Consider the following 72,089-nt stretch of genomic DNA (forward strand, 5'->3'; position numbering starts at 1 on the left):
GTTTTACTTTAATAAAACTTTGTAAATCAATACACATGTATTCAAGGGACACATGAGTAAAATGTTCACTGGGCCAAAGAGATCTAAATATGAGAAAATATTTTTTGAGAACATCTGATACTGCATCCAGAATTTATTTAATTTTACTTTATTTTATTTTCAGTAGTTTGCTATACTTTGGTATTGAACTCAGAGCCTCATACAAATAAGACAAACATCATACCACTGATATACAGCCCCTTCTCTATGAAGGTCTTTGTAAGGACTGGCTTTCTCAAACAACTGTCTTTAGAAATGAATTTCATGACCAGCTTTAAATTACTAGGGAAAAAAGTTTCAACCATCTGTACTACATGATGCTAATAACTGGATTAAATTTGTCAGTGCTATAAGTAATCAAATGTGTGACATGAGTAATGAAAGAAGTGATTCAAAACAACAGATGACACATTAATGAGACGTCTAATTTTTGAAGTATCATATCTAGAGTATAAAAGAGAGTTTACAACTCCTAAACAGATAAATAGTTATGTAAATGTCTCATACATAGAAAAGATAAATTTGAACAAATTATTTCAATGTATCATAAACAAGATGCAAACTTTCAGCTCTGAATACTTCCAAGAGTAAAGTGTGTAAATTCATTGAAATTGAATAGTGTTTCTAGATTGGGAAAATTTTAATGATTTCTGAAGATATATGAGAAATACACACTTCCTTTGGTTGAGTTAAAAGAGAAAATGCTTGTTGTAAATAAAGACAGCTTTAAAGTTCAGTGTGTGTGGGGGGGGTCACTGTAGTATTTTCTGGGAAACATTTATGTGCTACCCCCAATGCTTTGAAAATGATATCAGCAAATATTTCTGTCATGAAAAAAAATTATTTTAGAGATCCTTAAGGATAAGAAAGTGTTCCTATAGTAATTCTCATGGTTCAAGAGAAACCAAAATCACACTCTGTCCATGTATTTATGCAGAACAATAATCCCATTACAGCCTTGTTTTCAGTTCTCTGTTGTTCTCAACAACAGGACTTCTGTGCACAACCATGCACCCGCTTTCCTTCTCTGTGAGCTTCACCTCTGCAACTTTCAGCTCTGCAGAGTCAACTTCCTCAGGGAATTGGAGCTTCCTCACAAGTAATACAATGAAGAATGCAGGGAGGTAACTTGATCCTCTTAGAGCTGCTGGCAACCCAAGGTAAACGCGCCTATTGAAAACAGCAAATCTGTATTAAATCTTAACCTGTTCAGTGAAAGCCAATTTTGTATGTTCTTCAGATCATTTACTCTTCAAAGATAAACATCAGGTGATTAGTTTGCCCATGTAATTTATATAATCTACTCTGCTAATTTATTAATTTTGTTCGATAAAATGTCAAGTAATCTCCAATGTGAAAGTGCAAATGTATTTACTACTTCATTTTGATGATCCCTACATTCCATTGTCAACTTGACTGGATATAGGATCATTATAGAGATACTTCTCTAGGTGTGTCTATCAGAATGTTTTCATAAATGTTTAGTTGAGGATGAAGTCCCTTACCACCATGTGATGGTATTCTAGCCCTGCGTGCTTCTTGACATAGCAGACAACATGACCAGCCTCCTCAACTCCCCCACCAAAACTCCTCTGCCATTACCTCACTCAGAGTCCTGCCAATTTTGTCTATTCCCTTAAATACTGAGAAAAAAAACACTCCTATAAGATTAAGGGAACTCCTCTGTTTTGCATGCTCAAATTTTGATCACATATGCATAAAACGTCTTAAAATAATCTTTCTAGATTTCTCTCCTACCAAGAATTGTTTGCTGTGTTATGCCAATTGATTTTTGTGACATCGGAATCCTTGTAAGTATAAAATAAGTCCTGTTAGTTATTTTTAGGTATTAGTAGTTTCAAATTGTTAACTTTCAAACATAATTTTGAAGTTATTATGGTCAATTTATTTTTTATTATTTTCAATATGTAGATGTGTTGGTCTGAGCATAGGAATTTTTTCAGGAGTCTTGATTACTTTGCAGTTGGAGTATCAAGTAACAGTGTGGGTTATGGAAACTGAAAGCATATGATCTGCAAAAAAAATATGAGCTCTTAAGACCTGAGCCATCTCTTCAGCCCCAAATTCTTTTTCATTTTCTCATCTTGCCCAGTTTAAGATTACAGAAGCTTCCTGAAATGAATTAGGTAATTTTCCCTTTGACCATTTCTGAGAATAAATTTTGTACTGGTATAAGCATCTGCTCTTTTTGGATTTTATAAAATATGCCTTAAGATTTCTGGACTTAATATGTTTGGAAGATAGGTGTAGCATGAAAAATAAAAAAAATTATAGAAAGATGCTGGGGTTAAAGTCAAAATCAGAAAAGCAAGCAGCCAACCACTAGAGAGTTTTTACCTCTACCAAGTCTGGAGCCATCGTGTTCTCCTAGTGACCACAGTCTGATGACAATGAATTCCTGTCTCCACCCATATTATATTCCTCTTCACACCCAGCCACATCACTCCTGTCTCCTCCTCCATACTGCTGGGATCAAAGGCATGAGCCACCACCTCGTGGCTCTGCTTCTCTTTTAGACAGATTCCCTCTTGTGTAGCCCAGGGTGACCTTGAGCTCACAGAGATCTATCTGACTCTGTTTCCTGAGTACTGGGATTAAAGGTGTGGCCACTACTGCCTGGCCTCTTTGGCTGTGGCCAGATGTGAATTCTGGTCTTCAGGTAAGCTTTATTAGATCATAAACAAAATTTGACCAAAATTCCCGTTTTTTTTCTAATACAAAAAAAGGTTATAATTGACAAGAAAAACTATATATTGTATGTACAACAACTATGTACAATATATACAGGCAGTCAGTACATCAACAATTCCTAGTCCATTTGCATTTGACAGATGCAGAGAAAAACACTCCATTGTCTATCCTATCTTGGTGAGTCCAAAATCTTATACCTAATTCACTTTCCATTGTAATTCGCAATATAGGTTTATCTTTTAATATCTCTTGACCTTTTGAGAGTTTACACCTCTGTAGTGAGTGTCATTTCTGGGTCTTGTAAATAAAGAAAACTACATCTATCACCCCTCAGAGACCCGAGAAGGAAATAATGTTAACTGAGTAAGTAGAAAGTGCAAGCAAGCGACTTCCAAAACATGTGAGCATTGACAAAAGCAGCTGACTGCCTGTCAGTCAACGAAGGTTCTTCTGCAACACTGGGGCATCCATCTTCAGCCTATAAGCCTAGCATATCTGACAGACTTTTCTATGATGCAGAATTTTTCAAGAACTGTCTAGCCTTGTCTTGGCAAGGTAATGCAGTCACTCTCTTTTGTGTCCTCCTTGCCCAACTGGATCAGCATACTGTCAGTAGTCGAGGTAAGGGCACTTTGTTGCCAAGTGGCTTACTTTTGGCACAAATAAAGTTAACTCCATGTGGAGTTTCTTCAACGCTCATCATATTCTATGAAGTAGATAGGTGGTGTCAGGAACAGACAGGTCTCATTGTCATAGAAAAGAACCTGTGTTATTAAAACATCTTTAATGCCATATTCTGTAGCAGGAATATGCCATATTCTATAGCAGAGACAGATACTGGGGTTGAAACTTCGAGCTGAAGATCAGAAAAGTAAAGCAATTGCACACTAGCTCTCACTCTGTCTCAGAAAGAAAGGTGATCCTGGCTCCATCAAACTTCAGGCTGAAAATTCTCCTCAGTGTGGCTGGAGAATCCTGGGATTTCAATATCTTCCTATCCTCAATATGGCTGGAGAATGAATCCTTAGTACTGAGACCTTGCTCCTGTCTTATATACCTCTCTAATGCTGGGATTAAAGACATGTGATCTCAGGTGCTGTGATCATCTTTGTGTGAACTGTTTAGGACTGAATCAATCATGTGTAGATCTGGGTGGCCTTGAACTCACAGAGATCCCTCTGCCTCTTAACCCTGAGTCACAGGGCTAAAGGTGTGTACCACCACCTCCTAGCTTCTGGCAACTGGGATAAAAGTTGTGTGTCTGGGTTCTATTAGGGTTTGTGGCTGACTTTGCCTTTTGAATCCTCAGGCAAGCTTCAATAAATTGTAAATAATATATCACCACAATGTTCTATAGATCTCTGAAGTGTTTGAATATGACCTATCTTCCTAAAATATATCTCTGTTTTACCTTGAAAACTAATATAACTGTAAGTTTAATTATAATAAGGACTAATCACTAAGCTGCATTTCCTTATTGTCCTAGATAGTTGGTAATAATAACTTTTAAGGAATAGAAATTTGTATTACATTGTTAAATGAGGTGGATAGGTATCACACCTTGAACAAGATTAGAAATGTATGTACACTTTGTTTTAACAAATTAATCTCAAATTTGTATCAATATACAAAATTTGTGTGCAATATATAAAAGTTCGATCCAATCAATGTAAAATATTTACAGTTAGAAGTTGCTCTTTAAAAGTAGATTCAATAATATACCTTCTTACCTTACCATATCAGTATCTTCCCTTTTTTTTCAGAATATATACAATAGTCTATCCTTTTATCCTGCTATATCTGTATCTTCCTTTTTCTTCAAAACAAATACTCTGAATCTAATATCCTTCCTTTCCTGACTGTAACCAATAACAAATTGTAACCAGCCTCCTACCCAATGACAAGTATCCATAACCCAATGAAAAACCAACACCATCCACCCCACCTCTAAGAATATTATTCTGATAATTTCATTGCTGTATAAGTTTATGTCCCCACAAATCCATTGCTGGTTTAGCTGCACATGGCTTTAATTTTCCTCTCTGTCCTTCTGACCTATGCATTTCACCCATTTCAACTCTGTGTCAGCTGAGACAAGTTCCAATCCATGGAAGCTGAACATTTACCTCCTGAAGACGCCAATTTGGATGCTCAGATTCTGGTGAATTTATTGTTCCATTCACACGTGTGTATACCAGGCTCCGAATGACAATGTCAATCATTCATACTTTTAATTTCTGTCTTTTTCATTTAGAGAAGTTTGCCAAAATACTTGCTTTATGATTAATCCTGAATTTTTTGTTCTATTTTCTATAGCTGTTCTATCATCCAGAGCAGTGTGGTTTTTTAAACAGGCATTAGGTTCTTTAGTTATTCTGGGAAGGAGTTTCCTCCATGATGACAGGAAATGACAGAATCAAATTTGGCAACGGGGGCCTGCAAGAGGCTCTTCAAGGAGTTTCTCGGTGGAAAATTGCTGCCTTAAATTCCTCTTGTTGATCTGAGTTCATTGGTCTGATGCCTGCCTTTGCCACACATTCTGCACAATTCAGGAGGGAGGATAGTTTTGCTTGAATTATGCTTAGAAAAACAATGTTTCTAGGAACACCCTGTTTCCAATCCCTTTTAAGGTGACAATTTTTTTCTAAAACTCAAACCTTTGAAATTTCAATTTTTCTTCAAACCTCTTGAAATCACCTGTCAATATTGATAGTATCTCAGATCCATTACCTTTAAAGACCTAACTATCTTTTTCATTGAGAATTAGCAATTTTTAAACCAGAGATTCAATTACTATTTGTCTAGCTTCTGAATTTGGAATCATTCTATTTACAGCTAAAGTGAATCTTTGTAATTAGTCCAGGAAGGCTTCCTTTAGGCCTTATATAGCTCTAGTAAATGATTAAATTTTCCTTTCCTATTTCTCCAGCTCTGTTGTAAGCATTCAAAATTGCTGCTGGCATAAAGTCAGGGTGTGGTCATGATAAAGAAATTGCCTGTCTATAGTAGCATAATTTCCATCTCCAAGAAGTTGAGCTTGGGAGATTTTCATACATCTAGCTTTACTGTGTTGTTCAATGGTCTTAGCCAGGTACTCCATTGTAATTGGGGACCAGGCTCTAAGACAACATCAACCAATTCTATCCAATCTGTAGGGATAATTATGTTACAAGCTGACCATCAGTTAACATATGATTCACAAATGATGAATGCATGCCTTATGAGACTACCACTTACTTGAATCTCTTTAAATCTAACATCGGCATAGGAGTCCAGTTATCTCTTATGGAGCCTCTGTCACTTGTCAATTATTGTAAGGTTACTAGATATATTAAGGTTGGTTGTTGAAAACTTTAGGCTATTCCTCTCTAAAATTATATTGCAATGTTGAATTTGGTTCTAATTTAAATATCTCTTTCTGGGTTTATATATCTCTAAAACCTACTTTAATAAGTTTTCTAAGGCCTATGCCTTGGCCCTCATGTCAACCATTTTTTTAGACATAAACCAAGAATTATCAAACTAGCAATAAAGATTATCATGGCGATGATTAATAGTATGTCGATCCCGGTTAAGTTGATTATCCCTTCATTTAATTGTTCCACTTTTAAATCAAGCACTGTATAATCATACAGAGACCAAAGTCCATTGTTGGTGTGTTTCCCATTTGTTAATGTGGGAAAAATCTCTCTCCTTTAACCAATCCCTTCCTTTAAGAATTCCCAGTTGTCATACCACATCTGCCTACAATGTCAGTGAACTGTGAGGCATAGCAAGTCTGATCAGAGAACTAGCCTGTGACCGTGAGATAAGAGTGGCATCCTGAGGGAAGGGGCTGTATGGAAAGTCCACAGTGGACAGGGGGAGCCTGATGGAGGGGGAGAGTCAGCCTTCTGAATAACCACACATGAGATTGTGTAGAACAAACCTGTAGTGGGTGTGGCCTGGAGGCAAAGACAGCCAGTCTAGGGTGGGTAAGCCTGGTGGTATTTGCAGCCCAGGTGCTTCTGGAGTTTATGTGTCATTTGAAGACTGTTTAGAGAGGCTGCAATAGGAAAATCCCAAACACATATACAGGGTTGGGGAAAAATAAAAGAAAACCTAGCCTGCTGGGAAGGGACTCTGGTGGGAACCCTGCATGTAGCTCCAGGCGAGGTCTGTGGTTTCAAAGCCACAGGCAAGTGGCTTTTTCATGAAACCATACTCCAAATATTAATCAAGAAATGTAGCAAGAATAATTAAAACCAAGAAACAGATATTGTGGATCAACTTGCAGATCAGAAAAAGCAAAACAGCCAACCACTAGAGAGTTCTTACCTCTACCAAGACTGGGGCAATCCTGTCCTCAGAGTGACTGCAGTCTGAATACAATGAGTTCCTGTCTCCTCCCACCTAATATTCATCTCTCTGCCCAGCCATATGACTTCACCTTTCTAGTGCTGAGATTAAAGTTGTGAGCTCTGTTTCTCTTTTAGACTGATTCTCATGTAGATCAGGGTGGCATTGAACTCACAGAGATGCATCTGCATCTGTCTCCCAAGTGCTGGGCATGAAGATGTGGCCACATGCATGACCTCTGTGGCTGTGACTAGATTTTCATTCTGATCTTCAGGCAAACTTTATTAGATCATATGCAAAATGTCACCACAAATAGGTATTTTGAAATGCACATTTTAAATCATTATGAAAGCATTCTTTCATGTTCTAAACATATTTACAGGAAAATCTGTTGGGGTGGATTGTGCTCTCAACTTTATACAGTGTGGAACCTCCTGGAAGTAAGTTTCAGTGAAGGCCTGTGTGGAGTTTGTTGGCCTGAGAACACATTCATGGGACATTATTTTGATTAAATTAACTGAGATAAGAAGTCCCATCACATAGTGGCTTGTACCATTCCTTAGACAAGAAACAGTGGACCACAAAAGAATAGAGAAAGTGATCATGCCAACTTCTACAGTGTTAAAACATATGTATATGTGTAGATGTTTAAGACTTCAGATGTATAACAGTCTAGAAATACCAAGGAGGTTTTTTTTTTTTTACTACAGGGATAATAGGTTAAAAAGTGTTTATTTTTCTGACAGTGTTATAAAAGACCTGGACAAAAATCAATTTAAAGGAAGAAGGGGTCAACTTTGGCTCACAATTCCAGTATACATTCCACTATTGTGGGATATTAAGGCTACTAGAATGTTAGCCAACACCGATACAGTGACAGAAGTAATTGGGTCCTCTACTGTTACTACGGACATGCCAGGCTAGGAATGGTAACCCAACCAATCATAGACAGACATGTTTTGAATACAAAACAAGGGGCAGCACTTTTCCCTCCTAGAATGTTACAGTATATTGCTCACCAACAGACAAAGGAACAGGTCTTACCTACACTTTTTTGCTGAAGTGCTTTTAGGGACAAGTAGGAGCACAGTGCATTCCAGCAAGCAAAGCTTCATGTGGGCTTCCTTGGGTCAACTGCCCTTGAGAGCTATCAAAGTAACAGCCTAAGACTGGTTCAAGATCAGACTAGTATGATCCATGGGCACAGGGCAGAAGTGAACCAAAAAGTTATTATACTATATTGTTAGTGACAGGTGTTTGCATAACACTGAGAATGGTGGTAACCATGCAGTAAACTGCTTTTAGTCTAAGCAGCACCATGAAGGCTCACAACTTGGTGCACCCGGATCTCAGAGTCTAGGCTTCCTGGTCTGCTGGTTCTTGAGGGTAATGGCTCTGGTTATTTCTTTCAGCTGGTGTCTACCACAATCACTCTACTGAGTCACATTTCGTTCATGAGGCAGCCAATCACCAAGTGCAGTGGAGCATCTATGGGTTCCAAGAGACGAGACCATCCATCAAATTCAGGTAACAGGTCCCTTCTTAAGATAGTCCCTGGCTATCTCACCTCATATGTTTCATTAAACTGCAAGGGCAGTACACAGATTTGGGGTTCTTGTGATATCAGGCTGCTAGTACAAGAGTACTGTGAGCTTTTCCAGGAGCTAGAATACCAGGATCCATGCTGCTTGAATGTCTGGGACTCTGTTATCGTGACCCCCACAGAAGGGAATAGTCCTCTTCTCTGTCTTTAAGTACTGGGTAGTAGGACCTGAGGGATTTTGTTCCCACCAATAGTGCCATTGTCTCTGGTCTCTGGATCTTGGTATCTTGTTTAACTCTAGTGTCCTGCCATGTTAGCTCAGCTCAAGATGCAACTCTGCCCTACCACTTCAGGCCATGTACACGTATTTTAAAGGCTTGGTTTAGAAAACCCACTTCCATTTATATGTATCAAGTACTTTAGAAATAATGGGAAAATATTAAAATATGTAAATAATGAAGTTATACTGTTCATGTGCATTCTGAAAATGAAACAAATATAATCTTATCACTCAAGAAAACGTTATGTATAACTGAGAACATTTTATGCACTTCAAAAGTAAGATTCAAAAATTAAATTTTACCTGAAGTTATTTATATCATACATTCTGCATGCTCCTTGCTCTCCACATTTCAGAGTGCCCCAATATAAACAGGTCGTGTCTATCAAGGCACCAAAGTAAATAGGTGCCGGAATGCCAGCTGCAATGAATACAGAGACACAGAAAAGCAACCAATTGACAGGATAAAAGAAAAAGAGAGAGATGTGTTATTTTCTTTGGAAGTACTTCAATTGCCCTAAGAACAAAATCAACATGGAAATTATGAATCAAACTCTCTACACTTACTTTTATGAAATATTAGTTAGTGTAAAGTTTCTATATCTCAAAAAATTAAAATTATGAATAAGATGCTAAAAAAGTATTCATTGAATTCATAATTGTGAACCTTGTGTGTTTTCTGAAATGTCTTTTGCTGTTTTTCTATACATCTAACTAACAAAACCATTTCTTTCTCCTATTATTCTTGAATCTACCGAAAGATCAAAGGTGTAATTAAATTCAGATAAGCTATATCTGGGGATAATGTTAACCAAAGAAATGAAAGACCTGTATATCAAGAACTTTGAGTCTCTAAAGAAAGAAATCAAAGAGGATACCAGAAAATGGAAAGATCTCCTATGCTTTTGGATTGGTAGGATCAACATAATAAAAAATGGCAATCTTGCCAAAAGCAGTCAACAGATTCTATGCAATCCCTATCAAAATTCTGGCACAATTCTTCACAGACCTTGAAAGAACAATAATAAACTTTATATGAAAAAACAAAAGACCCAGGATAGCCAAAACAACCCTACACAATAAAGGAACTTTAGGAGAAGGCATCACAATACCTGACTTTAAGCTCTATTATAAAGCTATAGTCCTGATAACAGCTTGGCATTGGCACAGAAATACACAGGTAGACCAATGGAACCGAATTGAAAACCTTGATTTTAACCCACACACCTATGAGCACATAATATTTTGCAAAGAAGCTAAAATTATACAATGGAAAAAAGAAAGCATCTTCAACAAATGGCATAACTGGATATTGGCATGCAAAAGACTGTAGATAGATCCATGTCTATCACATTAAGTCCAAATGGATCAAAGACCTCAACATAAATCCAGCCACACTGAACCTCCTAGAAGAGGAAGTGGGAGGTACTCTTGAACAAATTTGTACAGGAGACAGCTTCCTGAACATAACACCAGTAGCACAGACACTGAGATCGACAATTAACAAATGGGACCTCCTGAAATTAAGAAGCTTTTGTAATGCAAATGACACAGTCAACAAGACAAAAAGGCAGCCCACAGAATGGGAAAAGATATTCACTAACGCCACATCTGACAGAGGGTTGATCTCCAAAATTTACAAAGAACTCAAGAAACAAGTCTCCAAAGCACCAAAAGATCCAATTAAAAAGTGGGGTACAGAACTAAATAGAGAATTCTCAATAGGGCAGTCTAAAATGGCTGAGAGACACTTGAGAAAGTGTTCAACATCCTTAGCCATCAGGGAAATGCAAATCAATACAACTCTGAGATACCATCTTACTCCTGTCAGAATGGCTAAAATCAAAAACACCCAAGACAATTTATGCTGGAGAGGATGTGGAGAGAGGGGAACACTCCTCCACTGCTGGTGGGAATGCCAACTGTACACCCACTTTTGAAATCAATATGGAGACTCCTCAGGAAAATGGGAATCAATCTACACAAGACCCAGCAATTCCACTCTTAGGCATATATCCAAAAGATGCAAATTCATACAACAAGGACATCTGCTCCACTATGTTCATAGCAGCATTATTTGTAATAGCCAGACCTGGAAACAACTTAGATGGCCCACAACTAAAGAGTGGATAGAGAAAATGTGGTACATTTACACAATGGAAAAAAAGATGGAATCTTGAAATTTGCAGGCAAAGGGATGGAACTAGAAGAAACCATCCTGAGTGAGGTAACCCAGTCACAAAAACACAAACATGGTATGTACTCATTCATATATGGATTTTAGATATGGATCAGGACAGTGCCAGTCTGCCCTTCCACTGACAGAGAGTCTGGGAAACAGGAAAGAACCTAAGAGAGATATTCATGGTATCCCAGAGAAGAGGAATGAGGTAAGATCTTCTGAACAGATTGGGAACACGGTGAGGGTTGGGGGGGAGTGGGAGCTGGGAAGAAGAGAGGGGGAGAAGAGGTACAGGATGTTGAGTGGGGGGGTAGAATAGGAGGAGAACAGGATGAGAAATACCATAAAAGAGGAAGTCATAGGTTAGAAGACAGATCTGGCACCAGTGAGACCTCTAGTGATCTAAAGGGATGACACCAGCTGGCAAGCTAAGCAATAGTGGAGAGACCACCTTAAATGCCCATTCCTGATAATAAACTTGACGTCTACACTATATGCCATCCTAGAACCTTCATCCAGTGACTGATGGAAGCAGAGGCAACCACCCACAGTTAAACACTGAACTGAACCCATGGAACCCAGTGACACAGAGAGAGGAGCTACGAGCAAATTGGCAAAGAATGGGCTGTCAAAACCAGCAGAGACAGCTGATCTGAACAAGGGGGGAGCTCTTGGGTCTCAGAACCACAGCTGGGAGACCAGCATGGGACTGATCCAGATCCCCTGAGTGTGAGAGTCTGTGAGGACGCCTGGGCAACCCATGGGGCCCTGGGCAGTAGATCAATGTTTATCCCTGGCCTACAAATGGACTTTGTGTTTCCATAACACAGAGTGGGATGCTCGCTCAGCCTGGACTCTTAGGGGAGTGCCTGGACCCTGCCCTGAGTGAAATGACAGACTCTGGATATCCCCTATGTGGAAGGAAGTGGGGATAGTGTGGGAGGCTGGGGGTGATGGTGGGGGAGCAGTGCAGGAGGAGGGGAGGGAGAGGGAACTGGGATTGACATGTTAAGCAGGCTATTTAAAATTAAAGTAAAAATAAAAAAGGAAATTGACAAATTAAGAGAAAAAAAGACAAAGTAAAACATTTTTAATCTCTGCTGTTAAGTCATTCTCAGACTAATTACAAGTAGCCATTTTCAAACACAAGGGCTTGTGAACTTAAATTCAATTGTAATTCAGGGTAATGTGGGCAAACCACATTTGTTTTAAAGATGTTGGAACTTCCTGAATGTGGAGGGTTGGGATAGTGCAAATCCAGAGACAAATATTTTACCTTTCATATTGATCATACATTGCCCTATGTCTGAAATTATATGTATGAATTTGTCACATGAAGACCTTGCAGGATGTATTGATTTAACAAGTCACTATCTCTCACCTACCCAAACACTAAGAATGCCTTTAACATCTAAACCTACAGGAGAGAATTCACTGCTTTGATGTAACCAACCCACCTGATGTTTCCAGGGATATAATTGAGAAGTGCCTTATCCATGACTTCCATTGTTCTCCAACTATAAACATCACTAACTATCACCATGATGTAACCAGATATTTGGATGACATAAATCTGTGTGTTCTCATCAAGGTGACTCATGTTTGAATTCAGATTAAACCCTCTTATTCCCTTTAAGGTAAGAGTTGTGTTTTAAGATAACAATATAATTGCCATCTTTTATCTACAAAAAAATAATTGGTTTACTAAGCACTTGGTATTAATTTGATATGTTGGAAAATTGTTCATACCAAATACTCTCATGAAAAATGCATGTAATCCGACTCCAAGAGATTTCTCTTCAGACTTGATACACCTGAAAAGTACAAACACTTATAAATAAAGCTCATCGTGAAAACCCATGTCTTCCTAGCCTCCTGCCAATGACAGTCGCAGTTCTTGATCCTAATGGTTAAGCTTTTCATGCTGAAGTGAGGATAATTCAGCTGTACCTCTGTTAAGCCCACACAGAGGAAAGAGTAATGACTTCTGAAAGCTGTATTGTGACATCCACCCATCTGATTCATAGTGGAACCCTTTAATGGTTAGACATTGGCTGCTAACCTAGATGAAAAGTTTCCTGGTTACCAAGGTGCCATAATGCTGTACCCAAAATAATGGACCAAACCATTTGAAAGCATAACCAAATAAATCTTTCTTCTCAAGTTGTTTCTGAGGCATATTGTCACATTGTTTAAAAAATCTAACACATGTAATATGAAAATCTAAGATATAATGAGGCAATCCCACAGATAAACAAAGACTCCATTGTGTAGGCTATGACATTAAGATAAGGCCTTTATTATATGGAGTTAACACCTTTAGAGGTTTGTCTTTCCTGTAGTGCCTAAAAATTAGATGAGATGATCTTGAGAATTACATACAATGGGGAATCTTATAAATCTGTCTGGATAAAATCTGAAAATAGTCTTATAGATTAGAAATGTTGAATTCCTTTTGAAATGTGGTCTTTCCTCACCAATTATACTCCTAGGTAAGAAAAGCATAACAAATGCAACTGCTGAGATTTCATTTTGGGAGTGATTCCGTGAAACAGTTTTAGAAAACACAACAGACTAGAAGAGTAATAATAGTGTGCAAACAGTAGCACTGTATCATCCATCATTCACATTTAAATCATCAAATTCAGTAAAAAAAGAACAAAGAAATATGAAAAACTTAATTTGAATAGACCTTAATCCTATTACATCAAGAAATAAAACATTGGGACATACAAGATGGCTCAGTGGATAAAATGCCCACTGAGTTCAATTCCTGAAACCCACATGGCTGCAAGAGAACCAACTTCTGCAAGATGTCTTCTCATTACAGCCTACATGCCATGGCATGCAAACACACACACACACACACACACACACACACACAAACACAAACACACAAATACACACACATGGAGAGAGAATAATGTTTTATTAAAATCACACATTAAAACATCAACAAGCCACACTTTTTACACCCAGTTGAAGAGTCAACTTTAAAAAATATGATAGTTGAGAAAGTGAGTACGACATGGAAGTAGAAACAGGCATGCAATTGATGAGGAGAGGTCCTTCTGTGTTTATGTTTCTCTTATTGGTTAATGAATAAAACACTGATTGACTGATTGGCAAGGCAGAAAGTGACACAGATGGGCAGAATCAGAATATAAGCAGGGGCACACAGTAAATCACTCTTCATTTCTCTGCAGATACGCTGAGTCAGACACCATGTAGGACGAGAGAGGAGTAACATGTCCCTGGACCCTTTCTCCAGGAAGAGAAGACCAGATGGAAATACTTGTATTATTAATAATAGGTTAATAATTTAGACAGAGCTACCCAATTAGAAGACATAGCCAGTGGCCAACAGTTTCATAATTAATATAGCGTCTGTGTGATCATTTGGGGCTGAAGTGGCAGCCTTTAATCCCAGAACACGGGCAGTTAGATTTCTGTGATTTCAAGGCTAGCCTGGTCTACAGAGTGAGTTCCTGGACAACTAAAGACACACAGAAAAACATTCCATAAAAAACAAAAACAAAAACAAAGTAAAAGAAATGGGTAATTTAAAAAAGCCACATAAAGATGAAAAATACACATAGAGTCTGGATACTGTACACTATTGTGTTGTCTTTGAATTGTTTCATTGCTGAGGAAGGAGCAACAGCTGCTAAAAGACATTTAATTAAAAATGCTGCTATACGGGCCTAGACCCTCCCCCATATGTCTAGGCTGAGAGAGTATTCTTCTATGTAGAATGGCCTCCCAAAGTCCATTTGCATACTAGAGATAAATATTAATCCATTTCTAGAGGCCCCATAGACTGCCCAGGCCTTTTAACTGACACCCACGATCAGGGGGGCTGGTTCAGTCCTATACTGGTTCCCCAGCTATGAGTCTGGCGTCCATGAGCTCCCCCTTGTTCAGGTCAGCTGTTTCTGTGGGTCTCTCCAGCCTGGTCTTGACCCCTTTGCTCATCACTCTTCCCTCCCTGCAACTGGATTTTAGAAGTTCAGCCCAGTGTTCAGCTGTGGGTGCCTGCTTCTGCGAGAAGCAAGTGATCTTAACTGTTGAGCCGTCCTTCAACCTCATGTACTTTTTCTTATTGTACGTTTTAGATACATATATCTATATGATGATAAAAATAAATGCTGCTGTATTATTCCAACCTATATAATTTGAAAATTCCTTGACTTCAAAATTTAAGTCTGAGGACATCTTACTTTGGAAAAGAGTTTCTGCTTTTGTTTCCACATAATTGAAAAGATGTGTATTTCTTCTACACTCAGATGGTTTGATTAAGCAAGACCCCCTGAAATAGTGGCTCAGGTGATGTAACATCCAAGAGAGATGGAACTATATAGCCTTGAAGACTACTAAACCCAGGAGTTGGACACGATTCTGAATTTTCTCAGGATCCACTTGGGATTAATAGCGTACCACAAAGCAGGAAGCAGTTTGGAAAGAACTATTCCCACATTCCCAAATATGATTTATAAATGTTTGTTTTAATTTATACAAGATTGACAATAAATGGTTAATGATCACAGACTCCTTCTAAAGAAAAAAAGGAGGACTATGATATAGAAATGAATACTTTTAATTGGTATGGATTTTAGTTTATTGTCACAAATCTAAGTTCAATTTTGTTATAGGTGTATCTATACTCTTGTTTAGATATTGTGTTTAGTAGATCTTTTAAATACAGATTATAGTCACCTGTAATAGTCAAAACTTATGTTAGTTAGATGTTTTAGATATGCAAAGATAATATTGCAAATGGATAGGTAGTCTTTAAATCCTTTCAAAGACCTATATAATATGGCATTTAAAATGGTTTATTAAGGTTTTTATGCAGGACAACGAGAGACAACTGCTCCTGACAACACGAATTATGTCAGAAAGGAAGATGTGCATGGAAGAAACTCATTATGGAGTTTGCCTTCAACACGGCAGGAAGAGCCATTTGGACAAGGAACTGCTCTTACCCAGATTGCTTGACAGCATGTACATTGTCTAAACTGGACAGGCAGGTTACAAAAAGGTGACTGCTGAACTTGCCCAGGGGGCAGGATGGTCCTTCAAACAGTCTGCCAGATATTTTCTGCCTATAGGTTGAAGATGGATGGCCCAATGTTACAGAGGAGCTTTTGGTGACTGTCCAGGCAATGAGATGTCTCTTTCAATTCTAGAGTTTGTATACTATCCTTCTGGGATCATTAATGGAGTTGAAGACAGACAGTTGTAGTTATGGTTTTCCTTAGTTGTGAGAAAAGATAAGTTACAGATAAAACGTTAGACTCACAAAGATAGGATAGATTATAGGATATTTTCTTTAAATTTTGCCAAGTGTTAATGGACTAAATATTCTTAACTATAGTTCTTGCTTGATAACTGTTTTTTAATATATAATTTTACTATATTAAAGTTAAAACCTTTCTTTTTGTTTAGACAGAAAAGAGGGGATGATGGGAATATCCTTTTGTGTGCTATGAATATGTTTCTCATATTGGTTGATAAATAAAGGCAGGGATCCCAGACTAGGAGAATACTGGGAAGAGGAAGGCAGAGAGGACCTGTCAGAAAGATGCCATGTAGCTACCAAGAGAGCAAGAGGACAGGGTATTATTGGTAAGCAAAGACAAAGTGGAGATACATATATTAATAGAAATGGGTTAATAATTAATAGAGTGCTAGCCAAATAAGAAGCCTGAGCCATCAGTGAGTTTATAATTAATATAACCTTGAGTGTGTTTATTTGGATGAATGGGCTGCAGGACCAGCTGGGGCAGAAACTGCTGTCTATAAAATATCTCCTGAGAATGTGTTAGCAGGTTCCAACAGGATAGTTCAGCTCATATAAACTTTGCTTATGATCATCCTCCTGTATAAGGAAAACTCATCCTTATAGACTGAGCATTCTGCTTGGGAACAGAGGTACCTGGAGTACTGGGGGAGAAAGGAGGCACCATGTAGCCACATAAGCTAAAGCAGCCTGAAACGTGATGGGGAGACAGATGTTATAGCCAAATCTCCCAAACTTGCAAGAATAAGTCTTAAGAACCAGCAATAATTGGTGCCTTTATCTCTCTGTGAGCCTGTGAACAAAAAAGGGAGTATACCACATCTCCACTTGTGTGAATATAAATGTAACTTATTACCATAGAAAGTGAGTATACATACATATATATACATATATATATATATGTATGAACATATATCTAGCCTGTTCCAGTGAGTGTCCATGATGGGTAGAATTAGAGGAAAGGAAGAATCCAGGAAGAGGAATGGGAGGGTAGGGGAGAGAGGGGAGTGGAGAGGAAGAGAGGAAATGGGAGAAGAGACAAGAGAAGTGTCATGAGAGAAGAGGACAGAAATGAAGGAGAAGGAAAGTAGAAAGGGATTTGAAGAAGGAAAATAAGGAGAAGGGTTGTGGAAAGGGAATGTGGGCAAGGAAACAAAAGTCCAGTTGCCCTTCAGGGAGAAATGGGAACTTATATACAGTCTATCAGGATAAAATGCTATGAGGTACCATCACAGTTAACTCAACTTTACTTCTGAATTCCAATGAGACAAGAAAAGTAGGGTTGAACTGTCTCCCCATTGTTAGTAGGTATGAAGTTTGCTAGGAAGGACATTTGGAAGAGAATTTCTTAGGAAAAGGAATTTTAATAAGTGACTGAAGGTCTAAATGACATTGGTGGAGGTGCTCTTCATGTAAATGTACTTCCAACAAAGGCTAGATGACCCAACTATAATCCCCAGAACCCAGGAACATATGTTTAAAACCATAAAAATTGGAAATTTGGTGGCATGCATCTGTAATCCCAGTATTCCTCTGATCAGATAGGAGAAGCAAACAGAATTGTGTGGTAACTTGAGGATCAGGTGGGCTGGAGTACATAGCCAGGGAGCAGCAGAAATAAGAAAGACCCTGCCTCAAAATTGAGATAAATGGAGAGAATTGATCCCCCACCATTGTCTTCTGACCTCCCTGTGCTCTTCGTAACACCCAGTAGCCAACTACACACACACACACACATACACACACACACCATATACACACAGCATACACTCACATATGCACACACTACTAACAGAGAAAGAGAAAAGATAAAAGAGTTACTTATTACCTCAGAAGAACCATATACCCAGGTATGGCTGCTAATGAGAAGATGAAACTGGTAATCATTGTCATGATGAAATAGTACTGCAGCTTGACAGTACAGCCAGGACCTTTGTTACACAGCCCAAGGACTGCAGATGAGTTTCCTGAAGGCCGAATGCAGGTGCAGTTTTGAAACACCTGTGAAAAAATAAGAATGTACTATTTACAGAAAAAAATATTGGGCAAAAACTTTCAGTATTTTCTGCACAGCTTTAAAAAATGGAGAGTGTTGGAGCCAAAGATATGACCCAAAAAGGATGAACATTCATCTAGCAAGAATGAGATGGAGCGCAAATACCATTAAATAAATAGTAAGTACTAAGTGAGAAAAATGGAGTAAACTACCACCCCCCTTTTTTCATCTCTGTTTTGGTATCTTAGAATTCTATCATAGAATATAAAATGGGATATTTTAAAAAACCGGTATTTTTTCTAAACACATGATGTTAATTTGCAAAAATTTAATTCACCTGAATAGACACTTAATATTTTTTGGATTTATTTGCTTGTTTTTTTCCTTGTATGTGTACGTGTGTGCATATGTGTGTGCATGACTGTGCACCTGTGCATCTTGGGTAGACATGCATATGATATGATATCCATGTAGAAGTCAGGGGATAAATTATGGGAGTTAGACATCATCTGTCATGTGGGTCCCCAGGATGTAGTTATGGTGGTAATGTCTGGTGACAAATGACTTTACCCACTGAGCCAACACTCTACTCTGTGCATAATTTTTTAAAAAGTAAATAAACGCTGCTTGTTTTGTGTTGCCTAGTACTAAGTACTCAAACAAAATGTGCTTCAGAATGCTGATGGAATAGTTTGGTGCTTCCTAATAAACAAAGTCATGTCCCCAAGAAAAAGTTTATTTCATCAGTAAAGTCAATAATTTTAATCGCTATTTTTATGGATTTGATTATGAATAAAAATGTATATTTAATTTTGATTATCAAGCATCCTTAAGTATTTCTTGTTTGAGAAAAGAAAAAAGTGCATAACTTTTCATGTATTAGACTATGCTGATGTAGGGCTGTGCAGACAACACAGTCTGAAAAGTCCCGTGCAAGCATGAGGACCTGAGTTCAGATCCCCAGGACACATGTGAAAAATGTATATGTAGGGATGTGCTTGCAGCAGTGTGGCTCTGTAGGTGGGAACAGGTGACTCCCTGGGGCTCACTTGTCAGGCAGCCTAAATGAATGCTCAAATCACAGGCCGGTGAGATCCTGTGTCAAAACCACGACGTAGAGAGAACCCGAAGGTCAACAGCTAAGGTTGTCTTCTGGCTTACACATGCATATGCATATGCATACAGACTTACACACACACACACACACGCACTAAATGAATAAAAGAAATGCTTCTATTCCTCTGTGTGTTCAAACACATGTATGTGGGTGCCTGAGGAAGGCCAAAGATAGTGTCAGATGGCCTGGAGCTGGAGTTGGGAGTTGCCCCATGTGGGTGCTGTGAACCAAACAGGTTCACTGAAAGACCAGGATGTGCTCTTAGCCGCTAAGGTAGCTCTCCAGCTCATCCTGAAATGTTTAACTCCATTCATTTGCATAGTAATCTCAACTGCTTTGAAATTACAAAAAAAACATTCTCAGACCCTGTCAAGGTCTTACATAACTGTAGTGATACATTATTTATGATTTATTAAAGCTTGTCTGAGGATTTAGAAAGCAACGTCAGCCACAAGACATTGAAGCTAGACACACACTTTGAATCCCAGCAGCCAGAAGCTAGGAGGTAGTGGTACACACTTTTAATCCTAGGGCTCAGGATTTAAAGGTAGAGGGATCTCTCTGTGTTCAAGGTGTGTCTCCACGCCCCCCCAGATCTACACAGGAGTGAATCAGTCTAAAAGAGAATTATAGCTCACACCTGTAATCCCAACATTAGGGAAGCATGTAAGACAGAAGCAAGGTCTCAGAGAAGCACTCATTATTCAGCCACTCTGAGGGAAGTTACAGTCTGAGGCTTGGTGAGAGCTTACGGAGAAAGAATCAGACCATTCAGCCTGAGGTAAATGTAAGAAACTGGTAGTCAGTTGCTTTGCTTTTCTGATATTCAGCTTAAAGTTTGAACCCCAAAACCTGTCTGTAGGTCATTTATTTTTGTGTTACACGTAACAACTAAGTATGGTAAAGCCAATTATTCATATACAAAGTAAAGTGAGTGGTTCACAAAAAAATATATTATTTTAAGCACGGACTAATTTTTAGCAGATATAAACTTAGATCTACATATTAATTCAGTACAAAAACATCAGCATAGAACAATGAAAAGATGTTTACCATGTTGATTCCTGTTCCAACAGACTTCTCACAGCCTGCATGGCAGGCTGACATGTATGCTAGGCCACTGTCTCCACACACTGGATCCCACGTTTTAGTTAAGCAGTTACACCTTGTGTTGCAGTCATCAAGGACCTTATTCTCCACATATAATGGCTGCTGAATTCTGAAATAGTTTAAAATAAAATTAGGGATAATGAAGAACCACCCAAACTCTATTTTCCTCTCTGCATCTCAGCCTCTGTGTAAGCAGATATAGAAAAGAAAATTCAGGGTGAATTAGTGACTTTTCAGAAAATGACTTCAACAATACCAAAACAGAACTATGCACACTGACTCCATCTCTGGTCCTGCTGACTCCACACTGTATTTGAGTGACAGGATTTGATTTCATGCTCTAGGCTCCCACAGGATACTCTTATAATCCCATTAGAAATGTTGGTCAATTTCTATCTGAGAAGAGCATGCCTGGTTTCTCAAACCACTCTGTTTTGAAGGCTAAATGGATCATGTCTTATAAATGTAAATTGCAGAACTTGTTCAAGCCTACCCTCTTTCATTGTTTCCCATCATCATGTGGATCAATGATATTACCATCTTCATTTTTAGCTCTGACACCACAGTTTTTTTCTATATGGTAGGCACTTAATTTTGGGAGAATAACTGAAAAAAAGCAATCATGTGACCACCAGAGCAGTTACTTGTGTGCCAAAATCAGAGTACAGAGATCACAAATTGATATGTGAATGATTTCTGGTTTTGTTCTGGGGGAGAAGCTGACTTATGTTTCATTCTTTCCCTCCCTCCCTCCCTCCCTCCCTCCCTTCTTTCCTGTGTCTTTCTCTCCCCTGTCCCTGCTTCTCTCTCTCTCTCTCTCTCTCCCTCCCTCCCTCCCTCCCTTCTTTCCTGTGTCTTTCTCTCCCCCGTCCCTGCTTCTCTCTCTCTCTCTCTCTCTCTCTCTCTGTCTCTCTCTCTCTCTCTCTGTCTCTCTCTCTCTCTCTCTGTCTCTCTGTCTCCCTCTCTCTCTCTCTCTCTCTGTGTGTGTATGAGAGAGAGAGAGAGAGAGAGAGAGAGAGAGCATACATGCAACAGCATGTATGTATGTGGTGGTCAAAAGATAAAATTTCAGCATTTTGGACAGAGTCCCCTGTTGTTCACTGGGCAAATGCCAAATTAGCAGGCCCCATGAATTTTCAGATTTTCCTGCCTGTGCCTCTCAGCTCAATAGGAGTTCTGGGATTACAGATGTACAATGTCAAGCTGTACATGGATTCTGGGGATCTAAGTTCAGGTTCTCCTGCCTGCTCAGCAAGCGCTTTATCACTGAGTCATCTCCCCAGAACTTTCAAAGGAACCTCCACGTATATGTTTTATTTCATTTTAACTGATTAGATGATTATATAAGTGTGCCCTAAACTAAGTTTTACATTTCCCATGCTAATACAGAACTTGACCAGGCAGCCCTTTAATTACAAAGTCTAAGACTACAGAGTGCATGAGATATAAATATACTGGTGACATATATAAATATATCCATTTATTTATTTACCATGTATTAGATTTAATAATGTTAAATTTGTGCCCAGTATAGAAGCATATGAAGGCTTGCTGAACTGTATATACAACTTCTAAAGCTATCTGGTGTTAAACAGTCAACTTCTAAAGCTATCTGGAGTATAAAATACATGGATAACTTAGGCTACAAAGCTCTAGGTAATTTCTTTTATTAAACTTTAAAGAAGATGAAGATATTATTATAGTGACCAACCATATGTACATAGAATCATAAATTTACTTATTGGCATTCCCCAGGCCTTCTCAATAGGCTCACAACTTGTGTGGACTGGTATAGGATTGATGGGTAGAAGAAAAATACAAAATAACAATGGATGACTGTCATTATATTGTAATAAAATGATCTGGTCATATACAATACTTGAAGAAAATGGTCTAGCAATTGTGAGATCATTATCATCTTCCTTAGGAAGTAACATACCGTTCATGTTGATAGGATGCAGTTAAGCCAGCAACTGGGAAATTATCACAGGTCAACATAAAGTTAAAGAAAGATAGAAGATACTCAGTCAGGGACAGGCAGAACGCTATGTATGCAGCTTTCTTGACAGTAATCTTGAACTTCTTCATAATCAAGCCACTAACTAAATATCCAATGCATACTGGAGTGAAGTTATAAGCACCTATAAATGTAAATAAAATGGTATTTATAAAAGATACCAGAATAATCAATGTTATAAATTTTAATGCATCTTAAGGAATTACTTAGCTACAATATACAGTGATCCTAACCACTACTCACTCACATGTTACAAATGCCCCATGATATCACTATAAAATTACAAGTGGAATTTACGTAATTATTTGAAGCAAGTTATAAACACCATATAGCCATTACACACACACACACACACACACACACACACACACACACACACACAGAGAGAGAGAGAGAGAGAGAGAGGGAGAGAGAGAGAGAGAGAGAGAGAGAGAGAGAGACCTCATGCACTTCTTTCCACTCTGTTCAATGGGAATTTGACTCAGCTCCAGGTAATTTGAAAGTCATTGCTGAGTCCATGCTTATCAACTGTAGTACATTTTGTGCAATTTTTATGTTGCCCATAAAATTTCTTATTGAATCTTCTTCTCCTATCCCTCCCAAAAAAACAAAGGACAAAGAAGAGTAGGGAAGAGAAAATCCTGTCCAGGTTCTACTCATACAGCACCAGCCCCAGACATGGAAGAATTTATGCATCCTTTTCAACACCATTCCATCGCGTTTCATTTTATACATCTGGGGGTAGGGAAAGTGAGGTGGACTTTCAGAGAACTCTAGATAAGGTGGATGCTGGTATCCTCTGATTGTCAGTTTTCAAGTGTAAATATGTTCTGGAACAATCCTTCTATACACTATGAATATATATTACTCTCATTGGTTTAATAAAGAAGATGATGGGCCAATAGCTGAACAGGATAGAGCTAGGTGGGAGAGCCAAACTGAGAATGGCAGCATAAGAGGAGTCATGAGCAGATACTGTGGGGACAGGAGATGCAGGAGCCATGCTAATAAACGTACCGCTATATGGCAGAGTGCAAATAAGGAATATGGGCTAAGTTAAAATGTGGGAGCTACTTGGTAATAAAACAGAGCTTTCAAGTGAGAATCTATAATTAATGTCAGTCTCAGCGTATTTATTCAGGAGCTGCAAGAACACGAAAAGGGCGTCAGAGCAGCTTCTTGATAACGCTGTGCCCTCCAGTTAGCCCTGTTCGCTGGTGGTGAGCAGAGGTGTTGCTCTTTTCAGAGAAGGTTTCCCGACATGGAAAAATGAGACTGCTCTTTTGAGAGGCCCTGCTATCAAAGACTTAAAACGTGTTTAAGAATGGCAGGGAATGGGGGGGGGGACTTCAATACCATGCTCTCACCACTGGAAAGGACAACCAGAAAGAAACTAACAAAGAGACAAAGGAACTAACAAAAGTTATGGCCCAATGAGGATTAAGAGATATCTACAGAACATTCCATCCAAACACAAAAGAATATACTTTCTTCTCAGATACATGGAACGTTCTATAAAATTAACCACATACTTGGCAACACAGAAAACCTCAACAGGTACAAAAAAATTGGAATAAATCCATGCACCTCATCAGACCACCATGCTTTAAAGTTAGAATTCAATAACAATACAAATTTCAGAAAATCTACAAATTGAAAAACACACAATTGAACCATTAATGGGTCAGGGAAGAAATAAAAAAGGAAATTAAAGGCTTCTCAGAATTCAATGAAAATGTAGACACCACATACTCAAATTCTTGGGACACTTTGAAAGCAGTACTAAAAAGAAAGTTAATAGAGTTAAGTACTCATATGAAGAAACTGGAGAATACTCACATTAGCACAACTGAAACCTTTAGAACAAATAGAAGCAAACTCACCTGGGAGGAGTAGATGCCATGAAATAATCAAACTAAGGACAGAAATCAATAAAATTGAAACAAAGTAAACAATACCAAGAATCAATGAAACAAACATTTGGTTCTTCCAGAAAATCAGCAAGATAGGCAAACCTTTATCCAAACTAACCAAAAGCAGAGAGAGGACATACAAATTAACAAAATCAGAAAGGAAAAGGAGGACATAACAATGGACACTGAGGAAATTCAGAGAATCATCAGGTCATATCTTGAAAACAGTACTCCACAAAATTCAAAAATTTAAAGGAAATGGAAAAATTTTTGGCTAGATATCAACTAGATAGAGATCGGGATAACAGGAACATATCTAAACATCATAAAAGCTATATACAGCAAACCAAGAGCCAACATCAAACTGAATGGAGAGAAACTCAAGGAAATTCCTCTAAGATCAGGAACAAGGCAAGGCTGTCCCCTCTCCCCATATCTCTTTAATATTGTACTGGAAGTTCTAGCTAGAGCAATAAGACAACAAAAGGAGATCAAGGGGATACAAATTGGAAAGGGAGAGGTAAAACTTTCACCATTTACAGATGATATGATAGTTTACATAAGTGACCCAAAAACTCTGGCAGGGAACTCTTGCTGCTGATAAACACCTTCAGCAAAGTGGCAGGATACGAGATCAACTCATGAAAATCAGTAGCCCTACTATATACAGACGATAAAATGGCTGAGAAAGAAATCAGAGAAAAGTCACCCTTCACAGTTGTCACAAACAACATAAAATACCTAGGGGTAAAGCTAACCAAGCAAGTGAAAGACATGTATCGTAGGAACTTTGAGTCTTTAAAGAAAGAAATTAAAGAAGACACCAAAAAATGGAAAGATCTCCCATGCTCTTGGATAGGTAAGATCAATGTAGTAAAAATGGCAATCCTGCTAAGAGCAATTTACAGACTCAATGCAATCCCCACCAAAATCCAGCACAATTTTTCACAGACCTTGAAAGAACAATAATCAACTTTATATGCAAAAACAAAAAACCCAGGACAGCCAAGACAACACTGCTCAACAAAGCAATGTCTAGAGGCATCACCATCCTTCCTGACTTCAAGCTCTATTATAGAGCTATAGTCCTGAAAACAGCTTGGTATTGGCACAAAAATAGACAGGTAGACCAATGGAATCAAATTGAAAACCCTGAGATTAATCCACAAACCTATGAACAGCTGATTTTCGACAAAGAAGCTAAAATTATACAATGGCAAAAAGATAGCATCTTCAACAAATTGTGCTGGCATAACTGGATATTGGCATGTAGAAGACTGCAGATATATCCAAGTCTACCACCATGCACAAAACTTAAGTCTAAATGGATCAAAGACCTCAACATAAATCCAGCCACACTGAACCTCTTAAAAGAGAAAGTGGGAGGTACTCTTGAACGAATTTATACAGGATACTGCTTCCTAAACATAACAACAGTAGCACAAACACTGAGATCGACAATTAATAAATGGGACCTCCTGAAACTTAGAAGCTTCTGTAAGGCAAAGGACACAGTCAGCAAGACAAAAAGTCACCCCACAGATTGGGAAAAGATATTCACTAACCCCACATCTGACAGAGGACTGATCTCCAAATTTTATAAAGAATGCAAGAAGCAAGTCTCCAAAACACCAAAGGATCCAATTAAAAAGTAGGGGACTGAACTAAATAGAGAATTCTCAATAGAAGAGTATAAAATGGCTGAGAGACACTTGAGAAGGTGCTCAACATCACTAGCCATTAGCAAATAAAAACAACTCTGAGATATCATCTTACTCCTGTCAGAATGGTGAAAATCAAAAACACCAATGACAGTTTGTGCTGGAGAGGATGTGGAGAAAGGGGAACACTCCTTCACTGCTGGTGGGAGTGCCAACTAGCACAGTTACTATGGAAATTCCTCAGGAAAATGGGTCTGAGTCTACCACAAGACTCAGCAATTCCACTCTTAGACATATACCCAAAAGATGCCCATTCACACAACAAGGATGTCTGTTCCTTTCATAGCAGCATTATATGTAATAGCTAGATCCTGGAAGCAACCTAGATGCCCCACACCTGAAGAGTGGATAGAGAAAATGTGGTACATTTACACAATGGAGTACTTGAAATTTGCAGGCAAATGGATGACACTAGAGGAAACCATCCTGAGTGGGGTAGCCCAGACACAAAGAGACAAACATGATATGTACTCACTCATATATGGATTTTAGACATGGATCAGGGGAGTGTCAGCCTACAATCCCAGTGTCAGTGAGTCTGGGAAACATGGAGATTCCCAAGAGAGATGCATGATACCCCAGAGAAGTGGAATGAGGCAAGATCTTCTGAGCAGATTGTGAACATGGGGAGAGGGGAGAGAGAACCAAGAAAAAGAGAGTGGGATAAGAGGAGGGGAGAAGAAGGCATGGGGGAGCAGGAAGGTTGAATCGAGGTAAGAATAGAGGAGAGCAGGATGGCAGTTATCATAATAGATCCAGTCACTATAGGCTTGAGGAGAGAGCTGACACTAGTGAGATCTCCAAAGATCTACATGGATAACACCAACTGGCAAACTAAACAACAGTGGAGAGACTACACTAATAGACCCTCCTTGATGATAAGGTTGATGACTACCTTATATGCCATCCTAGAACCTTCATCCAGGGACTGATGTAAGCAGAGACAGATACCCACAGCTAAACACTGAACTGCACTCCTGGAACCTAGTGACAGAGATGAAGGAGTGATGAGCAAAGGGGTCAAGACCATGATGATGAAACTGACAAAGACAGCTGACCGGATAAGGGGGAGATCTTGAATCCCAGACTGATGGCCGAGAGGCAAATGGGGGACTGATCCAGACTCCATGAATGTAGTGCCAGGGAGGAGGCCACAGAAATCACTGGGGCTTTGGGTAGTGTTTACCATGGTTTATGAATGAGCTTTGGGAGCCCATTCCAAATAGAGGGATGCTCTCTCAGCCTGGACATATAGGGAAAGGCCTAGGTCCTGCTCAGGATGAAATGATAGACTTTAGAGATCCCCCAAGGAGGGCCTCACCCTTCCTGGGGAATGATGTGGGGATTGAGTGGGGGGCTGGGAGGCTGGTGGAGGGATAAGGGAGGAGGGGTGTGAGAGGGAGCTGGGACTGACATGTGAAGCATTCATGTTTCTTATTTAAATAAAAACATATATTGAGAAAAATAATAAAAAATAAGTCAGATAAACATCACCCTTTACAATAGCCAAAAACAACATGACATATCTTGAGGTAATGCTAACCAAACAAATGAAGCACCTGTATAGAAATTTGAGTCTTTAATGAAAGAAATTAAAGAAGATACCAGAAAATGGAAATGCTCTTGGATAGATAAGATCAATGTGGTAAAAAAATGGCAATCCTGCCAAAAGCAATCTACAGATTCAATGCAATCCCCATCAAATCCTAGCACAGTTCTTCACAGATCTTGAAAGAACAATACTCAGCTTTATATGAAGAAACAAAAGACCCAGGATAGCCAAAACAATCCTGTACAATGAAGGAACTTTCAAAGGCATCACCATCCCTTAGTTGTAATCCTGAAAATAGCTTTGTATTGGCATAAAAATGGACAGGTAAACCAATGGAATCGAAATGAAAACACTGATATTAACCCATACATCCATGATCACCTGATCTTTGACAAAGAAGCTAAAATTATACAATGGAAAAAAGAAAGCATTTTCAACAAATGGTGCTGGCATAAATGGATGCTGGCATGTAGAAACTGCAAGTAGATCCATGTCTATCACCATGCACAAAACTTAAGTCCAAATGGATCAAAGACCTCAACATAAATCCTGTCACACTGAACCTATTAGAAGAGAAAGTGGGAAGTACCCTCGAATGAATTGGTACAGGAGACCTCTTCCTGAAAAACAACACCAGTATCACAGACACTGAGATTGACAATTAATAAATGGGACCTCCTAAAACTGAGAAACTTCTTTAAGGCAAATGACAGAGTCAACAAGACAAAACAGCAGCCCATAGAAAAGGAAATGATATTCACCAACCCCACATCTGACAGAGGACTGATTTCCAAATTATAAAAAGAACTCAAGAAGCTAGTCACCAAAACACCAAATAACTGAATTAAAAATTTGGGTGCAAGACTGTCAGTGGTGACACACACCTTTAATCCCAGCACTCTGGAGGCAGAGGCAGGTGGACCTTTGTGAATTCAAGGCCAGATTGGTCTACAAACCTACATAGAAAAACCTTCTCTTTAAAAAACAAAACAAAACAAAACAAAAAATTGGGATGCAGAACTAAATATAGAATTGTCAATAGAGGAATCTATAATGCCTGAAAGACACTTAAGAAAGTGCTCAATATCTGTAGCCATCAGGGAAATGCAAATCAAAACAACTCTGAGACACCATCTTGCTCCTTTCAGAATGGCAAAAATAAAAAACACCAATGACAGTTTATGCTGGAGAGGATGTGGAGAAAGGGGAACACTCATCCATTGCTGGAGGGAGTGTCACTTTGGAAATCAGTATGGTGGTTCCTCAGGAAAATGGGAATCAGTCTACCACAACATCCAGCAATTCCACTCTTAGGCATATACTCAAAAGATGCACATTCATACAACGAGAACATTTGTTCAACTATGTTCATGGCAGCATTGTTTGTAATAGCCAGAACATAGAAGCAACCTGATGCCCCTCAATTGAAGAGTGGATAGAGAAAATGTAGTACATTTACACAATGGAGTACTACTCAGTGGAAAAAAAGATGGAATTTTGAAATTTGCAGGCAAAGGGATGGAACTAGAAGAGTGAGGTAATCCAGTAACAAAAAGACAAACACATACTCATATATGGATTTTATGCATAGAGTACAGGATAACCAGCCTACTATCCATACTGCCAGAGAAGCTAGGAAATCATGAGGTCCTGAAGAGAGACATACATAGTCCCCCAGAGATGGGTAAAGCTACAAGATCTCCTGAGCTAATTGGGAGGATGGGGGTAGAGGAGAGGGAGTTTAGAGAAAGAAAATGGGAGAAGAGCAGGAGAGAGAAGGACATGAGGGTGCAGGAAGATTGAGTCAGGGGAAGAATAGAGGAGAGCACGGAAAGAGAAACCATAATAGAGAGAGTCATTATAGGTTTAAAGAGAAATCTGGCACTGGCAGAATGTTCACAGATCTACAAAGATGACCCCCAGATAACAATGCATGAAATAGTGGAGAGGCTGCCTTCACTGCCCTTACCCAGTAATGAGACTGATGACTACCTAATAGGCCATCCTAGAACCTTTATCCAGTAGCTGATGAAAGTAGAAGCAGACACTCACAGCTAAACACTGAGCTGACTCCTGGAATGCAGTTGCAGAGAGGGAGGAATGATAAGCAAAGGGGTCAAGACCAGGCTGTAGAAACCCACAGAAACAGGTGACCTGAACAAGGGGAAGCTCATGAACCTTAGACTGATTGTTGGGAACCCAGCATAGGACTAATCTAGACCTGTTAAATAAGCATGTCAGTTAGGAGGCCTGGGCGATCCATGGAGCCTCTCATAGTGGATCAGTATTTATTCGTAGTATATAAATGAAGTATGGGAGCCCAATCCACACAGAGGGATACTCTTTCATCCTAGACACACGGGAGAGGGTCTAGGCCCTTCTCCAAATGATGTGACAGATTTTGAAGATGTCCCGTGGAAGGCCTCATGCTCCCTGAAGAGCAGAAAGGGGATGGGATAGTGGGTTGATAGGGGGCAGGGGAGGAGCCAGGAGGGAGAGGAAACTTGGATTGACATGCAAAGCAAGCTTGTTTCTAATTTAAATTAATAAAAGGAAAAAATAAAATTAATGTTGGAAAAATATATATGTAGGCTTAAGAAAGAAAAGAGAATAGGTATAGAAAATAACAGAAAGAAATAAAAAGATTAAAATAGTAAACTACTTAAAGAGAGACGTAAAATAGTAAAACATAATGAGACAGGCAGAGATGGGAAATACACAGGGAGTCTGTATCCTGTATGTAATTGTGTTGATTTTGAATATTTTGAATGATGATGAGCAAAGGTCAGCTGCTAAGAGACATGGGACTGTGAGCAGAACTGCAAAGTTGAACCAACCTAGATATTTTAGGCCACCTTAACTTAAAAAATATAGTTGTCAAATGGAAATCAAAATTGTTTTGTAGAATAGTATTTGTATTTGTTCCCACAGGAGAAAAGAGGCAATTGATTTCTTCAGGAATGATATTGATCAGGTTTAATCAGGGGAGAAGTCCTGAATCTTTACAGGTGGTATATATCAACAAAGGTCACTGCCAGCCTTCCTGGGACTTGGTCATTACCTCAATATATCTCAGTATTTTAAGATTCATAGAAAAGTATATCAGACATTCTATGGGACACATAGTAAAAGGAGTGGTGAACTTTGCCAATGTAAGGCAAGACAGTCACTTGAGATTCCTGCTTCATGGAATAGTCTGTCAGACATTCAGCAGGATACATCATTGGAAAATGACCATTAAACTGTGACAATATGAGGTAGGATAGTCATTCAAATTTTCTGCATCTCTGAAAAGTCTGCCAGATTCTCTAGCCTGGTAGGCTGAGGATAAGTGCTCCAACGTTGAAGATGAACTTTGAATGACTGCCCAGACAGGTAGATAAACCTCTTATTAATTAACATTTCATACTTCTGGGGTCTTTGATGGAGTTGCATAATAAATAGTTATGATTATATATTTCCTTAGTTATGATGAATAGATAAATTTGGTGAGAAACTTCGGACTCACCAAGTTATGTAATAGAATATTTTCTCTAGTTTTGTCAAATACAAATGGACTGGATACTGCAATTACTGTAATTCCTAATAACCGTTTTTGTTTCATATACTCTTACTAGGTTAAATTAGAACCTTCCTTTTAAATTAGACAGAGAGGGGGAAATGCTGTGGAATAACAATTCTGTCCACTGTGAATATGTATTATGCTCACTGGTTTAATGAAGAAGCTGACTGACCAATAGCTGACAGGATAGAGTTAGATGGGAGAGGCAAGCTGAGATGAGGGGAAGGAGGGCAGAATTAGAGGAGCTGCCAGCAGATGATGAGGGAGCAGGAGATGAAGGTACCATGTTAATAAAGGTGCTATCATTTGGCAGATCATAAACAATAATAAGCCTGAACTAATGGCTGAGCATTTCCAATTAATAAGAGCCTCAGGGTGTTTATTTTGGAGATGTTGGAAGGAGAGAAACTTCTACCTACTTAAATGAACCCAGGAAAAATCCAAAGCTAGGTAGGATCCCTGGATTAGTGTACTCGTAGGAAAACCAGAGTGTGGCTACACAGAATCCTGAAACCACCAGGGGACCAAGCAACTGAATTAGTAATGTGGAAGGCAAGGATTGAAGCCCAGATATAAAATCAAGGAATTACATATTAATGCAGAATCCCAGTGAGTTAACTGTGTATTCCTTTATGAATTAACACATTGCCTATCTGAAAATCGATTGATATGAACATCCCCAAATATGTCCGTAATGGTGATGGTTTTCATTCTGATGGGAAAGAGAGAGCAAAGAGTGCATTTCTGGATTCTACCTTTCCCTATCCATTCTTGATTTCCCTGGTTCATAGAGAGAATAAATTTACAAATATGCTAACACACCTCAATGTCCTTGTAGTTTACTAGTCACGTTATCATATTTTTTAGCATGTCTTTGGTCATACTGTTTGTTGTGTCCTTGTGGGAGATGGAATTGCTATTAAAAAATAAAATAATAAAACTACATACCTATAAGAAAGATTATCTCTGCAGTTGATTTTCCATATTGCTGTTCCAGGTATTTTGGCAGGAAGGTAAGTAAAGGGACAAATGCATTCATCTGGATCACAGTTACTAGCAAGAAAAGCATGTAAACTGAATTGCAGGAGAGGCTTCTCATGAATGGTAAGAAATCTGAAACAAGAGTGTCAAGACCATCAAGAAAATGTTGCCATGCAGTTTGATTCCAGTGTTATAAAATCTCCTCAAAGATTCCGTGCTGTGACACAAATGCATTTGGTAAATATATAACACTTGGGGCTAACATTATAAATCCATTTAAAGGATCTTCTGGAAGTTAGTGACAGAATTAGCTGTATAAGAATTGGAACCCAACTGTGCAGTCAAGCAAAACTATAAGGAAATGGAGTCCTGTCTGTGGCCACCTCTTTCATTTCCATTCCTACTTTCCTCCTATTAACACCTTCACTCACTAGAGAGTGATTAGTCTATTAACACCCTAACTCACTAGAGAGTGACTATCTATTAACACCCTTCACTCACTAGAGAGTGACTAGTCTATTAACTCCCTAACTCACTAGAGAGTGACTAGTCTATTAACACCTTAACTCACTAGAGAGTGACTATTAACACCCTTCACTCACTAGAGAGTGACTAGTCTATTAACTCCCTAACTCACTAGAGAGTGACTAGTCTATTAACACCCTAACTCACTAGAGAGTGACTATCTATTAACACCCTTCACTCACTAGAGAGTGACTAGTCTATTAACTCCCTAACTCACTAGAGAGTAACTAGTCTATTAACACCCTTCAATCACTACAGAGTGACTAGTCTATTAAATCCCTAACTCACTACAGAGTGACTAGTCTATTAACACCCCTCACTCACTACAGAGTGACGAGTCTATTAACACCCCTCACTCACTACAGAGTGACTAGTCCATTAACACCCTCCCTCACTAGAGAGTGACTAGTCTGATCTCTGGAATCTGCAAAGGGACCGTCTTTGGTGAAGTGTTGGTTCAGATACTGATGTTGTCACTCTTGCGTGCATGAATGGATGAGCTGAAAACTTAGGAAGACTCCAGGAATCATGCTTCAGCTCATGGACTCTCAGCATCCCTCCCTGCAGCATTTCACAGCAGAACATGCATTTGAAGCACCTCGTGGTATTTTTAAACATCTCAACACAAGGATTTCATTGCAAGGAATGATGACTCATTTGGTGTATACCAAGCACCTTCCAACTGACTTAATCAGAACGTTTCCCTATTTTAAAAGCTGAGTGTCAAGGTTATAGTGCGGCACTAGCAAATGGATTATTATAAACATAATTTGACTGAACTTCACACTTAATAGCATCTTTCCTTTTCCCATCTTCATGTTTTCTATCTTGATTTTCTAACTTTATAGTATCCTTAATAAACTGCCTAAAATTTTTAGAGAGCAACGTATAGAGAAGAAACCATTTAGATGTATAGGAAGAACAGTGTAGTAAAAAGAGTGGAATTTAATCTTTATAGATGAGAGGATTATAGTCAGAATTACCAGGAGCTTTTGAACTCACCTATGTTAGGAAACAGCTGACATCCCTGTTTCCTAAATGAGTCTCCTCAGTTCACATTGATTTTCAATATGTCTTATATGATGCTAAGCTATTACCTAGTTTTGAAAATCACTTTGTCCTGGCAGATCACACAGTAACACATAACAGTCAGTATTAGCCCTTTCAGTAGAATCATTAACTTGACCATGATTCCAAGAATGTTCAAGCCTCTGAACTGTCTCCCCCAGTTATGGTCAGTAGTGTTTAAGGAAGATGTGAGATTATTCAGTGCAACATGGTGCTGGAGGTTGTGAGTGATGGAGGAAATAGAGACATCATCAATAAAGTGCTCCCCAGTGCAGTGTATGCAAGGACAGCACAGAAATCCAAAAATATAATGCACTGTTACCCTCAATTGACAGGTGATGAAATATAACCTTCCTATTCTCCAATTATATATTTGAAGAATTCAAGACGCCAAGGTGCAAAATGTTTGCAGTAGCTCAGATCTCTTGAGAATACTGCAGAGGTCACCATACATACAACTGTGAAATTAGTTCCAAGTCTTGAGCACTCAGATTCTCACAGAAGCAACATTACTCTGCACCAGAGTTTGGTAACATCCTTGCTTATTCTACAACAGTCTGATCCTTAGAGAACAGTTCTTCTGTGAACTACAACACACCTTCAAATACAAAGGATTATGTCATCTCTCAGCCTTGACTTGGAGGATGCTCACAGATAAACTAACATTTTCCTTATCAAACTATACTGTATACAGGTATTTCTCTCCCATTATCTTTAGCTTGAATTTCTGGTTGTTCATGTTTGTGTTTTCAAACTTCAAGAAATATTTTATATAAAATAGACATTTGAAAATATGTGGGAAAATACATTTGCTCATTGGTTGTCCAAATTGAATTTTTTATAAAGTTTAATTTAAGATAAATTCTTTACAAATTATCTCAGTTGTTTCCACGTGGTAAATCTGGAAGAAGTTTAACACAACTGAGCATGGACCATTAGTGACAAACTATTTTAACTCAGCACAGTATGTCAAGTGTGCCACTATAACCCAAACACAAGGCTTAAAATTTTCCTGTTTACCTTTAGTGAGTCCACGTTTTTTCTTGTTGGCTTTCTCTAGGTGTTTCTCTTCTTTGTCACTTTTAGTCACATCCACATTATCATCTAGCTCATATTTTGAGAGTGTTTTAGGAAGAAAGAAAAAGGGGATGCTGGTGAGGATATTCACTCCGGCACAGATCAAAAAGCCGATCCACCAAGCACCGACCCAGCGTGTATCCGTGGGAGTTATGGTCAGGTCATCTGTGAATAAATACCGATATTTTATAAGTTTGCACCATTCTTTACTGTGTAAACTGTAGAAAATTATTAAGAAGAATAATCACACCTAAACACAAAATTTGTCTATTGTTTGTAAACTATTCACATTTGTTCATATTCTTGTTTGGGCCTTTTACTCTGGTCCTCTGCCTCTAGTTCCTAAATGCTAGGATTACAGGTTTCTGTCACACCACAAGTTTAATTCACATTTTTGACAAAGTATGATGTGGGATGTTCTTCTGTATATATGTTTCTCTTATTGGCTGATGAATAAAACACTGTTTGGTCAGAGAGGTAGAAAAATAGGCAGGGTTAGGAGACAAGAATTGGAAGAAAAGTAGGCAGAGAGAGTCCGCCAAAATCAGTCTCCATATAGACCACAAAGGAATAGCTGGTCTGGACACTCTCTGGTAAGCAAAGACCATGTAGAAATACATTGATTAGTAGTTATGGGTTAATAATTAAGAGTCAGCCTACCAATAATAATCCCTAGCCATCGACCAATAGTTTTGTAGGTAATAGAGTATCTGTCCATGTGCTTATTTGGTGCTGAGAAGGTCAGCACGACCTGGCAGGATAAGAACAGCCAGCAACAAAACTGTCTGAGGTTGATCTATCAAGTAAAGGTCAAATTAAGAAGAAAGTCCTAGACAGCTACACATCATTTTGAAATGATACAAAAATATTTGAGAAATATTTAAGGAACCATCTTTAACCTGTTGTATTCTTATCTCAAAACATCAGAGGAGGCTGGAGCAACAGTTCAGTGGCTAAGAGTTATACTTGTTCTTACAGAGGTACTGATTTATATTTCTAACGCACTCACAGAAACTCCCTACTACCCACAACTCTAGTTTTAGTTTATGTTATTCTGACAATTGTTCCAATAAAAGGCAAATATAATAGGTGGCAATATATTTTCCAGCAGTGAATTAGCATTTCTGTCTCTCAGTTCATTTCACACAACAGAAAGATCTCTGTTTTTATTCATAGTGATGACCTCATTGACAAAAACCTATGTGTGTTAATCTTTTGAGCTCTAAGGTTAGGCGGGAATATGGTGGGAGAATCTTGAACTTCTAATCAGAGAGTTATATCCTATCTCTGTTCTTCTTAGGTTTTCACTCTGTAATCAGTGATAAAATGCCTATCTGGGATCTAAAGGAGTCAGTGGTATAGCAATCTGTAGCATTCTCCTGTACTTTAGAGTCTGGACTGTATAAATAAAAGTTACTTTACCTGTATTCACAGACCCAGTGTCTACATAAATGGTTGCACAGAAGGATGCCAAGAAGAGTCCAATCAAAGGGCCAAAAATCTTCCCTGATTCTAAAATCCCTGGAAGTAAACAAAGATAGGAAGTTACACAACCACACAAAAAATTTGCTTGCACAAAAAAGCCTTGAGATTTTTGTTTGTTTTTTTTTTGGTTTGGTTTGGTTTGGTTTGGTTTTATGAGACAGGGTTTCTCTGTATTGTTTTGGAGGCTGTCGGTCCAGCCCGGCCTCGAACTCACAGAGATCTGCCTGCCTCTGCCTCCCGAGTGCTGGGATTAAAAGCATATGCCACCACTGCCTGGCGAATGTGAATTGTTTTTAATTTTAGATTTCTTTTCCTTCCTTGGCAAAGATAGGAATCCAAAAGGCTAGGCAAATGCTCTACAACTAAGCTGTACCCACTTATCTCAGATATTCTTATGCATTTAACATATAAAAAATTAAGTTTGATATGTATATGTACACATATATGTTACATTACATATGTGTGTTGCAAGTACATACATTGGTTTCTATAAATACTGAAAAAAATTCCCATTGTTTCAATATGGAATGACCCCCAGAAGCTCATGTGTTACAGACTTGCTTCCCAGTGGCAACCACTGGGGTATGAAGGAACCATCTCAATTCAGGGCATGGTGTTGAGTCTTCAGGTTATCAGGAGAAGAACCACAGCCCCTCCTCATTCTGCTTTGCTTTCCAGTCACAAGATGAATGCTTTCAGTCCTCCCTTACTTCCTCCATAATGAGCTGCCTTATGACAGAACTCCAAAACAGACAGCCCAGTGACATAGACCAAAACTTCCAAAGCAGTGAACCAAATGAAAACTATCCTTTATCAACCATTATTTCAGGTATTTATTAAAGTGATTGAAATCTGATTGACACAGAGGCTTCATCACTCAAAGCCACATTCCAAATTCACTTTTATGCTGAGTTAAAGGTCAAGGCTGTACCATCACAGGTAGAACCAAGAATGCTATGATGAGAACAACCTCCTTTTGATGCTTCCAGAGCCATGCTTTCAAAGGGACTCTGTGATGCTTAGCTTGAATTGTCAACTGGAAACAACCTAGAGCTACCTGGGAGGAGAGTTTTAATGAAGTATTATCTCTAGTGGGTTTTCCTGTGGGCATGTCAGCAGGAGATTGTCTTAATTAAGTTAACTGATGTGAGAAGACCCAGCCCACTGTGGGCAGCACCATTCCCTAGGCAGGGAGTCATCAGCTGTGTAAGAGTGAAGAAAGAGCTGAGCACAACGTTGCAAGCAAAGACATAAGCATGCATGCTTTCACTCCCTGTGCTCTGGTAGGCGTGACCAGCTGCATCAAGCTCCAGTGACTGTGACTTCCCTGTTGTGCTAGAATTGTAAGTCAAATGAACCTCTCCAAAGTTTCATTTGCACAGACACAGGAATGAAACTAGCACAGTCTCAAAAGCAGAATATGCCGTGATGAATTTCTTGTAATGTGTCTTCATCAAAGCTCTTGTCCTGAAACTTCCTTCCAAAGAAAGGACGTGACCTCATAGCAGCAATTCTCTTAGGTGCTATCCTGCGTTTCTTTCTTCCTTGTTATTATTTCATTTACTCGGTCCCTTCCAACCTCACCTGGCTTCTGTGAAAGCACCACCAGCATCTCCCAGCTTACCTGAGTTCAGAATCTCTGCTGAGCCATCCCTGCTCACAGAAAATCCAGACAGGGAGAAGTTCAACTTCCTGCCTTCTCTTCACTTTCCATGTCTTTTCCTCCTCCTCTGTGCTTCTGTGGCTTAGTCCTCCTCTGTGAGCCTGAGATCCCAACATCAAGTGCTTCTGTCTTCCTTGTTCTCTCAAACACTCCCTGCTGTTTGATTCCTTCTATCCAAGGATTCCTGCAAGATCTCCAACCTCCACTCTTCATTCCTGCCCTCTACTGTCTCCTGGACTCCTCATTCTGTTCAGATGCTTCCTGATTCTAAGATGCTAACTCTTTTGGCACCAGTGACCTCCATCATGGATAACTTTTTCCAGTTTTGATCTTTATTCTCTTAACTTTCTTGATATTGTGGGTCAACTCCTCATCTGTCTGCTTCCTTCTAACACCTTCTCCTAACTATATGTTTATTGTTAACTTTGTTCCCATGGAAACATTTTTGACTTTTCTTCCTCAAACTCTACCCACTATATTACTAGGGTCCCCCAGTGTGTGGACCTATAGTTTCTCACTACATATATGTTTTCCCAAGGCAACCTAAATTCCTCTTGATTTAACTTGTTGCCCAGCATAGATGAATCTCAGTTTTAACATTTGGCTTCTATATGTCTTATGCCATATAGCCATATATGCAACAATATTCCTAATTTCTTATTTGTGTTACAGTTAATTCTATATATATACATATATATCTATATAATCATATAGCTATTTATGAAACTGAGATATTTCTGTACTAACCATAAGACACATGAATCATGAATCTTACACCATTATAGGTACTATTATATTTAATAGAGTTATGTAGAAAATTTGTCTCCAGCAGTTTGATAAAGAGATCCATAGTCTAAAAATTTATTGCAGGAAAGTGCTTGCATTATTTTCTTTAGATGTCTGTGAATGTATTTAAAGAGAATAACTAGTATAACACTAGAAATAATTATTGTAAAATCAATAAGACTCCAAAAATATATTTGTAATTGAATTGTATTTGTAATTGAATTAATCTCAATTTATCCTAACCCTATTCCTGTTATCTCTTTTTATATTTTCTTCTTAATCATTTGTTTGTTTTAAGTAATATGTATACATGGAAAATATCTATATATACAAAGTTATGGAGTTATGGTCAACTACAGATGGACTGGCTTAAGAACCAAAGCAAATTATCCCTAATAAACTAAGATCATTTAAGAGAAAACATAAGAAGGTCTACACTGTGGGAGCCCACAAGTGATGCAGTTTCCATCTGGAGTCTATTCTGACTTATAAGACATTAGATTTCAAGCTTGCTTGTTTCAGTCTCCTTGAGAGCCGTGAGAAAGTTCTAACTAAACCCAAGGAAAAGAGTATGTTATCCAACTAACAAGCTTCTGATACCAGCCAAAAGGCACATGAAGCTGTTTGCTGCTAGCAGGACTCTTATGATAAATAGTGAACCTGATTACTCCTCAATTCAAGGATAGTGCAGGGAGTTGTTTAATTGACTGTGCAGCTCTGTGTTCTGCTTTGCCTCTAGTCTGTATATAGGCAGGGTCTAAATTAAACTCGGGGTGTCCAGTATGTTGAAAGGCAGGGACTGGGCAGTCCTCCTGTATGTATCCTGCGTTTCTGTGTCTGTTTCTTTCATCTGTCATTTCTCAATCCTCATGCCCCTACTCAGGTAACCCAGATGACTCATTGGATCAGGCTCCTGCACTATACTAAACAGCCTCTTGCCTTTGAGATGCAAGAGTGTTTTTAAAGATATTTTCAACTAATGCAAACAAAATAATCAACTTGAATATTTGTTAAAACCATTAGGAAAACATTCCTGTTTAGGTTGAGGATTTATAAGGAAGAAAATTGTGTCATTAAATTCAGAGAGAAGCAAGGTGCAAAGCCCCAAGTAGTAAAAGAGTGAAGAGGGTAAATAAGAATCCAACTGGTTATCATGGTACAGAGACATGATTAAAACTATCTTTGGTAGGGCTTCTCCTGACAGAATGTTTACAACAATGCAACAAAAGAAAACACTAAGTGCCAGGCAGAAGGTTCAGAAGGAAAGGCCGAAGGACCAAAGTTCAGTCTCCAGGTTAACTCTCAAAAACTGTCTTCTGGCCACCATACTGGCAAGAAAATGCACATGTACACACACACACACACACACACACACACACACACACACACACACACACACACACATACATACACACACACACACAGCGAGAGAGAATTAAAGCAATATTTTAAAATGCTAAGCATAAAATGCCCAGTAATAAAGTTGTAATAACTTATAGATGGAAGAATAATATCATAAAAGCAGCAAAAATAGAAAAAAATTATTGAATCTAAGGAAAGATTTCCAGGGAATATAGGTGGATCTCTCACGGTTTAGGGATAATGTGGTAGCATCCGAAGACTGCAGGATCCGCAGGTCAGAGGGATCTCCATAAGTGAGAAGCTGCTTGATGAAGCAGCCTGTCTGCAGCTGCCGCTTAACTCCCCCATTGAACAATCTTACGACCATAGCAGTTTGCTCACCATTTAGTAAACACAATGTGTCCAAACCAATAACTGATTTCCTCCCTCCCAGAAATTGTTTTCCTAATAATGATCCCAAGTCTGATTTCAAACTTACCAATGTATAAAGGGGAGTTTTCAGATTTGGCAAAATCTTCTATGTAGGAAATACCCAAGGGCATGATGGGAGTTTCACCAATTCCACGGATAAGATTTCCTACCATTACATATATCCACATTGAGGATTTAATTTCTTTTGCACATTCTTCATTAAAACAAAAGAAAACTACATGAATATTTTAGCAGTCAAGTGTTACTGACAGTTAATTCAAACTTCTTTCTTTCCATCCTCCCTTCTTTCTTTCCTCTTTCTTTTTTATGTCTTCCTTTTTTTCTTTCTTTTTTTGATTTTTCAGGATAGGTTTTCTCTGTAGCTTTGAAGCCTGTCCTGAAACTTTCTTTACAGACCAGGCTGGCCTCAAACTCACAAAGACCCACCCACCTCTGCCTCCTGAGTGCTGGGATTAAAGGTGTGCACTACCACTGCCCAACTTCAAATTTTTCTTTAAGTGTTTCTTAGGTCACAAGCTCATGGTGACTATCAAGTGATTTACCTACTATGCTGGCTGTTAATCACTGGGTGATCCCTGCTGCTTATTTTGAAATAATAGTTAACAAGGTAGTATAAGTTCTATGTCAATGCCTACTTGGGTGGGAGAAATGACTCTACAATACATAACTCATCTCAGTTCAGAGGATAGTGATAACACATTGGCTGTGAGAATTTACACCAAAGAAGTAGGAAACAGTAAAACCCCCAGGGACACAGTTTTCAGCCAACCAATGTTGTCACTTAGTTACTGTGTTCAGTCTCATTCCTCCACAACTTTGAGGAAAGAAAAAAGCACACATGTGTGTATGTCTCTGCCAATTCATGCTGTACTGACACAACTCAGAGAAGACTGACAAAAATTTGAATTCCCCACAGCCTCTATTACTTTGTAGTTGCTTAAAGTAAAATCATTTTCCATCTCTAGGTTTTCAGATTCTTATCTTTGATAAACATAGTGATTTCTGTGTACAGATCACAGGGAGACTCTCAACTCTCTTCTAAGGCAGAAGTGAAACTATCAGACACTGGAAGAATCAAGCGCTTTCCTGGCTTTCTGCACATGGGGAGACTTAACTTATCTACAAAAATTCAAAAAACACAAGGGGTGAATTTCCAAAGTCTGAAGTTGAGAATGGAATAGAATGGAGGACACTGTTGCAGGTTCATTTGTTTAGAGGGATTCTGTGGCTCAGAGCTTCAAGATGGTTGCTCTTTGACTCTCATGATATTTTGATCTCCACGGACTTCCTGAGAGCAGTGACATTCCAAGCCTTGGAGACTGCTGCAAGTTCTGTGGCATGGATCTAGCATAAGATGGAGAAGTTCTGGCCTGAGGTGATCCTGCTGAGACAGTTCTAGACTAAATGTTCAGAACACATATTGGGTTCTTTACCATATGTGACATTAAAATATTTTTAAAAATATAGATTGATGAGTGTTTCTTCATGAGCATATGTGAATGTGTGCAGTTGTCCAAGAAGGACAGAATGAGGAACCAAATTCCCCAGAACTGGAATGGCAAGGGCTTGGAAGCAACCTGATGTCAGTGCTGGGAACCAATCAGGACCTCTGAAAGAATGGTATGGTGCTCTGAACCAAAATATCGCCCAAGAGACTCCAGTATTAAACACTTAGTCTCTAGTTGGTGAACCTCTTTGAGGAGGTAGAGGAAGAATGTCCCTGGAGAAGGGCTTCAAGAGGATAAACTCTCACTCTAATCCAGTCTGATCTTTATGCCTCATGCTTATAGTTGAGTTGTGAACTTCTATTACTTGCCATGGCTGACTCTCAATTCTCTAGAACAGTCATTCTTAACCTGTTGCTTACATCTCTCTTGGAGGGGTCATACTATCCTTTCATAGGACTCACCTATAACCATCTGAAAACATAGATGCACATCATAATTCATAACAGTAGAAAAAGTACAGCTACAAAAGAGCAATACAACAGTTTTATGATTGATGGTCCCCACAATATGAGGAACTGTATTAAATGATTTCAAGATTAGGAAGGTTGAGAACCACTGCTCTATAATCACAAGCACACACATATTCTTCTGTGTATAAGTTCCCTTGGCCATGGTTTTCTATCAAAGTAAAAGAAAAGTAACTAATGCATACAGTAAGTTCTTTTACATATGTGGTTGTGTCTGTGAGTGTGTGTATAGAGACAAGTCAACAGTTCTCTAGCATAATCATTGGGTTAATCGGTTGGTCAAGTCATTAGATCTGTTAATGGAGTCCTAAGACTGGCAGTATTGAGAAGTACTGAAAGGTAAGAGGTGGTCCTAATTGGAGCAAGTGGGACATGGCGCAGGCAGGCCCACAGAGGCTATATCTTCCCACTTACTGAATCTTGTTTTCTATTCACCTACCCCAAAAGAAGTGAAGAAGGGCATCAGCCAACACTCATGTCACTGTGACATTGTCTACACAGGCTGGCACTTCTAAAATAGTGAGTAGAAACATGCATTTCCTCCCCTGAGTTGTTTGGGATTTTGATCCCAGTGAAGCAAAAATTAATAATACAGAATATGCACAGGAGCCAGGACCACAGCATGTGAACCCATAGGAAGTAAGGGAAGCACAGCAGTTTGGTTGAAATGTAAATAATGTCTCTCTTAAACTCATGGGTAACCAAGGAATTCAGAACAGTGACAGGCACCTGCCATTCCATGATGCATCAGGTAAACAGCATAGATCCAGGAAAGTATCTTTCTGACTGTAATTCTTATTTGTATAATCACTCACTGTGATGGAGAGTTTTTGTCAATTTGACTCAAATTTAAACATGTCTGAAAAGTAGGAATGTCAGTTGAGGAACTGCCTCCATCAGAATGGCTTGTGGGGATGGGTAGGAGACATTTTCTTCTTGACTAATTGATGTGAGATTGCCCAGACTACCATGGGCAGTAGGAGACATTTTCTTCTTGACTAATTGATGTGAGATTGCACAGAATACCGTGGGCAGTACCACTCTGGAGTATCTGGGTCTTGACTTTATAAGAAAGGCAGCTGAGCAAGTCAGAGGAGCTAGGCAGATTTCGGCACTCCTTAGTGCTTTCTGCTTTGGTCTCTCTATCCAGGTTCCTTGACTTGCCTCATGGTCAGGTACAATTTGTAAGCTAGATAAACTCTTTCCTACCTAAGTTGGTTTTAGTCTATGTTTTATTAAGCAACAGTAACCCAAACTAGATCAATTGCATAGATCTCATCATGTGTGGTTATATCTTTCTTGCACAAATAAAGCCTGTCTAGGGGTCAGAGAATGGAGCTTTCCACCAGCTAATCATAGAAGTCTGGCTAGGAAGTGATGTGGCTGGGCAGAAACTTGCCACTAGTTAACCATAGAGGTCAGGAGGTCTGTACAACAGACAGGAAGTGATGTAGCTGGGCAGAAACAGGATATAATCAGAATCAAACAGGAAATCGTTCTCTTCTCTATTGAGACACTGAGGAGGTAAGGTGTTCTGTGGCTTGCTATTTCTCTCTGATTTCTCAGCATTTCCCTCTGTATCTGACTCTGACCTTTTATTATCTAAACCAAATAAGAGTTCCATGTTACAATCATGTGTCTAAATTCATCATTCTCAGTCATTTTCCCTTCTGGGACTAAGTCTACAATGGTGCTGGAGTGAATATCTTTGTGGTTTTTTTAATCGCCCACTTTAAAAAAGAAAGGAGTCTTAATAATTATATTCAAACTTGGGAGGCAGAGTATTCTATCTTATTAAGCAATTGCCTTCTCTGAAAAGGTAAATAAAGTTTGTCCATTTGTCTTAGATGCCCATTAAACCCACTATCACATTCAAAGCCATTCATAAAATAGTATTCTCCAGCTGAGTCTCTAAGGAGAAAGCAAGGACAAGCTCTAGTCAACCTGCTGGGTCTGGCGTTGGTGTTAATGTCTTGGTTCTGTTTCCTGAACACAAGAAGCTGTTTGAGGACAAGTTGCTTGCAGGTGAAATCGTTTTCTCATATTCGTATCTGTGTGAACACAGGAAACATTCATTGTGAGGAACTAATGAGAGCCTCTGCAGATTACTGAGAACACAACATCCAGAACCTGTGCAGTCATGTTCCCACAACACTCATTCTAATAATCATAAATCCTATTGCAGGGCCAGAGTGATGACTTCAAACCTGGAAATAACATAAAGGTAGAAGGAGAGGGATGACTCATCTGTTCATCACCTACACACACCATGCATACACAAACACATATACATATATACACACATACACATGCAAGTAAATAAATAGAAACATAAATCTGTATCATTAGGCTGGATATGTAGTGCTGGGCTAAACTTCATAACCACATCAACAGGGTGTGCTGGCCAATACCTGTAACCCTAACACTTGAGATATGGATGGTGGAACACCAGAAACTCAAAGTCACCCTCAGCTACACAGTTAGGTTGAGGCCAGAATGGGCTTCATAAGAACTTATCACAAATAAAAATGAAACAAACAAAAAACAAATACAACGCCCCCAAAACATGCCCCTTCTTTACACTTAGCTCTTGTCTCTACATATAAGTGACATGCCTTTTAGATTCTCTAGTGTTAACCTTCTAAATATGGTTTCTAAGTAATTTCTAAATAACTATTTCCTAGAAATAATTGGGGTAAGATAAAGAACAAAAGGAGAAAAATAAAGAGAATCACTAAAGTAGAATTGAAAAGATAATGGCTTTAGAGAGACAGAGAACAACACACAAATCAAGAGACTTTCTCTGGATTGTCTGAGCTGTGGTCCTACCCTTCCCTTCTGAGAATTCAAACACTCATTCTCCTATGTGTTCATTAACTCCAACAGAAGAAAAGATTCACATGTCATAACAAGAGATGACAGAATCAATCACCTGACAATGCAGTGTCGTGGCACCAAAAGTGCTAATAAATCTGGCCATTTAACTTGATCAAATCACCAATGATCAGTTTGTCCTAGATAGAAATGACAGAATGCAATAGTAGAGGAGAATGTGTCCAGATAAGTTTCTCTCTGTTGTAGGTATTATTGATTAACTAGTTATTTATCTATTATTTCTAAGTGTATTTTAGAAGGGAGACAGCCAGAGAAAACCAAGGCTGCTGAATTATGGGTGAGCATGGAGCTATAGTTGCCAACATCCTACTTTCTATGCTGCATAATATAGCATAGAAATCAGAATTAATTCCCCCTAGAACCACTGCCTGGATAACCCTACAGAAGTTTCTATTGAAATGTGGACAAGATCCTGTGTGTCTCTACTCACTACCCAGTGAACACAGATCAGCTTCGAAGAATTATCACCTTTGGAAGAAGGTGGGAAAACACAATAATAGTCAAATATTTCTTGACATTGAGTTGAATAGAATAGAAAGGAAAAAATAATCTTTAAATTCCATCCACAAACTTTCGGTTTCCTGAAAAAACAACGGTGAAAATAAAATAGCCTTCATTTAATTCATTATCCACTTAAAAATTAGTTGTCTTCTAAAGGTCCATATATTCCTCAATTGCCAGTAGAAAGGCAGAAAGGGTTTCAAAATGAACAATTCGAATGCCCATTTCCTCGCAGATAAACAAAGCTAAACATGAAGATGCAGTTCAGTTGGTGCTTTGGTGTTAGGAAAGCATCACTTGTAGGTTTGATCCTGAGCACTCAATAAACCCAGGAATGGTGGACCAGGCCCACAGTCCTAGCACTCGGGAGATGGAGACAAGAGGATCAGAACCTCGTTATTATTCTTAACTACAGAGTAATACAGAGCCAGACTGAACTACATGAGACTTTGTTTCGAAATAAAGAGTGTAGGAGGAAAACAATGCCGCCATTAACCATGTGACTTACTAGAGGCACAAACAGATGAGGTAATAAAAGAGCAGTTTACCACACCGCTAACCACACCCATTTAGGCATAACTAAAGAAGTATACGGACGGACATAAAGACGTATACGTTCGTAGGCGGTGAACTATGTCACTAGCCAGGCCCACTTTTGGGCATGGCTGGGGGTGTTACGGGGAAGGTATAAAAGACTGAACAACGGAAGTCTTGATCTCTTTTTCCGGCTTTCAGCTTCCAGTTCGGCAGCGGAAAACTACTGGGCTCATCTGGGTTACTTGTTTGGTATCTTGTGAGTAATTTCTACAATAAATACTTAGTTTTACTTTCAGTAAGTGTACCGTTTATCGTTACGGCATCATTTGGTACATCAAAAGAGATTTCAAAACAGGGAGTCTTGTGAAATATCAGGTGTCTCCATGGTACAGATGTTTGTGTACAAACCTGACAACCTAGATTGCATACCAGGTCCCACAGGGTAGGCAGAGAGAACCTACTTCTGATATTTGTTTCCTGACCTCACACACCAATCACCACAATAGTCCAGGTCAATCACCACCCAGTCCTGATCGATCACCACCCAGTCCAGGTCGATTACCACACAGTCCAGATCAATCATCACCCAGTCCAGATTAGTCACCACCCAGTCCAGTTCATTCATTCCCCATCCAGATCAATTAACATTCAGTCCAGATCAATCACCAGCCAGTCCTCATCAATTACCAGGCAGTCTGGCTCAACCAACTCTTGACTTATCCTACTGAAAAAGGGAAAAACATCAATTAACCAAGTCTACACTTACATATAGAATTTCCAGTTAGTTTTCCATAGTTATTCTCTCTAAAATATGAACAAATAACCAAGGGCAGTCTGTGGGGGCCACTCTATTACAGTAAGTCAAAACAAACAAAAGCCATACTTGAAGGAGCCAGAGACAAAGGAGACAGATGATGAGAGTCATGTGGGAAAAGACACTGTATTATTAAGAAAATAAAAAGATGTCCCCTTAGAGGAGATATTAGAGGTAGAGATATGCCCTTGATAATAACAATTTAGAAATATGATCATACAAGTGACAGGTCATCCAAGAGACTGGATGACAAAGTTAGTCTCCTAGGAAGCACCTAAGAGATTTGAAGACATGAAATAAGAAAGATGGCAGGATAGGAATGAAATCCAGGATGCCAGTGCTCAAATGGCAGATGTAGAAGAAGAACATAAGGAGGAAGATATCAGGTACAAAAGAGGGAAAATACACAAAAAAACTTTACAAAGTGTCCTGAACGAAGCCTCCAGTTTGAGGTGTCAAAGGACGTAAACCCATCATCATCAGCGTTAGGCTGTGGAGCTAAAAGAGAAACCAGTCACGGGAGTTAGAACACTAATTCTAATTCCAAACTACACAAAATTTGGGGCGATGTCTTCAAAGGCTTGAGAAATTTCTTCTCTATGGAAAGAAGTGAGAGAAGGCAAAGTTAGAAGCAGAGGACAGGATACTCCTCGTGTGAGTCATTAAGAGCAAGAAAGAACCAAACCCAGGTAGTTGTGGCGGCTCATCCTTGTAGTACCAACACCACGTGGAAGGCCATTTATTTGGTGCTAATGGATGCGGGACCAGGTGGTAGAGAAAATCCAGCAACACAATGGTGCCCTGATGTGGTTTGCAAGAACTTCCACGTGGAAACTGACAAAAGCTTAAAAAGGGATTTTTAGAAGAAAAGAACAAAGTCAAGCATGGCTTCTTGGAAGCAGCATTTTCTTGGGTAGGCTCTGTATGAGACAAGCAGAAGCTCAGAGCTCCCTTAAGAGAAGCTTCCTGACTCAGCATAATTGGCAAGAAATAGCACAGTAGCTGCTGCTTTAATTTTAGTCAAGCTGTATAACAGATAAAACACTTGTGGCCAGGAAAAGATAGAGATATACTGTAAAGACAGATTCAGATGAAGAAAAACCTCTAAAGTGTTTACAGTGTGCTTTAAAGTATATGTAGGCTTGAGAGAGAAAAGGAAAAGGAAAAGGATAAAGAGGTTAAAAAAAGAAATAGAGTAGCTGGGCAATGGTGGCACACGCCTTTAATCCCAGCATTCATGACGTAGATGCCAGCACATCTCTGTGATTTCAAGGCCAGCCTGAATACAGAGTGAATTCCAGGATAGGCAAACGTACACAGAGAATCCCTGTCTCAAGGAATGAAGAAATAAAGGTAAGAGAATTAGAGTAATAAAAATACCATGTAAAGATGGAAAGTACACAGAGTCTGGATATTGCATGTTATTGTGGTGTCTTTCAATTGTTTTATTGCTGGAGAAACAGCAACAGCTGCTAAAAGACATTTGATTATAAATGCTGTGGATTAGTCCAACCTGTAGATTTTAAAAATGCTTTGACTTCTAAATTTATGTATAAGGACATATTATTTTGGAAAAGATATTTTGTTTGTGTTTCCACAGAAAATGAAAGGCTGTGGATTCCTTCCAGACTAATATGGTTTGATGAAGAAAGACCCCCAAGCAGTGGCCCAGGTGATCCAACATCCAATACAGCTGACATGATGCAGTCTCAGACTACAACAGCCAGCATTTGGCCAGGTTTCTGTGTATTCTCAGGATCTACTTGATATTAACAGCACCACCAAACAGCACGAAGCAGTTTGAAGAGAATGATGTGCCAATTCCCAAATATTGTTTATAAATGTTTGTTTTCATTTAAATTCGGTTGGTTATAAATGACTAAGAATCACAATCAGTCTCTTTGTAAAGGAAAATAAAAGCAGAATATGATACAGAAATGAATACTTTGTATGGGTATGTATTTTGGTTTATTGATACAAATTTAAGATCAATTTTATTATATGCATATTTCTCCTCTTGTTTGGGTATTGTGTTTATACAGCTCATTTAAAAATGTAATGTATACATTTAAATACAGATTATACTCACTTATGATAGTCAAAGCTTATAGTTATGTTAGTTATGTTATCTAGATATACAGAGATATATTTCAGATGGATGATAGTCTTCAAACTTTTGAAAGACCTTCGGGGTATGGCATTTAAAATGGTTTAGGGTTTTTCATGGCAAAGAGACACAATTGCTCCTGGAAACACCAATTATGTCAGAGAGGAAGATGGGCATCAAAGAAACTTGTTATGGAATTTGCCTTCAACATGGCAGAAGTATCCATTTGGGCAAGAAACTGCTCTTGCCTAGAATGTTTTGCTGTATGCTCTATAAAGAAGACATGCATGACCCACAGGAGAGTTACTGCTGAACATACCAAAACAAGATGGGACAATCTTGAAGGGTCCCTGCTTTATGGAAGAGTCTGCTAGACATTCTGTAGGACACAGACTGATAAACTGCCAAAAGAGGCAGACAGTTTAAATTTTCCTGCTTTGCTGAGAAGTCTGCCAGACACACTAGGCCTGTAGGCTGGAGATGGATGCCCCAACGTTACAGAGGAACTTTGGGTTGTCTCAACAGGCAACGAGATGTCTCTGTCAGTTCTAGAGTTTATATATTATCCTTCGGTGGTAATTATGGAGTTGAAAACAGATAGTTATAGTTATGGTTTTACATAGATATGATAAAAGATAAATTACATATAAATCTTTAAACTCACATAGATAGGATAGATGCTAAAATATTTTCTTTAATTTTTGCCAAATTTTAATGTACTAAATATTGCAACTGTAGTTCTTGCTTAATAACTTTTGTTATATATAATTTTACCATGTTAAAGCTAAAACCCTTCTTTTTATTTAGGTAGAAAAGAGGAGATAATGGGGGATGCCCTTCCATATATATGTTTCTCTTATTGGTTAATGAATAAAACACTGTTCAGCCAATGAGGCAGGGAGATAGGCAGGACTAGGGGAGGAGGAGAATTCTGGGAAAGTTAGGCAGAGAAGGCCTGCCAGGAGGAGTCGTCATGTAGATCCCGGGTAGACAGGAGGTGCCAGGTGTTTTGCGGTAAGCCAGGACCACATGGTAAAACACAGATTAATAGAAATGGGATAATAATTAAGACAGAACTATCCAATAAGAAATTCAAGTCACTGGCCAACAGAGTTATAATTAATACAGTGTCCATGTGTTCCCTTGGGGCTGAAGGGCAGCAGGACCAGCTGGGAAAAAGAGCCTCTCCTTACAGAAGGTTAAAACAGGAAGATCAGCAAGAGTTTGAGGCCAGCCTAGGCTACATGGTAAATTCAACCTGGGCTACACAGCAAGACCCTGTCACAAAAACAAAGCAGGACTGGAGAGATTGCTCAGTGGTTAAAACCATTTGTTGCTCTTGAAGAGGAACTGGGTCCATTCTAGCACCCGCATGGTAGCAGACAACCATCTCTAACTGTAGTTCCTGGGAAAATGACACCCCCTTATTATCACCATAGGCACCAGACACACACACAGTGTGCGTAGATACATGCACATAAAACACTCACACAAATAAAAGTGATAAAAGATCCTGAAATTAAAATGAAAGAAAGAAGAAGGAAATAATGAAAAAGAGTGGAGGGGAGGCAGGAGGAAAAGGAACATGAGGGGAGAAATTGAAACAAATTCACAAGGAAAAGAATGATGGAGAATTACAAAGAAATCACACTGAGCTGGCCTAGAGGTTTGCAGTCTAGAGACAGGTGGAGTAGAGCAGACAGCATTGAGAGGCAAGGTCAAGTCAACACAAAAGTCTCTGACCTGTCAAGAGATGTTCACACCGGGCAGTGGTGGTGCACGCCTTTAATCCCAGCACTCGGGAGGCAGAGGCAGGCGGATCCCTGTGAGTTCAAGGCCAGGCTGGACCGACAGCCTCCAAAATAATACAGAGAAACCCTGTCTCGTAAAAACCGAGAGAGAGAGAGAGAGAGAGAGAGAGAGAGAGAGAGAGAGAGAGAGAGAGAGAGAGAGAGAGAGAGAGAGATGTTCGCAATGCCAGTCAGTGAAATAGTGAGAGACTCAAAAAAAAAGCCAATCAAATGAGAAAAACTAGCTAAGTGTTCATCTAGATAAAAAATTGAGTTCTCCATCTATTATGGTATCTCTTTTTTTCCATTGTGTAATTTTAGCTTCGTTGTCACAAATCAGGTGTTCATAGGTGTGTAGGTTAATATCAGGGTTTTCAATTTAATTCCACTGGTCCACCTGTCTATTATTGTGCCATACTAAGCTGTTTTCAGGACAATATCTCTATAATAGAGCTTGAAGTCAGGGATGGTGATGCCTCCGGAAGTTCCTTTATTGTAGAGGGTTGTTTTGACTATCCTGGGTCTTTTGTTTTTCCATATATAGTCGAAATTATCCTTTCAAGGTCTGTGAAGAATTGTGCTGGGATTTTGATGGGGATTGTATTGAATCTGTAGATTGCTTTTGGTAAGATTGCCATTTTTGCTATTTTGATCCTACCTATCCAAGAGCATGGAAGATCTTTCCATTTTCTAGTATCTTCTTTAATTTCTTTCTTTAAAGACTCAAAGTTCTTGTTATACAGGTCTTTCACATGTTTGATGAGCATTACCCCAAGATATTTTATGTTGTTTATGACTATTGTAAAGGGTGATGTTTCTCTGATTTCATTCTCAGCCCATTTGTCTTCTGCATATAGTAGGATTACTGATTTTTTTTAGTTAATCTTGTGTCCTGCCACTTTACTGAAGGTGTTATCAGCTGCAGCCATTATAGCTTTAAAGAGAAATCTGGCACTTGGGAAATGTTCAGAGATTTGCAAGGATGACCCCCAACTAACAATCTAAACAATAGTGGAGAGGCTACTTTAAGCACTTTGGAAATATGAAAAAAAAGTCACTTCAGCCTTGACATTGGTCTATCACTTGGTAACCCACAACTATAACACACTGTAAACCCCTGGTAACTGAAGTATTTAAATAGTTCCAATAAAGGACTCAGCACAACTTTGGAAAATTCAGAGAATCCATTCATATGTCTCAATTTCACAAAAGCAGTGTCTCAACTGCAGGAGAGTAGGGTCTCACATCCCCACTTCATAATGAACTGGATGGTACTTTAAACAGACCCAAGACCACAAGATTCACAAATCATAACAGCAGAATGGAAACCATATCTTCTGATTTCCATTTTAGCATTTTGTTGTTTGGGGGATCATTGCTGCTCCCCTAGAGGAAATTCTGAACTTTATTTCTATAGGGGAAAGTTGAAGCTAAAATAACAACAAGGACTGGAATACTCACCGGCCCATCAGGAAATGAGGTAGTGATATTAAGAAACACCCTAGGCCCATAACCACACATCCAATGCCAATCATGATAGGCCTGTGCAGTTTCGTTCCAAAATAACTCACAAATATAATCAACAATAGGTTTCCTGGGAGGGAGAAATGAGAATATTGTCACATCATAGCCAACAGCCTCTCCACAATTGTTTAACAACCACCTTAAGAATACAAGAATGGGTGCTTAGGAGGTTTGTGATATATATATGCCCATTGTGACCATGAGGAATGTTTCCCTCCTCGAATATTTAAGGCTCTATTCAAGATTATCCAGCCTTTGGGAATGTGTAGAAAACCAGGTGTTATCCTGCAAGTCACATCTGATGTCTCCTCTCATGACTGCTGTATGCAGGGTCAAAGGAACTCATGGTTTTTAACTTGCTATTTAAAAACATTTTTATTGCTCAACATGGCCAAGACGGATGTCTGCTCCTATTTCCACATCTTTCCTTAGACCTTGTAATACTGTTTATTAAACAGAGAGAAGGTAAGGATCCTAACTCTCCAATGGGTCTTAGGTCTAGATGGCAGGAGTCAAAAATTCAAACCTAACATGCATCTCTGTGGGTTAGGAGAAAGATTAGGTTTAAAGAAACTCAGACAGGCTTCTGATAAAGGTGTCAAGAGATGACAGAAGACGTGTCCTGGTGACACATGTCTGGAATCCCCAGTTACACGGAGACTAAGAGAGGAAGATTACAAGAACAAAGTGAGCCTGGGTTATGGAGTGAGTTCACAACCAGCCTGGGTAAATTACTACTAATTTACTAAAAATAAAAGGTAAATAAATGGAATGGGGATAAAATGGCAGAATGCTTTTGTAATATATGTGAGGCGCTGGGTTCAATCGTCAGTATTAATCACAGCAAAAGCAGAATTAAAAAGAAACAACTATAAATGCAATGCCTCCACAAACCACATATTTGTAGTTTAATGAAGAAATTTGCCCTGCTCATATTGTGCATAAAGAGAATGTCAGAAAACACAAACACACATCTGTGATGACTTAACAAGTCTCTAAAGTGATACTTGAAAGGGATTTGAAGTCTTTGTTTTTCTTCCAATTCTATTTCTTTCTAGCCTTGATAAGTAGTAGACATGTTGCATTATTTTGAATGGTGTATGCCTCGCCTCCATATATTTTTTACCTTGTTTGTATCCAAAATTACCACCACTGAGGTCATAATTCAAAGGTAGTGACCCAGGACCAACACTGTATAAACACTGTGCATCTTTCTAGTCTGTAGACTCTTATACCACCAGCACCCTGAATCCACTGGATCTTGCTTGAAATCTCTATTGTTTGAAAGGAAAAAACATTCCTTCCTCACATTAGACTTAGATTGGCTCTTACATTGCCTCTGATTATTAGTGGAAAGGTGTGGAGAAAAAAAGTAAGTCTTGACCAGGCTAAGTGAAGGTAGCTTGCAAAACTATCTGGGGAAATTTAATCAATACTTTTAAGCTTCCAGTTTAAAAAATCACAGAGTAGACAGAAATTATAATTTTCCATGAATTTAGGTGAGAATTATTTTCAATAATCATTAACTGGGCACTAGCATTTCTGCTCAAAGTAGTGTAGGAAGCAGTGATGACAAGAGTATCCATGATTCTGTCAGCAATAGAAGTATAAATAATGCCTATGACATAGTGATTGTTATAATTACTGTCAAAGACCATGCAGCAATAATTACTTGAAAATACAACAGATATTTGCCTTGTTAAGAAGTATAAATGTTCCTTCCTAGCAGCATGTTTAAATGTCCTGATAATTATGCTTCAATATAACTTCATTCCTTTTTACATATATAGTTTCACTTTGTACAACTAAAATATTACCCTGAAATCAGGTGACATTGGGTTTTCAATATGAGTCCTCAGCATAGAAAAATCAATACCCTCTTCCAACCCCATGCTGGCTCTCTGCCACCAGAGAGAGAAACACACAAAATCTTTAGCAAACCACAGTCTCCACCCATCTCTCATCCCTGCACATCTCTCCAGGTTCATGTTCTAGAAACTTCCATCTTCCCGCAATCCTGGGCTGTCGTGATCCCCACAAGTACTATTTGATGGTTCACCCTCTGTACAAATCTCCCCTCCATATTTTACCCATCCATTTCTCCACCTGGAAAATCTTACTCCTTCGGGAGACTGTCCTCCACAAGTATAATGTGTTCCATAAGTCCTTGAATAACTGGTGGACTGCACTTGCTGCACCTAACACACTAGAATCGGCATAAGGTCTATGTAAGGCATTCGTCCTGACTGCACTGGGAAGGCCTAGGACACGGATAACAGAGTAGGCACCAAGGAGCTTGATCCTGAAGGACGGGATGGAGCATGCTCAGTGTGGGTTAGCCACTTCACAGTCCTGGTTTCCTTTGCTGTTGTCAATAAATACATTAAACACAAGTTCACGTTGAAAGAATTACACACTATGAATAAAAGACTTTCAGGTCACTTTATTTGTAGAAGGCATCTTTCCATCATTCATTTGCACCCTCAAATCCCAGTTCATCATCCAAAATCAGGGGCTTAAGTTCATTTGCTCTTATTACAGATTTTGTCTGCTCTAGTCAAACACAGGGAAGCATCCTCATCTTTCTTGTGACTCTGAGTGGAGAGCTGTCAACCTCACAGACACAGTGGGAGAAGAGAAGCATTTGCTCTCCTTCAGAACACCAGTTCCTCCCACAGCCGCCTTCAAAATTGCCACGGAAAGGTCTTAATGTCTCTTTGATTTATCAAGTGATATAAATAGACAAGAATACCCTAAATCATCTGTCACATGTCAGAAAAAAGGGACCATGTCAAGGTATGTGGCAAAAGTTAGGTGCTATAATGGGATTATTTAAATAATATTTTCTTCACACTCAAACCAAGTTATTCAGTCACATCAGGAAGCATGTAACTCAGTGAGAATAAATATTCAAATTCAGGAAATAAAGGAGAGAATGTCAATATGTAACAATAAGTAAAATGTGAAAATAACTCACCAATCTCAAAGCTCCCATTGATCAACCCAACGATAGATGTGGGAATATTGAACTGTCTCTCTATTTGTGTGAGCATGGAATTCATATAAATTCCTGATAGTGATTTGGATAAATATGCTCCTAATAATGCCAACAGAAACATCTAGGAAGAAAAACATTTAAGAAAAAGTGAGAAATTTTATTTTCCAATTATGTATCATTTATCTGCTGATAAAAAACAGCCTCTATCATGTTTACCCAACAAAAACAGCCCTTGAACATGCAAAGAACTTTAAAGTATAATCTCTACTCTGTCATGGTGTCCAGCTCCAGAAATTCACAGTTAGAATAGCTGGTTAGCAGGTGTGACTGTGACTTTTGTATGGCTTTGGTCTTCTATCAGAGTGCCTTATTCATACAGAAATGCATGGAGTTATTCTATGTAAGACACAGTTATTGTTGGGACTTCAGCATTATACTGTTATCTTCAGGACAAGTGTTGTTCACTTTAAGGAAGGGAAGGAACAGAGAACAGGACTATACCATGGGAGGCCTACTGTGTTCTCTCTTTAGGAATGACAGGTTTCTGGATGTCCATTGCCAATTCAACGTTTTGTAGTCTTTTCTGCCTTCTTCAGAACAAAATATATTCTCACAGCCAGGGGCAATGGTCTTAGTAAACTGGTTTCTGTTGTTCTTTTTTTCTGCATGGGCCATATACCCTATAACTGTTAATCTCAGTGGTCCAAGTGGTGTTCTTGGCATATAAACCCAGGGAAGAACATTTTGGGAATCCCTCCAATGCAGAATAAAATGTGGCTGTGTGCCAATGAGACTCCTCTTGCCTGATCCAACAAACTCACTTTGATTTATGCAGTAAAGGAGCTTCCTGTTTCCCTTAACTTATCTTCCAGTAGCAGGTTGATGTCAATTGTCATCATCCCAGCTTCTGGAACTTCTGTACTCTCTCATCTAAAATAGTAGGCAATTCATAGTGTGTTTGATTAGTATTTACTGCTTGTAAAATTTGTTACAAGTACAAATTAATCTGGGTTAACCTGAGCAGACTCACACAAAAAAATAAATAAAATGGGAACACTAAGTTCAGTATAGTTTAAATAGTATGCTATGATTGTAAGTTAGTGTAATTCCAGCTCTAGAAACTTGAATTCTAACTCTAAATGATACTGACAGGTGCGTTCTCTCTTCCCACTACAAATGTTTCAGAGGATGTAATTGATACTTGCATAATTTCACACGAGTTTTATAATTCAGGTCCTATTTTAAAAGCAAGGTCTACCAAATTTAGAAAAACAATCAGGCTTAGATAGGACATTTATTGGATTTATGTTTGGAAAAGTAAAGCTAAGCAGATAGTGAGCAAACTGCTCTTTCTCTAAACTATTTGGTTCTGTGAAGAAAGTAAAAGAACCAGTGTCCATGCTGGTTCAGGTCTACTCCTACATAAGATCTGTGTTTACAGAGACAATCCTGTTGACTCTTCTCCTCAGCACTCCACAGTCTGAAGCAAGCAAACTCACTCGGAGAAGTCTTTTCATTCCTACTGAGAGTTATTCTTTTTTTTTCATTCTTTTCTTTGTGTGTGTGCGAGTTCATGTGGAATGAGTTTGTGTATGCATATGCCCGTGGGAACGCAGAAGACAACCACAGGTGTAATTCTTCAAGATTTGTATGTCTTTTAAATGGCAGTAACTCTCACCAGCCTATATAATTCACCCAGGAGGCTTGTCAGTGAGCACCAAGTATCTGCCTGACTCTATCTCCCCACACTGGGATTGTAGTAGATGTGTCACCATGCCGAGTTTCAGTGTAGGCTTGGGGGCTGAATTGGTCATCCTGCTTCCGTGGCAAGTACTTACTGATCAAGATATTTCCCTTTAATCCTAGCACTAAGGAGATACATAAGACAGGAGTGTATCTCAGAGCTGGGATTTAGTCTCCAGCCACATTGAGGACAAGATTGCCCCAGCCTTGGTAAAGGTAAGAACTCTCTGATGATTTGGACGCTTTGCTTTTCTGATTTGACCATGAACCCCAATCTCTCTCTCTCTCTCTCTCTCTCTCTCTCTCTCTCTCTCTCTCTCTCTCTCTCTCTCTGGGTTTTTATTATTCATGCTACATTAACGTTAGCAACTAAGAGTCACAATACTCATTATTATCCTGGAGATGGACCTCAGCAGTTAAGATCACTGGCTGTTCTTGCTGAGAACCTTGTTTCCGTGCCTTAATCCTGTATTATGGATCAAAACCACCTGCAACTCCAGTTCCAGGGGGTCCAACACCTTCTTCTGGCCTCCAAGGCTACTGGACACATAAGTGCTACACAAACACACATGAGGGTAAAACATCCATATGAATGAAATGAACATGAATGTAAAGTAATTATCATATCTTAATGTGGAGAAGGAGGTATAGATCACAGACAGAGGAGTTGCAACGTGTGTGTAAGCATCTGGGGTCTAACTGCTCATAACAGTAGTACAGGATGGCACTGAATGGTGAGCATTCACACACATACAGAGACAGAGATAAACACACACACGCACGCACACACACACACACACACATATATGCAGAGGTCTTGGAATTATGTTTTTATCTTAAAATGTAGTACTACCATTACCTATTTCAGAAATTTGTATAAATTTCTAATGTGACACATCCAGTGTGCATCTGGAAAATTTGCCAGGGGACCTGGGCTCCTCAGAATAAGGAGAGAACTAAAGGATAAACTGAGGAGGTTGGGTTCCATAATTCATGCACCACTACAGGTAAAAAACTTTCCAGGGCTGAGTCTGAGACCTCCCCCTCTTTCACACTAAGGCATGGAGTCCTCTCCATGTGACTAAGGTAAATGACCTTGCATTAGGCTGACTTAGGGAAGAACCTGTGAGGGATCTGCAGAGACTGGGCCCAGTGCTCAGGTTCTGGGTTAATACAAGTTCACACTTGGGATGCAAAGATGCCTTTCGAACTGAGAGTGACAGTTGTCTCTACAACACAGAAAACCACCAAAGCAGCTCACAGAATTGGATTTCTTATATATTAATGATTGTAGTATTGCCAAAGCTTGAAGCAAATATTTGTCTGACTGGGTCATGAAGTCATCTTTTCTTTTCATATTAATCTACAGAGCAGGTTTGTTAGAGAACTGGTTCCTAACTGTGTCCCCTGACCTTCTGTCGGGAACCCCTGAGGGCTGAGCCCTGGATTGACCTCTGACCTCGGACTAAGTTCCAGCACAGTATAATACTCACCTAAAACACTTTTAACCACATCCTCCGTTAAGACTCCCTAAATTAGTGATTCTCAACTTTCCTAATGCTACAACACTTTAATACGAGTCCTTGTGTTCTGTTGATCCCAACCACAAACTTATTTTTATTTGGTACATCATCAAAAATTTTCCTACTGGTATGAATTATAATGTAAATACCTGTGTTTTCCAATAGTCTTAGGTGACCTCTCTGAAAAGGTCTTCAACCCCTGCAAAGAGTCCTGACACTTAGGTTGAGAACCTCTGGTATACATTATTCTGATAAATCTTCCTTGGTGAATAATTCTTACTAGGCATCCATAATTATAAAACCACCTTCTTTAAGGCAAGAAATCAACAACACATTAGGAAAAGGCTTTTATATTGGAAAACTTCATATAAGCTGAGCAATATTACAAGGACTTTCAATGCTTGCTTTAAAAGTCTCTCTCTCTCTCTCTCTCTCTATATATATATATATATATATATATATTCATACATCTAAACAATCCATACCTTTATCTTGGAAAAGCATCTCATTCCATGGGTTGCAACAATTCTCTTTGGTTCTCCCATGTTCTTCTGATTGTTTCCAGATGTTATTGTTTAAATGTCTTAATGCTGTCTTTCAAAAAAAATCAAACAGTTGTTAATTTAATTATTTTCTGAACTGTAATGAGGAAATAGTAAAAAAGAAAAATTCTTAAGTGTCTTAGTCATGATTCTTATTGCTGTGATAAAATACCAGGACCAAATCAACTTCAAGACGAAAGGTTTTGTTTTAGCTCACAAACTCATACCACAGTTTATCACTGATGGAAGTCAGGGCAGGAACACATGGCGGCAACCTGGATGCAGGAGTAGATGCAGAGGTCATGGAGGAATGCTGCTAATTGCTTTGTTCCTCATGGTTTGCTCAGCCTGCTCCTATACAACCCAGGGCTGCCTGCCCAGGGATTGTCCCACCCACAGGGAACTGGGTGCTCCTGCATCGATCTGCAATCAAGAAAATGCACCACAACCTAGATCATCAATCTATCTTCTGGGACATTTTCTCAATTGAGATTCCCTCTTCCTGAATGACCCTAGCCTGTGTCAAGCTGACATAAAACTTTCCCGCTCAGATGTGGAGATGGTTCAGTGGGTCACGTGCCTGACTCCTAAACTTAAGGACCTCATTTAGAATTCTCAGTAAAAACCTGGGCTTCTCTGCATCTGCCTGTAACCCTACTCTGGGAGGACCCAGACATCAGGATCACCTGAGTGTGCCAACCTGACACTCTATCCAAGTGAACAACTGACAAGTCCAGTGAGGACACTCCATTATAAAACGAAGGTGGAGCACTCTAGAGGAAGACACTCAGTATTGACTTCTGGCTCTCATGATATGCACACCTGTATGTGTGCACATGCACTTACACACATACTTGTGTTTAACACAAATCCATGCATACATATTCACTGCACACACACACACCAAACCCCTTGAATAAGAACAGTTTAACCAGTTCTTTGAATATTATAAAATTGTCTAGAAAGTTTTTTTCTATTCAGACTGACCTTGAAAATAATGTCATACAAGAAGATTTGTCTCATTTGATTTCTATTGAAAAAGTGAATGCAAATGGTTATACTTAGTCTTTGGTGATATTAAAGTTAGCTTCAGAGCTTGTTAGGCTCTCACCTTAAGCTAATGACAATATGTTTAAGATAAACTTTTCAATTTGTTATCAAAGCAAATGATACCCAGGTGATGTCCTTTGAACTCACTTGAAGGCTGCTGAATTTCAGAACTAGAAGACTTTCGTAGTGTTTATTCTAAGCCTCTACCTCACTGAGCCAAGGAAGGGTATTTGACCAGGCTTCCTTCTTGAGATCTTCACATTCCAAGACTTCCCTGGTGTCTCAAGAAGAGAAGAGAAACACATTCACAGAAACCTGGGGAGGCACGGAATTTTAATCAAGAAAACAACCAAAATTTAAAAAACCAAATAAGTCTACAATTTGGGATAAATTCAACACTTCTAGGTTAAAAATTTTCTGGATAGGAAAAGACCAGACATCTGGACATATAGCTATGTGTCTTTAAAGTAGGATATTTTTCATTACCATTTAAATATTTTAACTTGACCGTAGGATGTACAGCATTAATTTATGAGATCCTCTGAACAACATTCATTAAACATGCAATTCTGGATGGTTGTAAGTTTATGAAATATTTAAACAGTTTATCAGAGTTTCAAATCCCAGTCACAACTGAGTAATTGAGTAATTTTGTATGGCCCTAGTTCTCTTTACTGCCTTGCAGTTACAATAAATGCTTATTGAACACCCACTATGTGCAAAAACTATTGAGACCGAACAAAGAACATGATAAACTTGCTGTTGTATAGAGAAATAAAGTTGTTTGCGACACCTATTCTTCTGGGAAAAATAAAATTTCTTTAAAATAAATAAAGGCACATGGTAATAGAATTGGCACATATACACTGAGGTACATCTTACTTATTGTGGAAATAAGGAAAAAATTCATAGGATATGGATCAAATAATAGAGACGGTCTTGGCAGTTTTGAACAGACATAAGAATGAAACCCACCAGACGCAACACTACCATATAATATTTCAAGGCCACTTATCTTCCTGACTCTGGAAAGAATGATAGACACTCAAGTAAAGAAGAGCCTCAAGATTAAACCTACACCTACTATAGATGGCACATCAACTTCTCAACTCTCCTCACCTGATTCTCTATTCCTCGCTCTTAGTGCAATTTATCATTGGCCTTCTCTTTTTTCTTTCTCCTTTCCCATGCCTGAGCCTGGGCCAGTCTCCTTGCCTATCAGAAAGAGAATGTGCTCCTCTCCCATGTGAAAGATGTTCTTGCTTTCCCGAGCAGCTTAAAATATAGCCATTCTCAATATCTGCTTTTCATTTTTTTAGCCAAGAGAAACTACAGTTAGAATCTATATCGTGGGATGTCTCTTTCCATGTATACTAAGTAATCATCCCGGTTGTTTTTATAACCATCTTGAAGATTCCTTTCAGAACACTTTTGCTGTGTCAGAGGAGTTTTACAAGCAAGTGCCTTGACAGTAAATAAACCACACAAAACCAAGCACTTGAAAACAGACTCAATGTTAATGAACTAACCCCCACCTTCCTCTAACGTGCCAGAATTTTCTATGAAAAAATATACCTTTTCAGATGCATTTTGAACATATCCATAGAGGAAAAGAGGCAAAGCAACATCTCTCTCAATGATTCAACAAAACCTGTGCTACCAAATCCTGACTCCTGTCGAATTTGCCTATTGAGCACTTTGAACCTAAATGAAAAATGTGCACAGAGTCAGTGGCAGCCACATGAACAGTTGTTAGCACAGCATTGTTTAAACAATGACTTCTGCTCACAGGATCACACAGGATCACACAGGATCACAACCAAATCCATATCAATAATCAGTGCTCATGAAAACAGCATGTCTATCCTTTACCAAGCAGTAAACAATCATCTCTCACGGTCTTTAGCATTCACAAGAAAAGAAGGAACACACCACCCTCATTCTCAAACAAGAGTCCACAACCCTGAACCATTTTTGCTCTGTTTGTGTTATTGTAAAGATGTACAATGGAATGTCTGCTCTCTCAAACATTTTAAGAACACAGTGCAGAATTGTTAAGCAGGTGGGTGAGCATACTACAAAGCAGATCTCTAGAACAGCAACTACCTTGCAGTACTGGCACTCGATACACACTGAGCAGCATTCCTGGAAGGGAGACCTGTTGGTTGATGGTCCTAACAACATCACAGTCACAGGAGAATACAAGGTGAATAAACACACTCACCCATCTCGGTATCCACACAGTTTGTGGCTATCAGAAAATGCAAGCTGTTCATCCCACCTCACTCTGTGCTATTGAATTAATGAAGCAAATGCTTTGTTTTACCATGGCCAAGAGAATGAAACATACATGAAGAAGTCTTAGGAGACGGTCCTCTCCCTCGTGAGGGGAAAAAGGTCACAGCAGCAAGAGTCTTATGAAAATCACTTTGTTCTGGAATCCTCAAATTGTCTCTAACTGCTAGAGACAGCCTATTGGGTGCTGTCCAGCTGAAATGCTTCCAACCAATACCAAGCCAGGGAAGGGAGTGGAGAGTCAGCAACAACTTTTTGTTTGATTCCCAGCAAATCATTTTACTTTGGTCAAATTTTTCCAGTCAGAAATCAAAGAAGACAACATGAATTATGCCAGTGAAGTCTGACATACATAGGAACAATTTTACTTCCTACATTCAAAGTACCTGGAATGTGCCACTCTAGAGAAAACTTAGCCAGACATCAGGATAGTACCCATTAGTGTGGTTGTACCGTGAACAAGACTGGAACATGAACAAACCCTGCACCAGAAATCTAGACAGTTTATGTCTTTGGATGTGTTCTAAGTCTAGACTGAGAAGCAGAATTGGAAATTTAAAACATAGAGCCACCTGTGAATATCATCAATGTCACTTCCTGTACCAAACATATCTAGAGAATGGAAAGATGATTGCAGGAGATCCATTTCCCACACTTGAGACACTCACTTTGACCTAGGTCTCTCCAGGCAACTTTAATCTCTCTAATGCACAGTCCTGTTGAGCCCTGTACCTTCTGGTTAAAGCAGGAATCAGGCCAAGGCAGTGTGGAGAAAGCTCACTCTTTGTTTTTCCACATGATATTTTTAGTCATTCTTTTAGGAGCTTCACATCATGCACCCTGATCAGAATCCCTCCACAGCCTTTTCTTGCCCACATCCCCTCTTGTAACACACACACCCCAAAAAAGCTGTAAAAATAACAGGAAGAAAGAAGTTCACTTTGTCATCTATACACTCACTGGAGCACAGTCAAGTTCTCAGTGTGGGCGCATGTGTATGTGGTATGAATGCATGTGTGCATGGATGTGTGCACCTGGGCATGTGTGAGTGTGTTCATGGGCTCATGCATGTTTCCAGGGGTAAATATTGACTTTATCACTTATGACTTATGTGACCTTAGACACTGTTTGACCCTCTGTGCTTTAAATCCTGTATCTTCATTTTGGGATGACAATACTCATGTCATAGGGCTTCATGAGAACTGAACACTCTGATGTGACATGTTTCCAGAAAAATGTATAAGACATGTCAAGAGTATATTAGGTTGATGTTTATTATTTATTCCCTATAATCTCCCATGACATCCAGCTATATCAGGATAATGTGTTATCTAATGAGACCAGAACTGTCTCTTTCCAATGTAGCAGAATTTTTTCAGGAAAAAAGATTCTTTTAAACTTTTCTTATGTGTTTGTTAGTCATGCAGCTGAACAACACACATCACACATGGAGTCCAAATAACCTAAATAAGCTGGTATTTCAGAATGTGGTGACTTATCTCTTGTCTATCCTTGAGTCACTATCTTTACCATCCACTGGTAATTTAAAACTCCATTATATATGTCAAATACAGCAGCTGAATTTCTGTGCTAGGATAGGTTTTCCCTTAACTCTCAATATTTATTCACTCAAATCAGGGTTTTATGAACTTACAGGTTTTTACTGTACTAAATAGCCTACAATCCACTCCCTTGACTGTTGCATTGATTGCCTTTTACATTTCTGAGACAAAATATCTGACAGAATGTTTTGGAATATTACTATGCAAAGCTGTGTTGCATTTTTTATGTTACATTTGTTATGATGCACTTATTAAATGACATAAAAACATTTTCCTTTGCCTGCCTAAGGCACCTGATGGTCCTAATAAAATGTTGAACAGCCAATAGTTAGGCAGTAAGGTATAGTCATGGCTGTAAGGAAGAGAGAATAAGGAGGAGGAGGAATCTAAGCAAGAGAGGAGAGAACAAGGGAGAAAGAGAAGGAGACACCCTGGGACAGCAGTCAAACAGGTAGTCACCAGATAGACAGACATGGAGTGATTGAAAGAAAGGTAAAATGTGCCAAAGCAAAATGTAGACAAACACAAATGGATTAACATAAATTATAGGAACTAGTGGGTCAAGAATGACATAAGGCTGAGCATTCATACATAATAGTAAATCTCCATGTCATGATTCTTCGGGGGCTGGCAGTCCAAAAGTGCTTGCAATATAGCAGCCAACATGGAGGTCAACTACACACATAGGGCCTGAGAAATCTGGGGAAAGGAAGGAAGGAAGGAAGGAAGGAAGGAAGGAAGGAAGGAAGGAAGGAAGGAAGGAAAAAAGAAAGAAAGGATGGAAGGGAGGGAGGAAGGAAGGAAAAAGGAAAGAAAGGATGGAAGGAAGGAAGGAAGGATGGAAGGGAGGGAGGAAGGAAGGAAGGAAGGAAGGAAGGATGGAAGGGAGGGAGGAAGGAAGGAAAAAGGAAGGAAGGAAGGAAGGAAGGAAGAGAGGAAGAAAATGAACACGGCTCCTTTAAGAGGCTCTGTCGTACAGCAAGCACTTGAGCAACTGTCACATTCAGTAGAAACAGTGAGCTAAGCAAACATGCCTGCCACAGGTGAGCACCAGCTTCCTAGAGTTGTGACAGCTGAATGCAGCTCTAGAGTTGGGCAGAGCCAGTCACCAGCACAAAGCTGTACAGCTAAGGTTTGGCTCATGCAGTCAGAAAAGGTGACAGATATGCAGTAATCACCTGTTTATTTGAAAAAAAACTCGAAACCGGTTACAGTGTGCTCAAAATGTGTGTAGGCTTAAGAAAGAAAAGAAAATGGGTATAGACCATCATAGGAAAACTAGTTTAAAAATTATAAGTGAAGTCTTTAAAGAGATAGTAAAGTAGTATAAAAGAAACAAGCCACGTAAAGATGGTAGATGAATGGGAAGTCTGGATCCTGCATGGTGTGGGGCTTAGTCTGAATTTTTTGAATGCAACTGGTAAGAGAGATGAGAATGTAAAAGTAACTACTCAATTAAACCAGCCTAGATGCCTTAGAGATGTCTCAACTTTAAAATGGAGTTCAGAACATTTATTGCATTGATAGAGAGGTTATACTTTTATTTATATAGGAAACAAAAGGCTGTGGATTCCTCCAAGGTTAGTAGAAATCCAATTTTATTGGGGGAGACCTCATGAAAATCATGACTACAGGTATAAGGAAATAAACCAATTAAAACTACAAGGCAGGTAATATGTGTACCGATCCCTTTGAAAGTTACCCAGTTCTGAGACTAGACAACAAATGTTACAACTAATTTTCCCAGGACTTAACCATTATCTCAATTTTCTCAGGATTCCTTAGAGATGTTATTACCCCCAGACAACAGGAAAGAGTCTAGAGAACACAATGCATACATTCTTTGTTGTTGTTGTTGTTGTTTCGATATAGGGTTTCTCTGTGTAGCTTTTGAGCCTATCCTGGCACTCTCTCTGTAGACCAAGCTGGCCTTGAACTCACAAAGTTCCTGCCTCTGCCTCCTGAGTGCTGGGATTAAAGTTATATGCCACCAACAACTGGCAATGCATACATTCTTAAGATATGGTGCGTGTTTAGTGGTTTATAGTCACTTAGCAGGCTATTGATGTTTTTCATCACTTAGGAGGGATATAGGAAAAATAGACAAATCTAACCTCAAATAATTTATATTGGTATGGATTTTGTATATTGATAAAAAATTAAAGTTACTTTGTTACAATGTTTTTACTCTTGTTGGGTATTGCTCTTACACAACTCCTTTTAAAATCTGATGTATAATTAAGAAATGCATTTTAGTTGTATGTCATCTACAGTAGTCAAACTTGTAGTCATATTAGGTATGTTTGCAAGATTAAACAGTTATCTTTTAGATAGATATGTGATCTTACAATGTTTCAGAGATCTTCAGAACATGGCATTTGGGGTGTTTAATAACCTAATGCTTTTCATGCCAATGAAGAATGTCTGCTCTTGGAAGCACCAATATACTTCATAAAAGCAAGATGAGCATTGAAGAACTTCCACATAGAGTTTGCTTTGATTGTGGCAAAGCTGTCCTTTTGGACAAGAAACTGTCCTTGCCTCAAAGACTGACAGGATACATTCTGAGCTGGACAAGCAGAACACAAAGGAAAAAGAGAGCAGAACTTTGCCAAGACAAGGCAGGACAGTCCTTCAAAATTCCTGCTTCAGAGAAAAGTCTGCCCAATATGCCAAGCATGAATGCAGAAGAAACTACACAAACACTGCACAGGAAATTTGAGTTACTATACAGGCATCCAGATATCTCCATCATTTCTATAGTTTTGGAAGTGGCTTGCATTGTACTTCCTGTTTACTCTGGTAATATTATATCCTTCTGGGGTCTTTGATGGAGTTGAAGACTAGATAGTTATAGTTACATTTTCTTCATTATTATAGAAGGTAAATTGTGTAAAAAAACTAGGGACTCATCAAGAAAGGATAAGTAATGAAGTATTTTCCCCGAGCTTGCCAAATACAAATAGACTAGATAATGTAAATGTAATTCTTACTTGATAATTTTTCTCACAGTATACTGTCTTACTCTGTTTAAAGTAAAAAAAAACTACCTTTCTATTTAAACAAAAAGAAGGAAATGTCATGATGGGGGATGTCCTTCTGTATACATATTTCTCTTATTGGTTGAATTCTCTGGTAAGGTAAAGCCTTGTAGAAATACAAAGATTAGTATTTATGGGTTAATAATTAAGAGAGAGCTATCCAGTAAGAAGGCCTGGCCATTGACCAACAGTTTATAAATTCATAGTCTTTGTGTGTTTATGCGGGGCTAATCGGCTGTGGGATGAGGTGGGACAGAAACTTCCATTTTCAAATGGATTTCTCTGTATAGTTTTAGAGGCTGTCCTGGAACTCATTTCTGTAGACCAAGCTGTCCTCGAACTCTGAGGTCCACCTGCCTCTGCCTCCCAAGTGCTAGGATTAAAGGCAATGGTCCACTACCACCCAGCTACTCTATTTCTTTTGAAAGGATTTTATCCTTTCCCCTTTATCTCCCAAGCCTGTTTCCTTACTGGAAGAAGAAGATCATGGAAGATAATTTTAACTATGTAAACACGTATTACGTTTTTTTATGTTATGGAATATTACTTTGACTTTGTAAAGGTATGTTGAATTTGTTTATGCTGCCTTTGTTTATCTATAGAAAGACATATTACAGTTTTTTATGCTCCATTTCTTTAACAATGTAAATATGTGTTGCTGTGCCTGCCTAAGGCACCTTGACTGGTCTAATAAAAAGATAAATGGCCAATAGCTGGGCAGTAAAGGGAAATGCAGGGTTGGTGGGCAGAAAAAGTAATTCAGAGGAGGAATTTAGACTGAAAGATAAGAGAGAATGGGGGAGGAAGGGAGGGAGACACTCAGGGTCAGCCAGTCAGGCAGCTACAGAAAAAGTATGACATACAGAATGAAAGATTAAAAATCTCTGAGGCAAAACATAAATGAAGAGAAACGGGTTAATGTAAGTAGTAAGAGCTAGTGGGACAAGCATAAGATAAAATATTAAGTCTCTGTGCTGTGATTTGGGGGCAGTTGGCCCAAGAAAGCCTGCTACGACAGAAGCTATATAAAGAACAAATTACTTTATCTCGCACCCTGAGGACGTAGGCCATCGTGGCAGAAAGGGCAGGATAAGAAAACTGAGAGGTGGCTGGTCTCGTTGCCGTCACTGTCAGGAAGCTAGCGTCCACCTCACTTTCTCCCTCTCATGCAGTCTGCGAACCCCTATCCTATAAGACGGTGTCGCCAGCGCTGTTTCCACCTCAGCTAAACTGGCCGGGTAGTGCCACAGAAGGTAAGAGCTTCCACTGAAAGTTTTAAATCTGTTCACGCTGACAGTGAAAATCAACCATTGCTACGTCAAAATCATGTTCAATTTTTTTTCTAGTAGAAGTTATTTCAATTTAAATCCTCCATGTAGAGAAGCCCTTTTCACAGAAGCTGCCTCTTCAGACATTCTTACAGCCCTTTGAAAGTCGCCATTATTGGCCACTTATTTATTCTCTGTTCCCATTGGTGACTACTTCTTCATTGTTCTATCTCCATCACTGGTCAGTTTTTCCCTTCAAAGCATTAAATGATCTAGTTTTGTTTGTTTATTTATTTATTTATTTAAATTTCCCCAGCAGAGCTCTCAGGTCAACCTTTCCTCTAGGTAACTGATTCCCATAGCCACAAAGTAATATTTAGGAACCAAGACATAAGACAGAGATATAAAGGTGTTCATATACCAATAGGAAATATATATATGCTAATATATTTACATAAATATAAAAATAAGGACGTGCTGATGTTTCCAGTTCTGGTCCAGCAGTGGTCCCTCTTTCTGTACTTGTATCCTTCACTTTCATCCCTGCAAATAGAATCCTATTATCCTCAATCTATTTGTTTATTTACTCCAGCCTAAAATACAGAGGCAATTATTTTCAGAATTGCTGATAAGCGTCATCTAGAATAACCAACCTACTAATAAGAATTTAATATTTGTCTTAGCTTGTCACATAATGAAACTTTTCAGAGGACTGTGGCAGTATATGCAGGTGACAACTAGTGTTCAACAGGTTGACCCACCAGACGTATGATTGATTGCCTGTTGGGAAGCCCCACTTGGCAAAGCTGTGGGGTTACTCACTGGAGATTGGATGACGGGTTGTTTCTGCCCTTAGCTTTCTCAAGTGCCAATGCTTTGCCTCCCTAATAAGAACAGGTACGGGGTTCTTTGCATAGCCCATTAATGGTGTGTTTTACCTTCATTGAGCACCCATATAGCTGTGGGCAGTAAGGAAGACTTCTGATTAATCTGTATAATTCTGATGTATAGAAATAACACTGGGATATTTTGCATTACTTATACTGACATAGGATTCTTAGTCACTAAGATGAGCATTTTACACAGACAGCTAACTTTGAACTTCAGAGAAGATTCAAAGCAGACTGGTTGCCCCTGGAGACAAATATCTGGTTGCCCCTAGTGACAAATACATGAGGTCATTTTCCCATGGGCTTTGCTGATTCAAGGTCAGGATAGAAGCAACCTTAGTAAGTATAACACCCTGCAGCAATGGACCTTTCTGCACATGCACCCCAACCTCAGGGTCTAGCTAACTAATTGTTATTCTTGAATTCCAAAGTTATTTTCTGTATGGAAAAAGAACTCCATGCACAACCAAGCATTTCTCACTAGCCAGGCAAAATAACATCCCTAGCATAAAAGAAACAATGTGACTTACCTTGTGTTATGAGAATGTTATGGGCCATGAATATATAACTTGTAATTGTCCAGAGTTTGGCTGAGAGAGGACCATCAATTTAGGGAGAAAGAACAGTGGGCAGAGAGGAGTGGCAGTGTAGGAGAGGTAGGTAGTGCTAATTAGAAGATGCTGACTAGAGCAATGGAGGGGAGATGTAGCGCTTATTGGGAAGTTATGTAGCAGAGCAATAGAACATTTTTCAGAGAGAATTATTTCAAGATGAAGTAAAGAGAAAGTTACCATCAGAAAGCACCTGTGTTTCTTTATTTCCCTCCTCAGTTAGAAAAGTCTAGTCTAAAGAAAGAGAAAAAAATATTTACTAAGAAGCTTAGACCTCATCTCATCATGAATTTTATTTTTGCTACTCTAGATGCTTAAGGGTGTCTTTCCTCCTCCAGTCATCCAAAACACATAAATTATTAAGTGTAGGGATGAATAAAGTGTACCTGTATAGCTCACAGTCCTCTCAAGGTATAGAACACTTACATCCTGACAGAAGGATTTCTCATGGACAAGATATTTTCTAATGCTAATATTATATGCCATTTTAGTGGAGATTTGAAATAATGTATGAGTGAATTATCACTTTAAAAAGCTAAAAATAAGGTAAGAATGACAGAATATGGGGCTAAGATCTGAGTTTGAAACCAGAACCCACATAAAGGTGACAGGAGAGAATTCACTCCAAATGTTCCCCCACAACACACATACTCACTCACACCATGCATCACATATATTACACACTGTACTAACTTGTAATTATTATTGCCTTGGTGTTTGATTCTGTTCATCTCCTCTGAGAACTTTGCCCTCTGGCTTGCTTCTGTGTTCACTAGACTATGACAAAGGGAAAATAACTATTAACTCACTGTTTGACACTGTTTTGCTTGGGTTTCGTCATGTTTTCCTACTTGCTTTTGGTCAGAACTTTAGTGAGACTGAATTCAATAGGATGCTACAGTTCCATGTAGTAGAAATATGGAGATTCTTATATCCTCCCCTGTAAAGGGAAGCCTTTTCCTTGTGAGAAGCCTTCCCGCCAGCCTGGTTCTAGTGCCGCATCAGTCCCAAATAAACACACAGGAGGCTATATTAATTATGAAGCTGTTGGCCTTGCTTGTTTCTTACTGGCTAGCTCTGACTTAAGTAATTACCCCATAATTGTTAATCTAAGTATTTTTCTTACCGGAGAATAGTTCCGGGCTTCCTACCCCATGGTGTTACATCTTGACTCTCTATGTTTCTCCTTCCCAGAGTTCTCCTGGACTCCTAGTCCCACCTATCTTGGTTCCCTATTGGTCCAACAGTGCTTTATTGACATATACATAGGACTTTCCCCATCACTCCCCAAAGCAATTCAGTATCCTTTCTGGGAACACACTTGGAGGCTATGTGGTTTTTCTCTTTCACTTGTTGGTAAGATATGCTATACATATACATCTCTTCATTGGTTTGTGTATATAGTCCTTGTATAAGAAGGGGTATTAGGCTATGTCAGAGAAAGGAAAGGCAGGGGCCAGAGTGATCACCCTGAGGTTAAGAGCTTACCTGTGCTTGTAGAGGATGCATGTTCAATTTCCAATTACGGCAGGTCATATCCACCCTTAACTATAGTTCCAAAGGATTCACACCATCTTCTGGCCTCTGAGATCACTATACATACATGGAACATAGACATACAAGCAGGCCAAACACCCACACATATAAAAAATAATAGTTT

The 72,089-nt window shown here is 39.0% G+C and overlaps 1 protein-coding gene across 5 annotated transcripts; it reads right to left on the reverse strand.

Moving 5' to 3' along the window:
- Nucleotides 1-911: 911 nt before the first annotated feature.
- Nucleotides 912-59,715, reverse strand: LOC101831491 (solute carrier organic anion transporter family member 1A5-like). 5 transcript variants are annotated; one of them, XM_040743529.1, is made up of 15 exons: nt 59,656-59,715; nt 55,884-56,025; nt 52,844-52,976; nt 44,683-44,789; nt 40,810-40,956; nt 36,458-36,556; nt 34,979-35,200; nt 32,326-32,497; nt 29,047-29,060; nt 22,559-22,739; nt 20,563-20,728; nt 18,225-18,397; nt 12,844-12,908; nt 9,216-9,333; nt 912-1,209 (listed from the first exon to the last, which is right to left on the reverse strand). In XM_040743529.1, exons 1-15 carry the CDS (start codon nt 59,713-59,715, stop codon nt 990-992), a joined length of 2,019 nt encoding a protein of 672 aa, XP_040599463.1. In that variant the 3' UTR covers nt 912-989. The 5 variants fall into 5 exon arrangements, with proteins under 5 accessions (XP_040599463.1, XP_040599461.1, XP_040599462.1 ...); XM_040743527.1 differs by lacking the exon at nt 29,047-29,060 and having other exon boundaries at nt 22,559-22,760; nt 32,333-32,497; XM_040743528.1 differs by lacking the exon at nt 29,047-29,060 and having other exon boundaries at nt 20,563-20,718; nt 22,555-22,760; nt 32,333-32,497.
- Nucleotides 59,716-72,089: the final 12,374 nt, after the last annotated feature.

Source organism: Mesocricetus auratus, unplaced genomic scaffold, assembly GCF_017639785.1.
Source record: "Mesocricetus auratus isolate SY011 unplaced genomic scaffold, BCM_Maur_2.0 Super-Scaffold_100001, whole genome shotgun sequence".
Lineage (NCBI taxonomy): Eukaryota > Metazoa > Chordata > Mammalia > Rodentia > Cricetidae > Mesocricetus > Mesocricetus auratus.

Excerpts from the sequence above, each read along its gene's own strand:
- LOC101831491 (XM_040743527.1), bottom strand. The coding sequence starts at position 59,715 with ATGGGAGAACCAAAGAGAATTGTTGCAACCCATGGAATGAGATGCTTT. Across the intron at positions 35,201-36,457 it reads CACTGGGTCTGTGAATACAG|ATGACCTGACCATAACTCCC; the intron begins GTAAAGTAACTT and ends ATTTATTCACAG. Across the intron at positions 22,761-32,332 it reads AGAGATAATCTTTCTTATAG|GTGCTTATAACTTCACTCCA; the intron begins GTATGTAGTTTT and ends TTACATTTATAG.